Here is a 72,089-nt window from a genome sequence, read left to right as displayed (position 1 = left end):
ATACACACACACACACACACACCATCATCCTCATCATCATCATCATTTAACGTCCATCCTCCATGCTGGCATAGGTTTCATGGTTTGACAGGAGATGGCAAGCCAAAGGATTGTGCCAGCTCTCTTGTTTACTTGGCATGGTTTCTACAGCTGGATGCCCTTCCTGATGCCAACCACTTTACAAAGTGGACTGGATACTTTTTACATGGCATCAATAGCAGCAAAGTCTGCCCTAGCATGGTTTTACAATCCAGTGTGACTCAGTGATTGAGGTTCAGAAACCAGACATTGATGTAGTGGAAAAGGAAGAAGGAAGCCAAGATTATAAATATTGCCATATCTGGAGATGCATGAGTTGGTGCCAAAGAGCTGGAAAAGACTGAAAAGTGAAAGTTACTAAAAGATGAAATTGCACAAATATCAGCAATGAAAAGAGTAACTGTCATCCCAGTAATTGCAGGGGCACTGTTTGAGAAATTAGTTGGAGAAATTGGGATTGACATAAGGGTAGAACATGCTTGTAAAATTATATTGTTATATTGAGGACAGCAAGGATCTTGAGATTGGTATTTGTAGAAAGAGACCCTGTGAGACCTTTGACAACAGGTTGATGTCCACTCTTACAGAATTAACTGGAGCAAGTGAAATTGAGAGCTCCAAGGTGTGAAATGGAAATAATAATAAACCTGTTGCACCCTGTATATATTGCCCTGTCATCCACTTTCGAGAAGAGGGATTTAACCATTGAGAGTTAAGTATCTCAAACTAGAATGCAGTACAGTGGCAGTGCTAAGATAGAATAAGCCAACATCTCTGCTGATTGTTGTTATTGTTTAGCCCAAATTAGCTTTGAACAACAACTTAAGGCCGAAAACATTTAAACAGTGATCTTCTCATCTTTTTCCAGTATTCAGAGTCCCCAGGTCCCCATTATCCAAAATTTCCTTTACTATGTCTGGCATTTTCTATTGTCTTTCATTTGTATAATAAAACTCAACTCTGTCTCTGTGCGTGCGTGCATGCGTGCGTGCGTGCGTGCGTGCGTGCGTGTCTTTCTCTGCTTTAAAATGGAAGAAACAATATTTGAAAATTGTACTTAAGTCATACTAATTGATTGTGATGGTCAAACATAAACACAAGCCAAGCTGGATAAATAGATTATCTACAAAAAGCTCAATCTTTGTGAAATACATTGTAAAGTTATTGCTGTTTAAGAGGATGAGAGATAAATCTTCCCTGCAGTGAGCACTAGTTCTATTGCAGATTACTTTACAAAGTGAATTGTGTATCTGTTTTCCAATTAGATACACTAATGAAAATAGAATGGTTTCCTCGATTAAGAAAACTTTGTCTTGTTATATGAATTTATCTGCTGGAACTTAATCTCCTTAACTGTATGACTACTATAATCACATGAGTTTATTTCAAACAAATTTACATACATAAATTTTGTATCGTTTGCATACACTCATGCACATTAACACACAAAAACATGCATGAAAACCAAACTCTTATAATCAGATACAAAACCACACACAGTCAACCAAACCCGTGTGTGTGTGTGTTTTACAAATTATGATGACTTTTTATGCTGAAGCCAACCTCATGCATTGTCTGCCAGAAAATATGTATAAATTGCTCAGGTTTATTTAAGAATATGAAGATGCACAGGAAAAATCATCAGAATGATCCAGAGCAACCAAGAAGTCAGAAGAATTTGAAAGAATGTCAAACCTCCAACATGTTGCTAGCAGGATTCAAGAACCATTGTCATTCTCACATGTAATGCAGGGATATATTTTATTTATTCAGCCATGGCTATACTTGTCTAATGAATCAACAGCTGTTATATATGTACATATGCATGCCTTCTCCACACACTATTTCTGAGTGTGTTGTTGGGGTACAATCCTCAGGCACCACCTTCATAGGATCCTATCAGAAGCAACCATCATTACACATTTTCCAACTGGATTTACAAGCATGACCAACTGAAATGATGAATATTATCTGATACTCTTTTGCCAAATTGCTAAGTTACAGGGACATAAACACACCAACACAGGTTGTCAAGCAGTGTTGGGGGACAAGCACATTCACAAAGACACCCACACACATAGATACATACATACATATATATATATATATATATATACGATGGACTTCTTTCAGTTTCTGTCTACCAAATCCACTCACAAGGCTTTGGTCGACCCAAGGCTAGAGTAGAAGACACTTGCATAAGGTGCCACACAGTGGAACTGAACATGGAACCATTTAGTTGCAACCTAGTTTGTACTGCGCCCCCCCACCCACAGAAATACACACGCACACACACACACACACACACACGCACATACATGCGCGCACGCACACACACACACACACACACACATGTATAATTATGAATAAGGGCAAAAGAAAAAAATTTTCTATCCCAACATGCTAAAAAATAGACTTTAGATCATCTAATCATACACAATATTTTTCACTATAAAAACACAGCATGTTGAAACAAGGAAAGCAAGCAAACAGAAATTTTTTAAAATTCGTTATTCCAGGATTGGACCGATTTCTAGATTAATCCAAAAGGATCCTTCCTTCTTCAGTGAGAAACGCAGTGTTTCTTGCTGAAGAAGGAAGAATCCTTTTGGATTAATCCAGAAATCAGTTTGATTTGGGAATAATGAATTTTAAAATTTTCTGTCAGCTTGGTTTCCTCATTTCAGCACACTGTGTATTTATAGTGAAAAATATTGTATGTGGTTAGATGATCTAAAGTCTATTCTTCAGCATGTTGGCATAGAAATTTTTTTTCTTTTGCCCTTATTTATAATTGCTTATAATTTTCACCTTAAAAGGTATTTTAGTATGTTGGCCACTGATAAAAAAAATTTTTTAAAATTTTATCCTTATATTAGAAGTATATATATATATATGTGTGTGTGTGTATATATATATATATATATACAAACAATATATGAGTATATGCATATATATGTACATGTATGTACATACCTTCATCTACATGTACATATAGATACATAACTGGGTACATGACGTGGCAAAAGAACATGGACAAAATGATAAACAAGGTACAACAAACAAGCAAGCCACATAGAAACATCTCCTTCATCAGCTGCCACCATTAAAACACCGGCGTTTCGAAGAATTAAGGCAGTACGCATCATTGAAATGGTTCTTCCCACGAACACAAATTAAATTATTTTCGTGGAGGGTAGTGGCGGATGGAAAACGAGACAGGAAAACGAAACGGTGAATGAACAAACAAGCAAAAAGGCTGTACAGCCAGACGTGAAGTGTGTATGTATTGAACGCTGTGAAGCACGAACAGGAGGGGCAAAGAAGTACGTGCAAGCTTGGGGAGTCCAAGAACGAAAAGAAAAGAAATATATATATCATCATCATCATCATCATCATCGTTTAACGTCCGCTTTCCATGCTAGCATGGGTTGGACGATTTGACTGAGGACTGGTGAAACCGGATGGCAACACCAGGCTCCAGTCTGATATATATACACACACACACGCACACAAACACATGATAGGCTTCCTTCAGTTTCAGTGCACTCACAAGGCTTTGGTCGACCCAAGGATACAGCAGAAGACAATTGGCTAAGGTTGGTACTGAATCTGGAACCATGTGGTTGGGAAGCAAGTTTCTTATCACACAGCCATGCCTGTATATAGATATATAAAACTATATTTATAACTATAGATAACTATATCATTGTATTGAGCAGACTATTGATTATTGCTATACACCACTGATCACAACATGCCTTCTCACATTGTTATAGCTTTCAAATGATTCTAATCTGCTGGCTTGGTGAGCAGGCCAACATTCCTCCTGAACTAAGAGTTAAGAGTATTTAAATAAGTTTGCTTCCTACCCACATGGTTCAGTTACACTGCATGGCATCTTGGGTTAGTGTCTTCTGGGCTGACTAAAGACTTGTGAGTGGATGTGATAAACAGAAACTGAAAGAAACTTGGCATATCTCTCTCTTTCTTTCTTTCTCTCTCTCTCTCTCTCTCTTTCTCAATGTATGTGTGCGTGCATGTACGTGTGTGCATGTGTGTGTGTTTTTGTGTTTGCTTAATGACCCTTGTTGGATTGCTTACTTCCCTGTAACTTAATGGTTTGGGAAAAGAAACTGATTGAATAAGTACTAAGCTTAAAAAATAAGTACTGGGTCAATTTGTTTAACTAAACCCTCAAAGTGGTGCCCCAACATAGCTGGAGTCCAATGACTCAAACAAGTTAAAAAAAACAAGAAAGTATCTCTAAGATCATCAGACTGTGTTCTTCCTAAACCCATTAACATTTTAACTGGCCATATCTGGTCAAAATATTCTACCTGTTTCATGTTCAAACCAGCCAGATTTGGTCTCTCACATCGTCCCTACAATATCACTCTAAAACTGAACATTGCATCATTGAAATCTTGATGCTATGAGATAATGCATGATTAATTCAAAACAATGTGGATAAATAAGCTTTACATTTAACAGAGTAATCTGAATGCTAAAGGGTTAAAGTGCCAGAGTATAATTTGAGAAAGAATTATTTCTATCAGATTCAGCAATCTCATATAATTTCATGTCAGGTTAGCCATTGATAATACACTGGTATTATCATGGGTCAGAAATATTTGGTGTGACTGGTTGAGTTTGGGAAGGACCCTGCAGAATATCTGACAGTATAATCCAAGATATATAGAAAGATAGTATGGCTATGGCTGGAAAGCATTTGGTCATAGGTCTGCTCAATCAGGGTTGACATAAGTAATGCTACAGAGTAAAAATCAAGTTAGATTTAGTTTATGCTTAATGCTTCATTAATAAACTCATCTAGAAAAGCTTACATAAAATAGAAGTAATCACACTATGGTATTTTTTTCATCATATGTGAATATTAATATTGCAGACATAAAAGTGTGTTAGTAGATAAACTTGACAAACAGCTAACAAGAATTAAACAGGTCTATGCATGTATAGCATGTGTTTTCTCTTGACGGGTGTTCTCAGTACCAACTACTCAATCATGAATAGAGCTGGTAGTTTGCCAAGTAGAGATATGCCTACTTATAACAAATGAGAATACTAAAATCTCAAGAATATGTGTGTGTATATGTGTGATGCTTTGGATTGCAAGATACTCATTTATTGTTAGTAGGCATACGTGTGTGTGTATGATATTAAGTATTAAAAGCATCAAATATATATATATATATATATATATATATATATATATATATAGAGAGAGAGAGAGAGAGAGAGAGAGAGTGAGAGAGAGGGAGGGAGGGAGAGAAGTTTTCATACAAAGGGGATAAATAGATAACTATTCATAAGTATATATATTTTAATATTTTAGTCAACAGAAGTTTCACAGTACCAAAAGGACTGAAAGCTTTAGCCCTTGAGTCACTTTGTAACTCCTACTGATTAAAATAATAATAATCATTTCTACTAAAGGTACAAGGCCTGAAATTTTGGGAGAGGGTACTAGTTGATCATATTGACCCCAGTGTTTCACTGGTACTTAATTTATCAACCCCGAAAGGATGAAAGGCAAAGTCAACCTCGGCAGAATTTGAACTTACAAATGTAGCAATGGGTGAAATACTGCTAAGTATTTCATCCAGTGTGCAAATGATTCTGTCAGTGTACAAACGATATTGCCAGCTCGCCACCTTAATAATAATAATAATGATAAAAATAATGGTTTCAAATTTTGGCACAAGGCCAGTAAGTTCAGGGAAGGGGGAAAATCAATTACATTGACCCCAGTGCTTTACCGGTACTTATTTTATCAACCCCAAAAGAATGAAAAGTAAAGTCATCCTCAATAGAATTTGAGCTCAGTAAAGGCAGACAAAACACTGATCAGCATTTTGCTTAGTGTCCTAACAATTCTGCCAGTTCATTGCCTTAATAATAATCCTTTCTATCATAGACATAAGACCTGAAACTTTGGGGGTGGGGGCTAGTTGATTACAGTGATTCTAGTATTCACCTGGTACTTATTTCCTTGACACTGGAAGGATAAAAGATAAACCTGACATTGACAGAATTCGAACTCGGAACATAAAGACAGATGAAATGCCACTAACAATTCTACCAGCTTACTACCTTGATAATAGATGTTTCTAATATTGGTACAAGGCCAGCAATTTAGGGTGGAGAAAAGTCAATAACAAACACACACCCACCCCGTACCTGACTGGTGCTTTATTTTATTGATCCCAAAAGAATGAACAGCAAAGTTGACCTTGGCAGCATTTGAACTCAGAACATAAAGAACTGGAAGAAATGCCACTGAGCATTTTCTCCGACCCACTAATAATAATAATAATAATAATAATAATAATAATAATAATAATAATAATAATAATTCATATAAAGGACTGAAGTAACTCAGCAGAAATGTAATAGATAGATAGAAGAGTTCTTTACTTTTGTATACGATTGGCACAATTCATCACTAAGGTAAACATAGCTGACATAATCCATCACCAAGGCCAACTTAATGACAAAAAGCGCAACTCGAAAGTAACTTATTTATTTTCGCTTTGAACAATATATTTTGGCATCTGGTGTGCCTTCAACAGGTTCAAAATAAATGTCAGTCTAATTCATTTTTTAGTTCATATAAAGGACTGAAGTAACTCAGCAGAAATGTAATATATAGATAGAAGAGTTCTTTACTTTTGTATACAATTGTATATAATAATAATATCATAATAATATAATAATATAATATAATTATATAATAATATTGTATATAATAATAATAATAATAATAATAATAATAATAATAATAATAAACATGGAAGAAAAATAATGTAAATATAGACCTCGATAAAACAATGAACCCTAACAAACTAGCTAACATAAGAAGATATACTCTAAAAGCAAAAAAAATATCAGAAATAGGAATAGAGCAATTGAAAGAAAAAATACATCAGGAAAATCTAGATAGTAGTCACACAGCAATGCCAAATAATAATATAAACACTGAGATAGCAAAACACGAGGACAAACGTAACATGCCCGGCAAAAACGAAGTAAACAAAAAACAACAAACCCAGACCGTAGAGATGTATAATAGTGTACAAAAAGCACCAATCCAGAACACCACAGACAAACATATGAATGAAAAGGAAGGCAAAACAAATATAAAGCCTGGAAATAACGAAGGGAAACCTAATAATTACGATACTATGAAAATGAAAATAACCGAAGAACTGAAAACCACAGATCTTAGAATGGACCACAGATTATATCTCCCAAAAATCAAAATAGACAATAAAACAACATCAATAATAAATAGCATAAACCTGGCCGTCACGGAACTAACAACCACAGAAACAACAGGCAATATCACTGAGCTAAATGACATGATATATGCGGCAGCCACTGCAGCCACAAAAGAAGCAGGATACTCACTCAAACCCATCCGAACAGGAGTTCTACCACCCAAACAGACCTTGTGGATAAATAACATCCAGAACAAAATTAAAAAAAAGAGAAAAGATTTATCGATTCTCAACGAAATTAGTAAACAATCAACACTACTAAGTAACAAGAAGAAAACAAAAATACTGTACAAATACAGCATTACAGAAAAAGACTTACCTGAAGCAAAAGAAAAACTAAAGCAAGACATCCTTGCCAAAGCACAGAGGATCCGCCGGTATGAGAAACGCCAACGTTTCTTTGAACAAAACAAACAGTTCAAATCCAACCCCAAAAAACTCTACCAAGAACTGGGTAAAAATAAAATAGACATTACTTCAGCACCAACAGCAGAAGAACTAGAGAAATTCTGGAAACAAATATGGTCGGTGAAGCAACAACCCCAAAAAAGGACCATTAAAACAACGAACTTAGCACCTGAGCAACTCTGGGCCCCTATAACAACTGAAGAGGTCACCCAGACACTGCAAAGACTAAGCAACTGGAAAGCACCTGGACACGACAAGATCCCCAATTTCTGGTTAAAACACCTGCCAGCAATGCATAAAAAGCTGGCAGAAAACTTTAACAACATAATATCAGATCCAGAAACAATGCCTGAATGGCTCACAAAAGGGAAAACCATCTTAATCCCCAAATCCACGGAAACGGAGAAACCACAAAACTATAGACCTATAACCTGTCTCCCTACGATCTACAAAGCCTTTACTGCAATAATATCGCAGAGAGTGAGTAAACACCTGGAAAATAACAACCTGTTTCCAGAAGAGCAGAAGGGATGCTGCAAGGGCTCATACGGCTGTAAAGATCAATTATTGATCAATAAAGCCATAACTGAAGACAGCCGCAGAAAGAAGAAAGGCCTCAGTATGGCCTGGGTGGACTACCAAAAGGCTTTCGACAGTGTTCCCCACACGTGGATTCTGGAAACACTAGCCATAAACAAGGTGGCACCAATTATCATAAAATACATAGAGCACTCAATGAACAAATGGCAGACAGTGCTACAGCTCCAAACAAAAGAGGGACTTGTGAAAACGAAAGCCATCCCCATTAGAAGAGGAATATTCCAGGGAGACACGCTCTCTCCACTCCTGTTCTGCCTGGCACTCACACCTCTAACAGAATTGCTAAATAGAACTGGATGCGGTTACAAATGCTATGGAAAAACAGTCAGCCACCTTCTATATATGGATGACCTAAAATTATATGCAAAAAACGACAAAGAGCTAGAAACACTACTACAGACAGTACACGGCTTTACCAAGGAAATAGAAATGAAATTCGGATTAGAAAAATGTGCCAAAGCAACCCTGAAAAGAGGAAAATTAGTTAAAAGTAGCAATATAACACTAGATAAAGCCAATGAAATAAGAGAACTAGACGAAAGCCAACCATATAAGTATTTAGGAGTCAATGAACTAGATAGGATACAACATACACAAATGAAAGAAAAAATAAAGAAAGAGTACTATAGACGAGTTAGATCAATACTAAAAACAGAGCTCAATGCTAAAAACAAGATAATGGGTATCAACACTTTAGCTGTCCCAGTTATAAGCTACAGCTACAACATCCTTAACTGGACACTAAACGAACTATGTAAAATAGACAGGAAAACAAGAAAAATAATGACAGGATATAGGATGCACCACCCAAAATCTGACATAGAAAGGCTATATATACAACGCACAGAAGGTGGCAGGGGTCTTATACAGCTAGAAAACTATTATAAAATAACCACCATAGGACTGCAAAAATACCTACTCCAGAAGCAAGGGAAACTAATACAAATAGCCACAAAACACGAGCAAAACAAAAAACTGTTTTCAGTATTTAAGGAAGCTGACAAATACAAACAAGAAATCAATCTACCTAACAAATACGAAGAAGAAGAAGAAGAAACAACAAAAGCTATAAAACAAATGAAATCCAAACTAAAACTAGAACAGCAACGGACCATGATAAAACGATGGCAAGAAAAGCCCCTACATGGTAAATACTGGGCTAAACTAAATGCGAAAGAAATAGACAGAGAAAAATCCCAGCAATGGCTGAGAAGCTCAGGACTCAAAGCAGAGACTGAAGGATTTTTAATTGCTGCACAAGACCAAAGCCTCCCCACCAGAAATTACCAAAAACACATAATGAAAAGAAATATAACAAGTAACTGTAGAATATGTGGAGATCGACAAGAAACAATAAATCATATTATCTCTGGCTGCCCAGTCCTGGCTAAGAAGGAATATATTCACAGACACGACAGAGCGGGGACCTATATACACTGGAAGCTATGCCAACATTATGGAATAGCAACAGAAAAAAGATGGTATAAACACACGCCAGAAAAGGTCACAGAAAACGAGAAAGCAACCATACTCTGGGATATGCCAATACACACAGATAGAGAAATTAAGGCGAATAGACCAGATATAGTTGTCAAAGATCATGAAGGAAAAAAATGCCTTCTAATTGATGTTTCAATACCAGCAGATGACAACGTTTCTCTAAAAGAAATGGAAAAACTTTCAAAATACAAAGACCTGGAAATAGAGATAACTCGAATGTGGAATCTAAAAACAGAAACAATTCCTATCATAGTAGGTGCCTTAGGTATAATAAAAAAATATTCAGACAAATACATAACAAAAACACCAGGACTTACAAATATATATAACATACAGAAAATTGCACTACTGGGTACTGCACACATTCTACGCAAAACACTTTCAATACAGTAAACATAAGAGCACCACAGCAAACCACAGCACATACCCAAGGCGCACAGAGCTGCGCTCGGTAGTGAAGTGAAAGCACGTTATAAAAATAAAACTACTGAATAATAATAATAATAATAATAATAATAGTATATAACATATACAGAAAATTGCACCACTGGGCACTGCACACATCCTACGCAAAACACTTTCAATACAGTAACCATAAGAGCATCACAGCAAACCACAGCACATACCCAAGGCACACAGAGCTGCACTCGGTAGTGAAGTGAAAGCACGTTATAAAAATAAAACTACTGAACAATTATAATAATAACAACAACAATAATAACAATAATAATAATACTAATAATAATAAGCACAATGCATGATATTCATGAGGAGGGGTAAGTCAATTACATTGACTCCAGTGCTTGACTGGTACTTGTTTTATTGACCCAAAAAAGATGAAAGGTAGAATCAACCTCTGTGGAATATGAACTCAGAATGCATAAAAACTGGTGAATGCATTTTGTCTGGTGTGCTGACGATTCTTCCAGCTCACCACCTTAATAATAATAATGATGATGATGATAATAATAACAATAACAATAATAATAATAATAATAATAATAATAATAATAATAATAATAATAATAGTAATAATAATGATGATGATGATAATAATAATAATGATAATAACAATAATAATGATGATGATGATAATAATGATAATAATAATAATGTATTAAAAAATATAAACACTGCATATATAAATGCATGCACACACACACACAGTGTGTGTGTGTAAAGACAATAAATTTTTAAAAAGACAACACAAAAGATTTTGACAGAAAATGGTATTCATTTAATGATTTCAATGGAAAAAGAGCATGACTTCACATGTTAGACATTAGTTTTCATCAGAAGAAAAGAGAGGGAGAAGAAAAGAGAAATAGTCAAGGTATGTATAGTAAACAAAAATGGGAAAGGCACAGGAGGAAGGCTGAGGGTTAGAAACCAGGTGAAAATTCTATTCTATAGATAGGTTGAGCTTAATTTAAGAAGAGAGGAAGGTGTGGGTGAATAGTAACATGTATCATAGTATATCTGTATGTGTGTGGAAATACACAGACACACACACTACCAACATCATATATATATATATATATATATATATATATATATATATATAATTGAGAAAAAGGAGGCAGTCAGAATTTTGGATAATTCTTTATTAGCACTTTCGTTCATTTATTGAACTAGTCGAGACAAAATCAAAATGATAAAAACAGAACCTTTCCTTGTTCATTTATACGAATTGGATGTTTTTGCATTTACCTACAGACTCTGTAGCCCTGATGGGAAATGATTATTTACTCTTAACATATTGGGCTTCCAGACTACTTATCTAAGCTATGTTTTCTTTCCTTTTCCTTCTTCCTTTTGCTTATATTATATGGTTTTGTTCTTGACTCTGATGAGAATCCATTGCCATAATTCAAATGTCCTATGAAGATGAAGAATTTTATTTTCGCATTTATATATAGACTGTATTTTGGCAATCTGATCAGTAATGGCTTAAGATATGTTACGTCATCTATTTTGTTATGTCATGCTTTGTCTTAAAAAATAAGCTATAAATGTGGTCCAACTGATGTGATGGTTAATCTGTGGCTTTCTTCATATTCTAATTATTTGCATTGGTTCCTGATAAACTCTTGTTCATCCTGTTGTTATCTGTACTCTACGTGTATGGTGTGCCTGCACACCATTGCCCGGGGATAATACAGGTAACGGATACTGATAGTATATACGGATATTTTTATCACTTAGTCAGTTACTATAACCACTAACTCTGTTTACATACATACATATATATATATATATATATATCATCATCATCATCATCGTTTAACGTCCGCTTTCCATGCTAGCATGGGTTGGACGACTTGACTGAGGACTGGTGAAACCGGATGGCAACACCAGGCTCCAATCTAAATTTGGCAAAGTTTCTACAGCTGGATGCCCTTCCTAACGCCAACCACTAAGAGAGTGTAGTAGGTGCTTTTACGTGTCACCTGCACGAAGGCCAGTCAGGCGATACTGGCAACGGCCACGTTCGAAATGGTGTCTTTTATGTGCCATAGATAGATAGATAGATGGATATGTATGTATATATATATATGTTAGTAGTGGAGGAGGGTGTGCTGAAAATGTAGCTGCCAGAATAAGAATAGCCTGGGCAAAGTTCAGAGAGCTCTTACCTATGCTGATGACAAAGGGCCTCTTGCTCAGAGTAAAAGGCAGACTGTATGTGGCAAATGCTCAGGTGCTATAAACACTGAAAATGTGCAGAGAACAGCTTCTGTCACATTTCAGGGAGAAAAACTAGAAGTAGTTGATAGCTTCCGTTACCTAGGGGACCAAATCAGTAGCAGGGGTGGATACTCTGAAAGTGTAGCTGCCAGAATAATAATAGCCTGGGCAAAGTTCAGAGAGCTCCTACCTCTGCTGGTGTCAAAGGGACTCTCGCTCAGAGTAAAAGATAGACTGTATGACGTATGTGTACAAATAGCCATGCTACACGGCAGTGAAACATGGGCCATGACTGCTGAGGACATGCGTAAGTTTTCAAGGAATGAAGCCAGTATGCTCTGCTGGATGTGTAATGTCAAAGTGCACACACGACAGAGTGTAAGTACCCTGAGAGAAAAGTTGGATTTAAGAAACATCAGATGTGGTGTTCAAGAGAGACGACTGCACTGGTATGGTCATGTACTGCGAATGAATGAGGACAGCTGTGTGAAAAAGTGTCACACCCTAGCAGTTGAGGATGAGGTAGACATGGGAAGACCTGGGATGAGGTGGTGAAGCACGACCTTCAAGCAATGGGCCTTACCGTGGCAATGACTAGTGACCGAGACCTTTGGAGATATGCTGTGCTTGAGAAGACCCGACAAGCCAAGTAAGACCATAGCCCATGGCCTATGCCAGTGGGTGTAACCAGCCCACTTATGAGTACCCCTCATTCATTGGACAATAGACTTTGCTTGCAAAGACCTATCGAGGCAAGTGAAATCAAATCAAAATCGCTGACGTGGCCAATGACAGTACCACTTGATTGCCACTCATACCAGTAGAACGTTAAAAGCACGTCTGAGCATGGTCGTTGCCAGGGCCACGAATTGACTTCTGTGCTAGTGGCACATAAAAAGCACCATCCAAGCGTGATCATTGCCAGCATCACCTTACCAGCACATGTGCCAGTGGCATGTGAAAAACAACATTTGAGTGTGGTCATTGCCAATACCACCAGACTAGGTCCTGTGCAGGTAGCACATAAAAAACACCTTTTGAGTGTGGTTGTTGTCAGAACCGCCTGATTGGCCCTCATGCCAGTTGCACATAAAAGCACCCACTACATTCTTGGAGTGATTGGTGTTAGGATGGGCATTCAGCTGTAGAAACTTTACCAGATCAGATTGAGCCTGGTGCAGCCTTCTGGCTCACCAGTCCTCAGTCAAGCCGTCCAACCCATGCCAGCATGGAAAGCAGACATTAAATGATGATGATGACATACATTGTGTAAGTGCAATCGATAATGTTTTTATATATATGTCTTGATCTTTGATGCTGCTGCCCTGTACAACAACTGGGCTCTCGCTGCCAGTGGTTTCAAGGATAATATTAGTTACGTGCCAGACCCTAGCCCTGCCAAGAGAAAGTGCCACTGGAAAGTACTGTGGTTCACACTGCCATTCTCTTTAAACATTAAGACCAGAGTAGATAAGATCTTCCTTACTTTATTTGATAGACACTTTCGCCAAACCAATAGATTCAATAAAATATTTAATAGACATACCCTGAGATTATCCTTTAGTTGTGCACCTAGGGTAAAAAAGATTTTAGTAGGTAGACCCAGACCCAAGGATGCTCATGCAAGGGTAACATAACTTGTCCACTAAATGGCCACTGCAATATGGAAACAGTTGTTTACAAGGCAGAAGTAATAGCAACAGGACCCAATGCACAACCGAATGTGTGGAACTATGTGGGGGCAATGGAGGGCCCCTTCAGAATCTGCTTTAATAACAAGTTCTCATTCGACATCCCAGAGAGATGTAACACCACAACCCTAGCCAAGCATGTCTAGACTATGAAAGAAAGCACCACAGAGTACAGCATAAAGTGGAAGATCCTAGAAAGAGGCAAACCATACTTCAATAGCAGCAGGAAATGCAGATTATGCCTGGCTGAGAAGAGAGCGATTTTAAAAGGTACCCAATGCCCGGATGTTTACCTGAATAGCAGGAATGAGGTGTTTAATCCTTGCCCACATGAAAGGAAGTACATTCTATCATACCTGCATACCCCATCATGTCTACAGCCACAGGTCTCCTACCTCAGCCTTCTGCAAACGACCTTCCACCAATGACCTTGAGCCTGGCAAAAGGAGTTTGACCAAAGCACATGCCAAGGCACTCGTACACACATGCACACACCTCTATAAGGCGGATACCCCACAAAATAAACTGTCTCCCCACCAACACATACCCCTTCACACAAATTGTACCCCCACATATACGCAGATCTGACATGCATATACATTACATACCGCACACTAACATACCACCCCCACACCCCCAACTTTATCCTTTACAGACAGAAAACAGACCAATGAACACGGCTATATATACCTGCACCGCCAGAAAAAATTATACATATGACACCGCTACACATGCCACACACCCCATCCCCACAAGAACACCACATTAATAATACACACTTTCCCCACTTCAAGATATCTCCTGTTGGCTTCACAGCATACCCAACCAAGGGACATATCTCCTAAACTAATCCCCAGGCCCCTTTTTCGTTCCACCACCTTTTCCACAACAACTACTGACCAGTTATGCTAATCCACCTCCGACAATAGAGAGCAGTCACCATATTTCCTTCCATATTGGCTAACTCTGGTGAGTATAGAGTTATATAATCAGTTTGTTACCTAACACTCCATTGTATTCTTTATGTGAAACCGATTGGTAAGACCATACATTTCAGATTATATATATATATATATATATATTTATATTTATATATATATATATATATGTATATATATATATATATATATATATATATATATATATATATATATATATATATATATATATATATAGGGGAGTGTGCAAAAGTAGGTATACAGTAGGAATCACATCAATGTTATAATACCTAATTCATTAAAATTATTACCACATAAATTAGTTAGCCTCATTTTTGATATTTTCAGTGTCATTAATCATAATAATACATTTATCATATAACTATAATGATACTTTTATTGTAACTTTCAATTTTTTTTTATAAAAGTAAATGAGTATTCTACATGTTTTTCATAACTGTATACCTACTTTTGCACCACCCAGTATGTGTGTGTGTATATATATATATATATATAAATTCAAATTACAATAAACGTAAACAAACAAACGAAGTTTGCTTTTAGAAGCGTTGAGATGTCTTAGAAAGTTAAAGAAGCGATTTTAAATTCTCTAACGCAGGATAATGCTAATAATATAGCCTGAACAGGATAAACTACCCCTATTTTGCAGAAAAAAGTGTGGGCGGCCAGCCAATGACATCAAAATGAGTTTTTATGATAGGATGAAAAGAACTCACTACCCAAGCCCTAACCAAATTACATCAAGATTTTTCTTTTGTTCTTTTCTTACGCCATTCAGTTATACTTATTTTGCCCTTTATTTTCTATCTTTTTCTACTTCTTCATCCTCTTCTGCATATGTTTAGAGCATGCTCAAAGAACAGTGTGTCTTTACATTGTTTTCAGTGATCTCATTATAACAGTTGTATAGCTATTTTGTTACAATTTCTTTATACACCATCAGTTCTGTTACAATAGAATGTCACATGTATATGTATAATTGGAAAAGTGCAGAAGTTCATCATATACATGACACAGAACTTTGTTTTGCAGCCACATGGTTTTGGATTTAATCCTCTGATGTAACACCTTGGGCAGATGTTTTCTACAGTAGCATTAATGTCGACTGATAACTTACGAAATTTAGAAATTGAGTGTGTGTGTGTGTGTGTTATTACATTGATATCACCCGAGCAGTGGTAACATTATTTATGTCCTTCATAAACAAAAAGACCACCAACTTAGCAGTTCAACATGCCAAGATGTTATGACAAGAGTTATTGTCAGGGTGAGCATCTGGTCATTTAATACCTCAAGAAATCTTGTGCAATCCATATAAGTATGGAAAAAGCTTATGTAAAAACCATGATGGTGGAAAATAACACTGATAACAGGATTCTGTACCGTTTCTTTTTACCAGTTTTCACACACCAAGCATTGAATAAGTCTATGATAGAAAATTCATGTCCAAGGCAGTGGACAATGAACCCCAAATCATCTAAAGCAAACTTCTTAACTACATAATCGGGCCTGTGACCAGTTTTGTGGGTCTTTTATCTTTTACTTGCTTCAGTTATTGGACTGCGACCATGCTCGGATAAGTGTTTAATCAAACAAAATGACCCCACTGTTTATTTTTTTGAAGTCAAGTACCTATTCTGTCAATCTCTTGTTAGAACTGCTAAGTTATAGGGCATAAACCAACCAACATCAAGTGGCAGTAGGGGTTAACACAAACACACATAGTTACATACATAACATATGTATACAACAGGTTTCTTTCAGTTTCTCACAAGGCTTTGGTTGGCCTGGGGCTATAATAGAAGACACTTGTCTACAGTACCATCTTACTCAGGGATTGAATCCAGGACCATGTGGTTAGGTAATAAGCTTCTTGTCACACAGCCATGCCTGCACTTAAAAGGAGTGGATTTGGGAAGATGTCGGAGGGGGAGGTGTTGGATAGGAGCTAACAGAAGGCTTGATAATGGTCTGTTGGAGGGGTAGGATGGAAGAATGGTAAGTGAGGGGAAGAGGGAAGTGGGTAAGGGTGGGGTGGGTTTAAGGGAGAGAGAGCAGAGGAACAGTCAGTGGATCGTGCATGGGCAAGGGCAGTTTGGATAATGGTGAGGGTATATCCATGTAGAATGAAGTGAATTGAGACTGAGACTGAAAGTGAGTTGAGACTGGGTTTCAAAGTCATGGTCGGCACTGCAGAGCTGGTGTAGATAGAGAAAGAGGGTGCAGATGTGGATATGGTGGGAGGAGGAAAGGTTGAGATAGGAGTCTGTGTGTTTGTAGTTGATGGAGGTGGTAAGAGCAGAGTGGTGGATGCTAACAGAAATGTCAAGAAATTCAATGGAGGAGTTGGAGACAGTGCAGGAGAATTCAAAGGTAGGATGAAAGGACTGGACGAAGGAAAGAAAGGAGTCAAGATGTTCATGGGAGAGTGAGGTTGTATCGATATAATGACCATATAGCTCAGGAGTAGGACATTGAACTGTGAGAATATTTGGGTCTCAACATAGCCATCAATGAATAGGTTTGCATAGTTGGAACCCATTCTCATTCCCATGGCCATTCCTGAGATCTGATGGTAAAAATCTCCTGCAAACAAAAAGCAGTTGAGGAAGAGGATGTGCTCAACCATGTATGTATGTATTGAAATAAAAATTTAAAAACAAAATGAAATTAGCAAAAGTAGTTCAGGAGTACCAAACTTATTTCTTTGCACATATATTATGCTGCTAAAATGTAAATAAAGTACTACTATAGTTCAACGCTATTTACCTTGTTCTTGTTTCAGTCACTGAGCTACAGCCATGCCAAACTGCTAAGTTATAGGACACAAACTAATCAACACCTGATGCCAAGCTGTGGTGGGGTATATACACACAACATATGGCAGCCTTCTTTCAGTTTCCATCCAAATTCACTCAGAAGGCTTTTGTGGGCCTGGGACTACTATTGAAGACACTTGCCCAAAATACCATACTGAAGGACTGAACCTAGAACCATGTGATTGGGAAGCATACTTCTTACTACACAGCCACACCAAGATATTTCAGCTGAGGTTTAATGTTACAGGGGCTATTTAGTGGTTATTCTATGTTCAAGTTCTGTCTCATTACTGATAGCCAAGATTAATTCCCTGACTTAAGGAGTGCCTAGGGCTGGATTTATGTGTGGGTCAATATGGGCATTGTCCCAGGAGCCCCTTTAACTCAGAGAAGCTTGGAGTTAAAAATTATAAAAAATACATTTACAGAAATCAAATAACTTGTATTTTTTTAACTTGTTTAAATTGTTTTTAATCCAATAGAGTTCTTTTAAAATTATTGAGCACTCTTTTGATTTATTGGGCCATTTTAAATTTAAAAAGCCATGAAATTTATGGAGACACTTTGAATCTATCAGGACCCTGTTGCAAGTGGATTTTTGTTGACTGGTCTGAGATGACGACTGGTTGAGTTGAATGAAAATATGTCTCTTGGGCTGCACGTTAAAGTAACTGACAACACATAGAGTTTAACTGTCTTAACTGTTTGACAGTGGTAAGCATGGAGACACAATGCGCAGCTGTCTCAACATTCTACCTGGTAAGAGGTGAGACATGTGAATGAGATGGGCTGATCTCAATGCTCTGCAAAGAGTGTTGACACCAGAAGCAACATTTTGTTGGATACAAGCAGAAGATTGAATCATGCAATGGTTTCATGCTGATTGGTTGCTTAATAGACTGAGCATGTGAAACAGTCTTGATATTTGACCAGTTACTTAGCATTTCAATTTCAAATCACCACTACAACCCTTTTCAGTTTTGCAGCCCCTAGATTTAATAGAGCCCCTCTTTATTATCTTATGTTTTGAATTAGCAAACTTGTCAGGGCCTCCAAAACCTATTGGTCCAGGGGTCCCATTAAATCCAACTTCTACTGATGTGGACATATAGGTCTATAACCAGTAGAGATAAGCCAGTTGCAGTATGCTGAAGTGTTCTCATTAAATATGCTAATGCTAACCTAACTATTATTTTTAATGCACATAGTGTCCCCAAGTAATTAAACTCAGTGATTTTTTTTTTAAATATCTCACTCTTTCTTAATCCATTCATCCATCCATACATACATACATGATTGTCCCATCTTTACTGATGATTGTGCTTCCTTGTTGTCAATAGCATTTCTGACTTCCTGTCCATGACCTCTCAGGTGACTGTCCTGTTACAGAATTTTCAAACACTGCAAATATCTTAAGAGCTATGAGTAGGGATTGGATGGGTAAAATTGGTAAGTAGAGCAAAATTAGTAATTTCTGATTTTTCATTTTCTCCCTCCCTGTTTGAAATCATTACATTGCATGTATTGCATCATCATTTTGTACTGTTGCATCATCTTTAGGAATAAAAATTGGTCAGCATAGCTGTTGTTGTTGGAAATTGAAAGAGTTTGAAACAGGTGACAAGTACTTTTTTTCAAGAAATTTTTCCTCAATTTTGACTGGATTGCAATTGAGGTTGTTAATAAAATATCTGGATAATTTTTGGTGTTCAACAATCAAAATTCTTTTCTCTGTTGGATTGCAAGTCAATTTTTTCCCCACACTAATGTTTAATTTGATAATTTTCAATTTTCCAAAAATTATGTCTAAAATACATCCAAATGAATAATGACTAATTTTCAATAATTTCTTCTCTTTAACTGCATGGTATGGGAAGAGCCACTTCAGCAGATCATGAAGTTATAGAGAAAATCTTATGTTGAGTCTTTAGATTTAGTCGAGTTTTGTTAATTTCATATCATGTGTCATTTTTCCACAACCCTCTTTCATTTGTCCTACATATTTTAAACTTTTGTCGCATCTCTATCTTTCTGGTGCCTAAAGATGTATATTGATGTGTATGAGTTTTTTGTTCAAATGTAATGGGGAATTGAAGAGGCAAATTTATCTTACCTTGTCTTAGTCATTTTGCTCTTGCTAAATTTGTCTCAAAGAGAAAGGAGATAATTTTCTGAAATAGTGTTCTGTATATGTTATAGTGTTTTTAATACTTTTAGAGAAGGTTGTTTACTTAGCTAATATAGTAAGGTAGTGAACATTCGTAAAAAGTATACCTTTTCTCAAAGTCAAAAATGCAGTAAATATTCCTCATTGTGCCCCTCCCCACCGCCAATATAATATTTGTAGTTTAGGTCATAAAAATGGAATATTATTTCGTTTATATAATAACATTTTATTTAGTTGAAGAAATTTGATGAGAGTATAAGTTGCTGTGACAGAAACCTGACTTCATTTTATATATTTATTTATTTCTAACGTAAAAATAGTTTATAACTGCCCGAAACATTTACTAAATTTACCGTCTTTTGTTAACGTTTCGTTCTTAGTATTTGTCGATACAGAGCATCACTAATTTCCTAGGCTTCAACTATTTTAATTATTTATATATTTTACCTGGCACTGAAGTTATGCTTTACAATAGTGGTTTAACAACAGTTTGGTGCCCATAACTTCGTTTCCTCTAATATCGTCAAAAAAGTATATCTTTTAAATTTAAATCTTTCGGAAACACATTTTTTAAGATGTAAATTATTATTATGCTGATAAACTTAGGAAAAAATGAACAGAAAGGTGAATTTTGTGTAGTTTTTCACTTTCACCCTGAACTTTGTTACCACTATTTTCCGTTAACTCTCTCATTACATCATAAATTTCTTTTTCCAGATTTCTGTTGGATCATCAACATTAAGTAAACTATACATTCAGCGTTATCAACGAAACTGTAATCTGTATCTTCGAAAACATATCCCTGTAAAATTGAATTTTAAAATATCGGTGGGGCGGAGGAGCAACAAATTGTAGTTATGCCGGCGATCCCTCGCAGAGAGAACCAGTACAAGGATAAATGAATATTCTTATAATGATTTAAAATATCGTGTGTATGTGAGTAGGCTTCAATATCAAAGATATTCAATGTTCTCTTACACCAAACAGACATAAAAGAAACACAAACAGACGTTTGTAGAACACTCACCCGCAAATAAATAATTATAACACTCTCTCTAAATAAAAAAAAGACAGACACACACGCAAATGGGTTTTGCAAAGTACTGAATGAGAGAATGAAAGTAAAGCAAGGAATATTCCAGCAGTGTTTTAGGTACTTAAGAATCAGACAACCATTTTAATAACCATCCGAATGTTTACTTTAGAAATTAAAAACATTGGTTTTTGTTTTTGACAGTATTACCGGAAACGGAAGTGACTTCTATGCCATACCTTCGTTAACGAAGGTGAAATATTAAATCCAAACATTTTGATCACCTATTTTGGTAGGTATTTAAATATATTCTTGTGAAAAAAGTTTCTCCCTAGAATACATTTAATATAAATGGATTAGAAAAGAAATCAAGGCTTAATCAAAATCAAATGTTTTCATATACAAATAGATTTTGTTCTTTAGCATTTCTTCACTAAAGTGTTTTGTTTTGTTTTCGTTATGACAGCACATCTTAAGTTTTAGTTATAAACATTTTTTAAAGCACAAGAGCAAGGAGATAGTTTATACATTCGGGAAATTGAAAAATGTGTTTCCATTATACAAAATAGCTATCCTTAAAAGAGATATCTAAAATATTATTACTGTTTTAAATTTCTGATATACAACAAAATCTATATTTAAAGTTTAAACCAAAATCTAAGGTTGTGTTTCTCAAAGATTTTAACTTCGTGTCACACTAAGATCAAATAAATACAATTACTGATGCCCTTCGCATGAACAGCTAATAAAAATGTTTTAAGGTTCCAATTCAGTGAAAAAATAAAATTAAAAAATGTTGCTTCCTTTATCCTTTTAACCATACTTTATAACAGAATTATAACGTTTTTCCAGATGCTGAAGTTTAACAAAAAAAAAATGTGAAGTAAAAAAGAACCCTAAATTATAGTTTCCGAAACCTGCTGCATTGAAGTCCCTTAACGACTGCAAATATTGTTCTCGATAAATCGTTGACTAATTCCCCCGTCTTCCCGAAATTTGCTTTGTTTCCCAAACCAAGCTATTTTGAAAGCCAAGCCGTGCTATTTTTATTAATCCTAAACACAAAACACCGTATTCTTTCAAAAAGTAGAACTGTATAGGCAATTGAATAATTCTTTAAAATTGTTTGTGGAAGTTGATTATCACAACACAGACGCTGTTGTTTCCCTTTAGTGCGAAAGTGTCAAACGAGATAAAGATTAACAGTTTGCTAGTTCCCTGTCCCCTTAGCATTTCCAAAATTCACTTCCATATCAGTGAAAACTGTGAAACTCTGTGCAAGGATCTGTTATTGTAATAAACTTTATAACTGTTTTATCTAAAACTTTTACTAAGGGAGGTTATGAATATTGTAACTGCCGGGGGTTTTCCCTTGCTCTATTAATACCTTTGACTAAAAAAATAAAGATAGGCTCAATTTTGAGTTATCTTAACATTTATTCTGCTTCTGAGGACAGTCTACTGGCAGACAACTTTCTCGTTTATTGTTCAAAGCAAAACGGAACTCCAGACGGTCCTCCAAAAAATTCAAGCTGGCTCTTCCTCTTTTGAATTTTTAGCCAACTTATTTGTCAAGGCTTTCGATGATGCTATCAACTCTGGGGCATTTTAGCTATTTATCCTTTTCCTATTTTCAGGTTCTACAAGACAAATTCAATAATACGTTATCTATGACAAACATAATTCAAATCCAAATTTTCAATGAATAACCTTCAACAATTCAACTACTACCGCTCCTGCAGCCATGCCTTCTGATATCAAGGACATAAGTATCAAATTAACCATCACTGGTAGACTACAGGAATTTGGTATGAAAGTTCCAGTACTGTTTTTTTTCTTTTCTGTCCCGCAGACAGGCACTCTTTGGAATAACTTTCAGCTTCTCCAGTCTTCCCTTGCCTAATACTGAATTAATTTCTGTCATGCAGATTTCATCAGTCAGTGTCAAGAAAGTTTGTGATACAATTCTTTCATTTGTAGATAGTTCTTGATCCTGTGCTAACAGTTTGCACCTCCAGTATATCAAAGCCTATTTTTCAGTATGGAGTAAAATGACAACCAATTTCATTTGTCACTACATTTATTAATACCATCTTTAAAGGCATTCTCCCAGATCTCAACAAATTCATTTTCGCCCAACCTTAACCAAAACTAACAAGGATATCTTTTCTACTCTAGGCACAAGGCCCAAAATTTTGGGGGAGTGTGTGTGGGGGGGGGCAGTCGATTTGATTGACCCAAGTACACAACTTGTACTTAATTTATTGACCCTGAAAGGATAAAAGGCAAAGTTGACCTCGGCAGAATTTGAACTCAGAACATAAAGACAGGTGAAATACTGCTAAGTATTTCGCCTGGCGTGCTAACGTTTCTGCCAGCTCGCCACCTTCCAACAAGGATATCTTCCAATTTACTATTGGAAACATTTACTGTCATTTAGCCACTCCTAATTTTTGCTTTCCACATAATCAGGAATTGGTGCTCCATTATGTTGTGAGGCTACCATCCATACAACATACAAATTAATTCACCAGAATTTGTTACCAAAAGTAATTATGAAGTGAGATGCAGAAAAGTGCTTTTAGCTCTGTCAGGCATAGTGCTATAATGAGACATGCTACCAGTAGGCATTTATCACTGTACCAGCTTGTTTGGGAATCAGTCTTGTCAGTTTGAGTTTTATTATACTGACCTTAAAATTTAACCCCAATGTAAGGTAAAAAAATATTAAACTTTACCTTCTTTGCATGATGTACATTGTATGCTCCAGCCATCATACTGACTGGCTGACTGTCTGTTACAATTTGATTTTTTTGTTACACTATTGTTTTTCATCCTCTTCAATGCTGATTTGTCTGATCTATCCTGAAGACATGCCCACTCATCTGTAAGATATAGAGGTCTGGTATTCTGTTGTCACTTGACCTCTCCTGCTTTGTGTCTTTTCTCCATGCTTGTGGTACTCTGGCTAACTGCTTCTTGTCTTCTATAATAGTTGTATCATTGTTTCAAAATATTGAGAATCTTGCAATTCTATATTTAAGAGATGTGGAATTATCAACATTATTTAAAATTGACAGATATTTGTCCTCATCTTGTTTGTTGTTAACACGTTTTGGCTGATATACCCTCTAGCCTTCATCAGGTGTCTTGAGGAAAAATTTCCCCAAGACACCTGATGAAGGCTGGAAGGTATATCAGCCGAAACATTGTGTTAACAACAAACAAGATGAGGACAAATATCCGTCAGTTGTAAATAATGTAAATAATTGAGAATCTTATCAGAGTGAGCTTAGTATGAATATTGAATGAAAAACAATAGAAAAAGGAAATTCTGGGAAATTATTATTTAATTTCTTAAAATTATAGAAGATAGAAAACACATCGATATCTTTGCTTGCTTATGTTTTATTGCTCTTACTGATGTGTCATGGTCAAATCACTCCAATGTTGTTATTAATCACGTTACTCCTACAAAGTTGTCCAGTTTAAGATATGCATCTAGATTGGTTTTCAAAAATGCCACTACTTTGGCAATCATGCTATGAAAAGGATTCAAATCTTAAACTATATAGAATGGTTGTGTCTGTTGTCATTCATCCCTAGATCAAATCTGATTAAAAGACTTGTGATTAAAGATATTTCACTGGTGATCACCCTATATTTTTGGAGTACATCTAAGTCTGTATTATCTATTATATCTTTTCTTTGTTTAAGATGGTAGAGTATGATTTATTTCCTGTAGCTTGAGTGGCCACATAGAGGCACCTTTGATGGTCTGTATGTTTGTATATGTTGTGTATGTTGTATATGTTTGTATATGTATCATTACTAAATTCAAAATAAACATGTAGCTTGAGCTAGCAAGAAATTTGGAAAACTTGTGCTCAGAATGTAAACCTTTTGACCTTCAGCCACCAACCAGTCCCATATTTTATTATTAGACATCCTACTAGTCTTCTACAAGTCTTATATCATTACCTGATTCTTCTCCTATTGAACCTTAAATTGACATACGGCAACTATATCCATGCATAGTTGTTCCAGTTAGATTTTATCCTTAAAAAAAATAACTTGCTGAAGAAAAACATTTCATCATTTTGTTTTTTTTTTCCTCCTAGAAAATGTTGTTCATATGATCAGACTCAACAGATCATGTGATTAAATCAGCATGAATATCAAGTGACCTTAATATCTGATTCCACAATCATTGATAAGATGGTTTGGGTTGCCCCCCAAAATGGCACTTAATCAAGCATCTTGTGCAATTATACCAAATGCAACTTTTACCTCATTTTAATTGCCAACATTAAATGTTATCAACTCTAAGTATTTTACAAGCTATTCAGATATATTATTTGAGCAACTAGCTTTCTATAAATTTAGTTGTCAATCTTCATAGATCACCCTAGTTTTTATTCCATCAATTATATTTGCCTTTACATAATATCTTTATAACTGTACAAAATTTGATATAATGACAATTATTATTATTTTTGGCTTTTTTGTTGCTATTGTGTTTTTGACCTGATGCATCAAAACTGTTGGCTATATTTCTTAATTAACAGTTTTATTCTTTCAGTATGGATATAGCCACAAATAAACTCTTCAACATTATTTTCATGTCTGTTTTTGTCAAATCATTACATCATTTAACTATCAAATTCTTCTTTCTTTCATTCAAGCCAGCAAATATTTCCTGTTGTTTTTTATGATTTATAACTTTTACAATTGAGAATTTTGTATATTATTTATTTATTTTTGTCATCATAGAATTTCTAATTTATATAAGTATTAATGGTAATAAAACTAAAAAGTCTACATACCATCATCAACATTGTTTTAACATCCACTTTTCCATGCTTGCATGGGTCAGACGGAATTTTGTTAAGGCAAATTTTCTATGGTTGTATGCTCTCCCTGTCGCCATCTGGCAGTTGTTTCCAAGTAAGGTAATATTTCCCTGTGATATGACACGTTTTCATGAAAGATTGGAAATGAAGGAGTGCTTGCATGATGGAGACATTCGTTTACAATTATCACGCCATGTCAAGACAAGGAGAGTGTAACACACACTACCTGTATATATACAGGATATCTGTGTGTGTATATATATATATATATATATATATATATATATATATATATATATACATATATACATATATATTTATGAATATAATATGGTCTGCTGGATGTGTACTGTATGTGTACACATGCTACAGAGTGTTAGTGTATTGAGATAGAAGTTAAGCATAAGAGGAATTAGATGCAGTGTACAAGAGAGAAGACTATGCTGGTTTGGTCATGTGATGCAGATGGATGCTGACAGCTCTATAAAGAAGTGCCATTCACTCAAAGTGGATGTAACTTGTGGAACAAGGAGACCCAGGATGACATAGGATGAAGTACTGAAGGATGACCTCAAAATACAAAACCTTTCAGATAAGATAACAAAGGATCAAATTACCTAGTACCTTGCTGTCATCAAAAAGACCCATCATCCACAGCAGAAATGTGAAGGCTGCATCCCTGATGAAGAGGATTGGCCTGCAAGAGTCTTGTGCTGGTGCCTTGTAAAAAGCACTTGTGCTGCTGCCATGTAGAAGCACCCATGCCAATGGCACATTAAAGCATGCAGCACACACTGTAAAGTGGTTGGCATTTGGAAGGGCATCCAGCCATAGAAACCAAGCCAAATCAGAGTGGAACTTTGTGCAGCTTACCAGCTCTGGTCAAACCGTCCATACCATGCCAGCATAGGAAATGGATGTTAAAGGATGATGAGGATGACGATATGTGGCCATCTCCTGTCAAATTGTCTGTCCCATGCTAGCATGGAGAACAAATATTAAATGATGATGTTTTAGTATGATTTTACCTACTCAGTGATAGATGGCATCAAAATTATTCAAAGCTTGACAGGAACTTCTGTTCTTATAGAGAAAATTGCAAACAGGGCATTTGCTAATGTGTGTAGAGGCTTACTAAGCTGGAATTAATTCAGAATAATCAAATGAAGCTGTCAAGATCAAAATAAGTGGTACATTTTTAACACATTCCTGTACACTAGAATGTGAATGAGATTCACTGCAACATTTTGTGTCAGAGAACCGAATTTCTCTTTATACTGTCTGTGTAAAAACAGATGAAGCTCCAAACAACTTCAGCAGAGTATCAGACATGTTGTTTCAGCATGATTCACCTGACACTCTACAAGCATAGAAGTGCTTTCAGGCAGGACTATCTGAGGTGCATGCAGAACAACAAAGCTGTTCTGCAGATAAAATCAAAATCATCTTTGTCCTCATTGTGACTTCAAAGCAAAATTCATCCCAGAACTCAAATTGTATTCATGCATCGTTGCAAATAAAAGCTTTGCAGTTTCTTTTATTTTTAAACCTTCTTTTTTTAATCTTTTCCTTCAAACACACATACATCAAAATTGACATGAGTGATTATATCATCATCATCATCATCATTTATTATTATTATTATTAAAGTGGCAAGCGGGCAGGATCATTAGCACACCAGGTGAAATGCTTAGCGGTATTTCGTCTGCCGCTATGTTCTGAGTTCAAATTCCACTGAGCTCGACTTTGACTTTCATCCTTTCAGGGTCGATAACTTAAGTACCAGTTGGACACTGGGGTTGATGTAATCGATTGCCCTTGTGGCAAAATTTGAAACCATTATTATTATTATTGTTCAGTAGTTTTAGTTTTATAACGTGCTTTTACTTCACTACCAAGCGCAGCTCTGTGCGCCTTGGATATGTGCTGTGGTTTGCTGTGATGCTCTTATGGTTACAGTATTGAAAGTGTTTTGCGTAGGATGTGTGCAGTGCCCAGTAGTGCAATTTTCTGTATGTTATATATATTTGTAAGTCCTGGTGTTTTTGTTATGTATTTGTCTGAATATTTTTTTATTATACCTAAGGCACCTACTATGATAGGAATTGTTTCTGTTTTTAGATTCCACATTCGAGTTACCTCTATTTCCAGGTCTTTGTATTTTGAAAGTTTTTCCATTTCTTTTAGAGAAACGTTGTCATCTGCTGGTATTGATACATCAATTAGAAAGCATTTTTTTTCTTCATGATCTTTGACAACTATATCTGGTCTATTTGCCTTAATTTCTCTATCTGTGTGTATTGGCATATCCCAGAGTATGGTTGCTTTCTCGTTTTCTGTGACCTTTTCTGGCGTGTGTTTTTATTATTATTATTATTATTATTATTATTATTATTATTATTATTATTTTAAAAGGTTTATTATAACTCCTCACAAAGATAAATAGACAATAGAAGAGTGTGATGCAATTACAATAGATATTTTATTGGTTTGAACAATATTGACAGAATGACATCATCAGTCTTCAATTTTCAAGTTTACAACTGGCAAAAAGAAAAAAAGGAAGAATATTTAATCAGTTTTGTGTAAATATGATGAAATTCCCCTGTCATTTTGTTCATCCCTTCAGGGTATGATGTTAATAACTCACAAACATATTTCTCCTCCTTCCTGAAGAGTTTTACAGTCTGTATTAGGGAATCTCTCTTTTTCATTCTTACTAAAAAGCTTCAGATCATCCATGTAGAGCAAATGGTTAATTTTTCCCTTACTATTTCTAAACTGACACCCTGCATTTACCTTCCTTAATACTAAACTGAGGTGGATCAAACATAAGGCAAATTTTAAAGGGTACAAGTCCCCCAGGAAAATTTCTCTTTTGATATTAACTTTCCCGAAGAGTGTGTCACCTGAGTATAGATCTAATTTCCATTTCTTCATGCTGCAGCTAATTTATTCTCTTATGTTGTCTGCTATACTGAATATACTTAAACATTCACTTATCCATGCTATTGTTAGATTTTTCTTTTTACTTCATTTACAACTGCTTTGTCTATATATAATAGATCTTGCGTTCCTCTAGCCTCCTGCAACCTTTCTGTTCTTCTGGTAGTAAATTCTGCTTGTCAAGGTGCTTGTAAATGCTTTCTGAAAGCATTCCTATTAACAGCTTCCACACTAATGGTAAGCAAGTGATTGGTCTCTAGTTGCTGGCTGTATTACCCTTGCTCTTATCCTCCCTCTAGTCATCCAATTTAGTATTATTCCTCCATTAAGGCAATCCTGAAGTTGTTCCCTCAGTCCCCCCATGTAAACTACTGAATTCCTTTAGCCAGTACCCTTGAACTAAATCTGGTCCTAGGCCCTTCCGATTCGACATTTTTCCTAACACTTTACTCATTAATGCATTAGTTAATCTTAGATCTGGTTGCTTCTCACTCACTACTTCTTTCCTCACTTTCTCTAACCATACTGCATCTACATTATGATTGGCTGGTTTATCCCAAATATTACTCCAGAACTTTCTAGCTTCCTCTGTATTAGGTTTCTCATTTTCAGTACTTCGTTTTCCACTATTTATTTGGTCATAAAATCTCCTCTAGTCTGTCTCAAATAATCTATTCTGTTAATACTGATCTATTCTTTTGTGATATCTGGGAGCTTGCTTGCTACTGCTATGTTACACTGTTTCAACTCTTCTATTATTGTCCCAAATCCTTTCTCTTTCACTAAGTATCTTTCCTTGAGGCAAGATTTGCATCTTGTGGCTCCTAACTTGTTTGTTTTCCAGGCTTCTATTCTACTCAAATCTTGTCTTAAAGGCTTCATTTTATTTTCTTGTCTTCTTTTCCACATTTGCTCTTTTTTAATCTTTCCCTGTAAGATATCTGATTTTCTGGTAATTACTCCCCCTCTTGCATAGATCAGTAAATTAGTGTCACCTATATTTTTAGTATCTGTCCTACTGATAACAGAATCTACTTTCCTAGTCATTTCTTGTAGCTTCCTTCTGTTGATACCTTTTAATGCTGGCAATCTTTTTCTTACCTCTTTACTCATTACTTCCTCCAACTCATCTAAAATCTTCTGACCTTCCTTACTTAAATCACTTAAATCATTGATACTAGTTGGCACTTCGTTATTGGTAGCACTATTATTATTTTTTCTTTTAAGTTCTTCTTTAAGTTCTTCTTTAAGTTCTTGTGTTGTTGTTTGTCTTTCCCACTGCCTAGTCTTTCTTTTCCAGTTCTCTTGTGATCTCTTCTACCTCCAATTCTGTCATCCACTTTCTTCTCCTAATAGCATTAGCTTGATCAACTAATCTCTGCTCTGTCACTTTAAACATTCCCTACTCTACCCAAAGTGTTAACATCCATTTTCTATAGCCCCTTCTTCTAGGTTCACTTTCTAAGTAGCACTGTATCACTATCCTGTTTTCTTCACTGGTCCACTTCCTCCTCCTTACTCTATTATTTGCTGATGCTGTATTAGGATGACAGCTGTGGTCAGTCTGTATCTTTACTGATCCACTGCCAAGTGAGAGGCCTTCCCTTAAAGCTTCATTTTCGCTGTTACAACCAGAGTTCTTCGGAAACTCTTGTCTGTCATAAACTGAGGTAAGGTAATGTTCCTCACCATCGTCATCACCATCGTCATCACCACTATGATTTTTCAATATCTGATAGTTTCAAGCAAGTTTCTATTGCATCATTTGTTGCACCTCCGTGCTGGCTGGGTGGTGTGTGCTGCATTTTGGGGATATTATATTGTATTAGTATGTTTTGTTTGAGTCTTCTGTTGTATTAGTTTTTTATATTGTGTTGTTTATGTTGCACTGATTGTGTTCTTCTGTTGGGTATCAACCTTCTATGGCACATGTTGTGCGTTTTGTTCATTTTATTTGGTATTTACAGTATGAGTTTATTTCTGTATGTTTTTGAAGGGGTGTTGCATAGTAGTATGTGTGTGTGTAACTCGAAAATCAACTATTTTATAGTATTTATGATTATCTGTCTGCCGTTCTTTTGCTTGGTTTTATTATTATTATTATTATTATTATTATTATTATTATTTGTTTAGGTTATTCAAAGGAATGTAGTTTTATACTTGGATATTCAGCCATGGAGGATACATATGCTTCAGAAATTGAAAGAAAAGAGCTTCTACAAAAAAAGCACTATTTCTTTCTTAATGAATTACAACAAATGGCTAGAGAGTTACCAAGGTAAGAATCAGTTAAATTCCAAATAAACTTAGGCAGTTTGGTAAAGAATTTATGGCTTGTTTTGGATAATAATTTAAACAAAAAAGATAGTGCAAAAATTAGCTTTGGAAATCATTTTTGTTTTTTATTCTTAAGCATAATAGATACCCTCACATATGCTGTATTTTCTGTTTCCTCTCTGTGAAAAATCTCAGAAAAGAGGGTGATGGTGATTGGGGAACAGTTATTTAGGGTAGTGAATTAGATAATTTTTATCTTGTTTCAGTCATTGAACTGCAGCCATGCTGGAGTACTGCTGTGAAGGGTTTTAGTTGAATGAATCAACCCCAGTACTGGTTTTTAAAATCTGGTACTTATTCTATTGGTCTGATCTGCTGAACCATCAAGTTACAGGGACGTAAACAAACCAACGTTGGTTGTCAAGCAGTGGTAGGGGAAAAATACAAGGACACACTCACACACACACAACATGCTTCTTTCAGTTTCCAGCTACCAAATCCACTCACAAGGCTTTGGCTGGCTCAGGGCTATAGTAGAAAACTCTTGCCCAAAGTGCCATGCAGTGGGATTGAACCTGAGACCATATGGCCCAGAAGCAGACTTCTTATCACACAGCCACACTTGAAATCTAATCTCACCCAGATGAGATATTTTTTTTAATTGATGAATTAAAGAAAAAATAATCCAATGAATTACATATCTTCTTTTTCAAAAGAAAAACTTGGGTTTGTTGTGTCTGTAGAGGGTCATTAGGCCAATATTAATAACACATGCACTGGTTCACTTCCACTCCTTTATTATAAATAAATTGGTTAAATATCTATCTAACTAATCAATTGTTTGTTTAACTTGTTGGTTTAACTTCAATCATTTGTTTTCTTTTTTATTCATCAAAGTTCTTTCGTTGCAATTTGTTTCAACACGACAAATTCCCATAAAGAATCTTGCAAACCAAATACAAAAATTTGTATTTGTGTTTCATTAAAATACTTGTAAAGAACAAAGAGAATAGAGCTTGATAAATGTCTTTGAATAAATTTGTTTGTATTTTGAGGCTTTAAAAATAATCATTTTCAGTCTAAAGTGAAATTGTGAATTTTAATAGCTTTATCCAAATTGATTTTTAATCTGAATTTCAGTCTCTTCCCAAATTAATTTTCCAAAGGATTCACTGATATTTTCATCATCTTTATGCATCATCTATTAATTGTTAAGCATTTTCAGTGTGTATTAAACATTTTATGGAGAAAGCAGTTATAGTTTATGTTCTTTAATTCTTTTTGTTTTGGTTTCACTCTTTAGACAACAGCCATGCATCACTGCCATAAATTGGATTACATGCCCACCACCACCCGCCTAGTACTTTGTCTATCTCTTATTTTATCAACCCTTGGCAAATTATGCACTTTTGAAAGCATTAAAGCCAAGTCGCTGGTATGAGAATAACACACACACACACACACACACACACACACACACACACATACACACACACACACACACACACACACACACACTTTTCTGAGGCTTTGAAAAGTGTCATGGGTGCTGCCCTTCTACATTTGACTAAGAATATAAAATAAAAACCAAATGCTCTGCACCCTCCTCCACCACTATAATATATATATTTATCTCCCCTCTCTCCACCTGAGGCAACCATGTTTCCCCTCTAATACAAGATTCCTTTTTTTCTATTCCTCAATACTACTCTCCTCCTCAGATGCGGGACCTCTTATCTTGTGACTTCACTGCTGCTAATGCCATATAAAAAGCACCCAGTACACTCTGTAAAGTGGTAGTTGGCATGAGGAAGGGCATCCAGTTATAGGAACCATGCCAAAGCAGGCAGTGGGGACTGATGCAGTCTTCTGACTTGCCAGTTCCTGTAGAACCATCCATGTCAACATGAAAAATGGATGTTAAATGATGACAATAGTGAGGACAATGACAACGATAATTAATATATATATATATATATATATATATATATATATATATATATATATATATATATATATATATATATATAATATATATATATATATATATATATATATATATATATAGAGAGAGAGAGAGAGAGAGAGAGAGAGAGGTATGTTGATGCAAACATGAAAAATAGAACTCAAATATATGAGTATATGTATATTTTTTATTAATATTTAGCAGGAGTAATAGAGTGACTCAAGGTCTGAAAGTACCAATGCATGAATCTCTCAGACCTTGAGTCATTCGGTTACTTCTGCTAAATATTAATTAAAATATATATATATTACAGCTGTATCAGTGCCAAACAGTTTACACATAAGCAAATTTTAGGTTGGTTAATGTCACCAACATATTTTAACTAACCCAAATTGTGTGTATCATCATCATCATCATCATTTAACGTCCACTTTCCATGCTAGCATGGGTTGGATGATTTGACTGGGGTCTGACGAACCAGATGGCTACACCAGACTCCAATCTGATCTGGCAGAGTTTCTACAGCTGGATGCCCTTCCTAATGCCAACCACTCCGAGAGTGTAGTGGGTGCTTTTTACGTGCCACCGGCACATGGGCCAGTTCGGCAGTACTGGCAACGGCCACGCTCAAATGGTGTTTTTTATGTGCCACCTGCACAGGAGTCAGTCCAATGTTTTGTTCACATGCCACCAGCACAAGTGCCAGTAAGGTGAAGCTGGAAATGATCGCACTCAAAATGGTGCTTTTTATGTGCCACCAGCATGGAAGCAAGACTGCTGCTCTGGCAGTGATCCCGCTCGGATGGTGCTGTTAGCGCTCAACTGGCATGGGTACCAGTCATCAAATTTGGTTCAGTTTCGATTCGCTAAAAAATAAAAATAAAAAAAGGATCGAGATGGTTATGGCTAAAATACCTTTGATCAAAACTCTTATTGAACTGACCTAACTCGAAGCTAAAAACACAATTTATAGTCAACAGCACAGAACATATGTAACACTGACCACTTGTTTATGGTATATAGAAAAAAAAACAATATATATATATTGTTTCAATCATTGAACTGTAACCCTGCTGGAGCAGTGCATGGAAGAGTTTAGTTGATCAAATTGACTCCAATAATTATTTTAAATTTGGTACTTATTCTATTGGTTTCTTTTTGTCAAACCATTAACTTATGGGGAGCGTACACAAAGCAACACTAGTTGTCAAACAAACAAGACAGCCTATCATATTCATTCACAAAGCATTATTGGTCAGCAATAGTTGAAGATCTCTTTCACTCATAATGGTTTGATTGACCCAAGGCTATGGCAGGAGACATTTCCCCCCCCCCCCCCTCCATGCTACCATGGTAGAATCAAACCCAGAATCATCTGATTTCTAAAAGTACTTAACTACGTTCTCACACTTGGGGCCCAAGAACATTTTTTTTTGTTTTTTGTGTTTTTAGAGGTGGTGATAGAGATAGAAATAGGTAGAATAAAATGTGTAAAGAAAATAAATAAGTAGGTTAGTTGAAAGGATAACAGGACAGTTAAAATGTAATGGTTGTTGACCCTGAATGATTTAGACAAAAATAACTTCAGCAGCACTTAACTGACAGGCTTGGTTGGGTAATATGAAACCAATTATTTAATCCTAAACATTTCCTGGGTACAAACTTAATGAAGTAGATTTGTTTTTTATACATTTGTGCATTATTTATCGTTCTTTTTTTGTGTCATTTAGTTGATACTACTGTTACATTTGTATAGGAGGTGTTTATTTTGATATATATTAGCAACAGACCCAGTATTAACACTGAGAGGTAATATTTATCCCAACTTTTAGGTTGTGAGCTGGCAGAATCATTAGCCAGCCCGACAAAATGCTAAGTGGCATTTTGTCTGTCTTTACATTCTGAGTTCAAATTCTGCTGAGGACGACTTTGCCTTTCATTATTTCTGAACTTAGAGTCCTTGTGCCAAAATTTTCAACCAAAATGTATCTCCATTTAAATGTGGATGTTCTGTTAGAACAAACTATACTGCAGTAGATACCTTGAGAGAAACTCTCACATTGGCTTTTAGTGCTAAATGCTTTCTTGTGTTTTTTTTTATAGGTTTTATTTGTTCCATGTCTCTGTAAACTACTTTGGTGATTTATTTGAAATTGATTACAGTTTATTCCATTATATTTCATATTTGTTACTGTTCTAACTATTCTAAAATGTGGAGATGGTCATGACTGGAATGTTTTCATCGTAGCTCTACGGATCAGCAATTTCTGGGGTTTTTTAATGGCCCACTTTTAATTTTTTTTTATATTTACTTTTGCTTTACATATATATTATTGGGTTGGCAAGAAAGTAATTTCCTTTTTCACAAATAGATATAGTTACGATGTTTTTGAATGACTTTTGTCAATGTTATGATTTTTTCCTTTTGACATTTGATAGCCATTGTTTTTAGCTTACCTTAGAAGCAAATTGCATGCAATTTTGTTTACAGCTGTTACTTCAGTTTCAATTTTAACATGGAGTGCAAAAACGAACATTTTCCCCGTATTTTACTTTTTTATTTCTATAAAGACAAAAAAGCTGCTGAGGCCACAAATAAATACGTGAAGTTTACTGTGTTTTACTGCTTAACAGAATGCATATGTCAGAAATGGTTTTAAAAATTCCGTTCTGGAGATTTTTCACTCAAAGACAACCAATGTTCTGGTCGACCTACTGAAGTTGATGATGACCAAATAAAAGCGATAGTTAAATCTGATTGTCATGTGACAGTGTGAGAGATTGCAGAGAGGTTAAATGTATCATGCACAACAATTGAAAATCATTTAAAATGATATTTGGGTTCCACATAAATTGAAAGAGATTCACTTAACAATATTTGCGATATGCATCTCAAATGCAATGAAATTGACCTTTTTATGAAACGAATCATCACTGGTGATGGAAAATGGAATGTTCACAGTAACATCAATCGAAAACGATCATGTTCCAAGAGTAATGAACCATCACAAACCACACCTAAAGCTGAATTACTTAAAAAAAAGGTGATGCTGTCAATTTGGTGGAATTACAAAGGTGTTGTATATTTTGAGCTGCTTCCAAGCAACCAAATGATCAATTCAGATCTTTACTGTCAGCAACTAATTAAACTGGAGGAAGCAATTAAAGAAAAATGGCCAGAATTGGCAAATCATAAAGGAATTGTGTTTTACCATAACAACACTAGATCACACATGTCTTTGCTAACTTGTGAAAAATTATTGGAGGCTTTGTTGGGAAGTGATGTCATGTCCACCCTATAGTCCTTACCCTGCACCATCAGATTACCATTTACTTTGAAGTTTGCAAAATTCTTTGAATGGTAAAACTCTCAATAATGATGATTACTTGAAATTGCACATGCTTCAGTTTTTGGCTGATAAGGACCAGAAGTTCTATGAGCGTGGAATCATGAAGTTGCCAGAAAGATGGCAAAAGGTCATTGAACAAAATGGAAAATATATATAATTGATTTAAGTTCATTCTTTGTATGAAAAAAAAGTGATTTTTATTTCACACTAAAAAATTTAAGTTACTTTCTTGCCAGCTCAGTATATCTTAATCCTTTAGCATTCATATTAGTCAGTCAAGTGTAACACTTATTTTTTAATATTGTTTTGAATTAATCATACATTATCTCATAGCTTTGAGATTTCAATGATATTAATGTGTATTTTTAGAATGACATTGTTGGGTAGGTGTGAGAGGCCATATCTGGCCTTTATGAAGATAAGACAGAGAGAATATTTAGGCCAGATATGGCTGGTTTAAATGCTAAAAGGTTAAATATAAAAACATTCCCTCTTATCACCACCCCTCATTTCCCTCACTGGCAATACTTATGTAAAAAAAAACAATGTGTGGTGCAAGAGACTATCTAAAAGCTATCAGATACTCAATGACCCACATCTACAGTAAATTTGAAAGATATTTAGGAAATGTCTGAGGCTGGCTGAGAACATCTCAGTGAGCATCTTGTAGGTCACATGCCACTTTTTGCCAATCTTTGGCCTACTCCATTTGTGCTGCCCAAATCTAAAGAACACTATAATTAAGTTAGCATTGGCTTGACATATTTAATGTAGAGAGCTTAAAAAAAAGAGAAGCAAACTGAGATTGAGAGGGGAAAATAAAACAATGTTTGTCAATGTTTGATATTATTTTTAATGCCAGCCTGCCATAAAAGTGACATCTCAAGACATGTTTTAGTCTTATTCTGATTTCATCAATGAAGAATAGACTTCACTATACTTGGAAGAATTACTTAGTAAATTACAAGATTACAACTGATTTGTGTAGAAGAATAGAATAGTGTAGAGAATAAATCATTCTGAGATTCAATTTTGCATAAAAACAATTTTTTAGTGTTAATATATTTAATGCAAGGAGCATTAAAAAGCTAATTAAAAATAAATTTGATATTTGAGAGAAAAAATAATTAATATTGTGTATTAAGAGCAGGGACAATTGTGGATGAGTTTTAGTCTTATTCTGACCTCATCATGGTAGCATACTTGTGAATGTATCTTTATCTTTTATTTGTTCCAAAAATTTGGACAGCAGCCATGCTGGGGCACCACCTTGATGGGTTTAGTCAAACAATTTGACCCCAGTATTTATTTTTTTAAAGCTTTGTACTTATTCTCTCAATATCTTGTCAAACTGTTAAGTTATGGGGATGTAAACAAACCAACACCTTTGTCAGACAGTGATGGGGAACAGACATAAGAACACACAATATAAATATGTATATACAACAGGCTTCTTACAGTTTCCATCTGCCACATCCATTCACAAGGCTTTGGTTGACCCAGGGCTAATAGTTGAAAACATTTGCTCAAGGTGTCTTACAGTAGGAAGAGTTTCTACTTGATTGAACTAGACACTGGAATACTGGCTTATGAGTTGTAGTTTCAACTGTCTCTGATTCAGAATAGGAGAGTTAATTATGCATTGCCTCAGTGAATAAATGATAGAGTTTTCTCATCAAGATATTTGCAATAGACTAGTAACCTATCCTGGAGAAGATTATCTTTCAGCCATTTAAAAGTATGAAAAACTGCAGTTGACTGTTCCTCTGGTTTATGCTTTTTCTAAAATGTTCACTACTCATGGAATTTCATTGTTGTCCATATTTTATCTTCTACATTGAATCTGTAATAACTAAAATCAAACAACTGCACTAACCTCTTCACAAACTAACAAATGAATAAAAAGTGAACATTTATTTTCCTTGTCACTATCTTCAACCTTTTAGCATTTCAATTAACCATATCCAGCCCAAATATTCTACCTGCTATGTGTTAAAACCAGCCACATCTGAACACTCACATTATCCTGCAATATCCTTCTAAAAATAAACAGTCACATCATCCAAATCTCAAACTTATGAAATAATGCTTGATTAAATTACAACAACGTGAATAAATAAACATTACATTTGACAGTGTGAAGGTGTGTGGCTTAGTGGTTAGGGGATTCGACTCATGATCGCAAAGTTGTGAGTTTCAATTCCCAGCGATGCATTGTGTCCTTGAGCAAGACACTTTATTTCATGCTGCTCTAGTCCATTCAGCTGGCATAAATGAGTAGTTCTTGTATGTCAAAGAGCCAGCTTTGTTACACTCAGTGTCACGCTGAATCTCCTTGAGAACTACATTAAGGGTACATGTGCCTGTAGAGTACTCAGCCACATACATGCACGTTAATTTCATGAGTAGGCTGTTCCGTTGATCAGATCAACCAGAACTGTCGTCGTCGTAACCAACGGAGTGCCAGAATAATCTGAATGCCAAAGGGTTAATAACTCTTGTTTCTCTTTTCATTTTCACCACTGTGACTTCTAAATTCTTCTTGTTTCCTTTCCAACTGTATTATCACTTTGTGAAGTTTTTTGACTTCATCTTGAATTTTGTACACAGTACACTCTACTTATTCATGCTACTCCCTCAATCCACACTCTGCTTCTTGTTTTTAGATTTGATTTTTCATATTTTTTATAAATAACTTTTGCTTTCATTTATCTTTTGATGGCAATTTTTTATTTTCCCTAATTCCTTTTTTTACTCTCAGGCTGTCTGGTAGTGATTTTGTCAGTTTTAGTTCTTGTCTGTCATTCTGTATAAGTTGTTAGTTCTTTTACTACTGTATAATAATTGTTCATGTAACCCTATGTCAATTTGACTCAAAGTGAGAACTGAACCAACTATGATTGTAATTTATTTTATGTCATGTAACTTATTGGTTATAGATTTGCCAGTATGTTTATTACAAAAACGTTTTAAGGAAATGAAAAGTATATATATGAATAAATTGTTTAATCTTATTGCATTCTCCTTTGCCCTTTGCAGCAAATACCAACAGCGAGTACCATATGATTTGCTGTCTGGCCTTGCTCATGCTTTGTTAGATGGTACGGTCTTTGAAATTGTCCAGGGCTTGTCTGAAGTACAGCATTTGGAAGAGAAGAGTTTATTTAATCAGCGAGTGAAACAGACAAATGATCATAAAGGTACTGTAGCTAATTGTTTTCGTTTTGCTTTCTTCTGTGTACCCTTCCACTGTGATCTGGTTCTGTGATAGCAGATCTTTTCAGCTTAGGATATTGAAATTTAATTTCTTTAATAATCCTGTTATTGGAGTTTCATATGTACACATATATTTCAGTTTTATGTAAATACTTGGTAGATTTTTTTCCAAAGTCGTCTAAAAACCCAAAACTTGTCACAGCTGACTATCACTGATCTGGTGTTATCCTTTTCATTTGAAAGTTGTTGGAACAATGTACCAGATTGTAAAAAATAAGGAGTTTCCACATATGTTGTTCTTTTGCTTTTTTTTTTTTTTTTGCTCCTCTAGAAACATGCTCGCCTACGTCAAGGGAAAATTCAATCTGATTCATGAAACCTGTTTTCATCCCTCTCTGAAAAATATTGAACTGTTATAAGTCCTTGTTATGCCACAACAATATTCCAGATATTCTGCATTCAGTAAGACACAAGCAGAGAAACTAAGCATGTTATTTCTTGCCTATACAATCAGCTGCAGTGTCATGAGCTTGTATCTGTATCCATATCAAGACATTTAATCTTTTATGACTAAGTCCTCATAACTCTAAATTATGTACTGCAAAGTGGCATAATTCACTGTTGTAATTAGTAACATTTTTATAACCATGATTAATTGGCTTGCAATTTTAAATTCATTTCCCTCTGTGATGAAGTTCTGTTCAGCATTATTTACCCTTTATCTGCTGAGTTTTAGTAGAGCTAAAAGTAGAGGATCCTTGTGGTTCAAAAAAATTATTTTAGGGTGAAAAGTCAGATTGAAGTTGAAGTTTATTATTTCTCTAATGTAGATTCTCTGTCTCTGTTCAGCTGTTAATTACAATAATGACCAAGGGAAATTAGCAAGGATGACATTTCCATGGAAAATAATTAGTCACAATTATAACAAGCAAAGGAACTTCAATTAATCATGACTGTAAGAAGCAGGGGCAACAACTTCGTATATCAATTCATCAAATGGGTTGACTGAATGAAAATGTCAGTTAACTGGAAATAGTTGTGTAGTGAGGTAAAAAAAAAATGTAAATCTGATCATTTCCATATATTTTGATGGCTTTGAACATAGTTTGATCTTATTAGACCTCCTCAATGAGGCATAGTCTTTACTGTGACCGGCTGATCTGTAAAATAAATTACAATATCTATACACAGTAATGCAAAATCATAGCTTAATGACAGAGAAACTAACAAGGGATGTAGGTAGATTTTAGATATATTGATTAAGTCTTTTTCTCAATCTTTTTACTTTAAAGTTAAAAATTGGAAGAAGAAAAAAAAAACAATATTTTTGCCAAATAACCACACGCACTATATACTTGTTCTTCACTTCAGGTTTATTATTACCTCTGCCTTAACAAAGGCAGAGGTATTGTTTTTAGTTGTGCTTGTTTGTTTGTCCATGGACAAGATATCTCAAGAACCGCTGGATGGATTCGGATGAAACTTTCAGGGATGTTTGGCCTCGTGACTGGCACGAACTGATTAGATTTTGGGATCAATCTGATACTGGACAAGGATTCTGGATTATTTGTTATATTTACTTTACTAATACATGATTACAATCTTACTTTCAAGTTTTTTTCAATTATCTCCCTTTAGGCTGTAACTATTTTTGAATGGTGAATTTGATAACTTTGGCTTGTATTAGATAAGGATAAACTATTTATTACTGTTAATAAATTTTCTACAGCCACCTTCACATGCCATGACTACCATTGGGATCGATCAGGTACCGAACAAGGATTCTGGATTATTTTTCTGTTTTTTTTTTACTTCATTTTTGAGAGCAGTCGGGTTCATTTTTAGTATTCTCGTTTGTGAGAGTAAAGTTTATTTCAGATATTCTCATTTTAAAAATCATCTCTGGCTAATCATTGAGAGGATGTTGGTGTTGCCTTGGTGGAGGTTTGCGCTCTCTGAGTGCTCTTGTTATTCTTATTTTAGTGTCCTTTGTCTGAAATCTTTTGTCACACATCCTGTGATTTCTTCAGCAACTCCCCAAATATAACAATATCTGTTTCAATATATATCTTCACATCAGGAATCTTGCAAAACAAATACATATACATAATTGCTTATTTATTTTTCATTAATTGTACATTTGTATAACAGTATTGTGAATATCACGTTTTTCTATAAGCTTAAAATTTAGTATAGCTTTTCTAATATCTTAGATTCTATTTTTAAAATCTTCAGAGCCCTTGGATACCTCTTGTGATGCACTAGTGCACACCATTTGAAAGCCACTGGTTGACTGAAATTTTCTTTTTCACTGTATTGTGTTACTACTTTATTAAATACTAATTGACCCGGCAAGCCAAGTGAGATCGTTGCCAGTGCCCCTGGACTGGCTCTTGTGCGGGTGGCACATAAGATGCACGATTTTGAGCGTGGCCGTTGCCAGTACCACCTGACTGGCCTTCATAGGATTTTCGAGCGAGATCGTTGCCAGTGCCCCTGAACTGGCTCTTGTGCGGGTGGCACATAAAAGACACCATTTTGAGCGTGGCCGTTGCCAGTACCGCCTGACTGGTCTTCGTGCGGGTGACACGTAAAAGCACCCACTACACTCTCTGAGTGGTTGGCGTTAGGAAGGGCATCCAGCTGTAGAAACTCTGCCAATTAGATTGGAGCCTGGTGTTGCCATCCGGCTTCACCAGTCCTCAGTCAAATCGTCCAACCCATGCTAGCATGGAAAGCGGACGTTAAACGATGATGATGATGTGCCATGAATATCATTTATATGAAGCAAGAAGTCCTGTTGTTGTCTCTGCCCACAATACTTTACTTGAGTTTTGATATACCCCAGTTAGTTGGTGACCCCTTGACCCTGTATAAATTTCTATTGCATCGAACAATTTGTACTTATTCACACATATACACAGATGATGTGATGGAAAAGCTGCAGTAGACAAACAGTGGGATAAAATGTCAAAGTAAGACTGATAGGATTTGAACTTGGTCATTAATCAACAAAATTAATTGTAGTTCAACATTTGTGCCATCTTTGCAGAGCTGGTAATAATGCCACAATGAATTGTATCAACATAATAGTAATAATAATCATTTCAAATTTTTGCACAAGGCCAGTAAGTTTAGAGGATTTGTTGCTTGATTATATATTTTATGATTTCAGTTTGCATATTTTCCAATAACTATGAATTAAAGTTAAAGAAAGTTTTCTTATACAGGGTGCGGTGAATAAATTGTCGTCTAAATTATTCAAAAATGAAAATAATACTGACATCTCATTTTAAGAGATATATTCACCAAATTACATAAAAATATCTTGAAATACTAAAGAGTAAATTCATTCAATAAAATTACTACTGGCTTCAACCATGGATTCCAGACAACTTCAGAATTTCCTGCAACTCTTCTGGACGGCCTCCTTGTTTAAGTTGGTGAATGCTGCCATAATCCTTGCCTTCAGTTCATCTTTGGTGTTATAAGGAGTTTTGTTGGTCTCTCGCTCAACTGCACCCCACACATAATAATCAAGGAGTTGCAGTCTGAAGAGTTAGGTGGCCAGGTGTTAGGGGTGGTGTGGTTGTAGACATTATCTGACAGCCATGTGTGGCATGGTGCAGAGTCCTGTTACCAGATATAGGGCCTTCCAGCAGCCACCCTCTTGACCCAGGGCAGCACTACCTCCTCCAGGCATTCTATGTTGAGTCTGAGGCTGTGTGGGGAGATGAATGGACACATAGTGTCACTATCACTAGTGATCACTCCAAACACCATGATGTTGACTGGATGTTTGATTTTTATCACTCTTGGTACATGCTTTGGGGACACTGCAAGCCAATGATTGTTCTGTGTGTTCATCATCTGATCCTGGCAGACATTTTTCTCGTCTGAGGAAAACCAAAGCATGTTTGGTTGGAGGAGATGCTTGAATTTGTTCAAAAAGCTTCATAGTGTGGTCTTATTGAATATATTGGTATAAAACCAACATTTAAACTAAGCAAGCAAGACAAAAACTACTGTTGAAAAGCATTTGGTTTGCATTGTAACATTTATAACAACTTTTGATTTTGACATTCGTGTTTGGGCCTTTTGACAATCTCTAGAGTGAGATATAGCTTATCTTGGACGCTGGCCATCTAGATGTTATTCATAATGTTCAGACAACTAATTACCTGCTTTTGAGCTAATCTAATCAAGTCTGTTTGATTTAGTAAACGACTGGAGCAGTACATACATGCCAAATATGCATTTACATTTTATCTTGCATCCTGTAGGAAGCTTTTTCTTTTTGTGAACCTTATGAAGGAAATGACAGAGGACTGAAATATGTGATGCATTGCTGTACTTGAGAAGACCTGCCCATCACAACAGAATTGAGATCCTAAAACTAAGGTGCCACATAAAAACCATTGGTGTTCATGCTGGTGCCACGTAAAAAGTACTGGTGATAGTACCTGTAGAGTGTGTTGGTGTTTGGAAGGGCATCCAGCCATAGAAGCCAAGAAAAAACATTATAGAACCTGGTGTGGACCCTGGTCTTGCCAGTTCCTGTCAGCCATCCAACCCATGCCAGCATGGAAAACAGACAGATGTTGTTGATGATGATAATGATTGTATGACAAGTGTTCATTTACCAGCATTCTATAGTGAAACACCTTATCAAGAGAATTGACTGAAGAAAATTATTTTGAATTTAGTTACTGTTTTCTGAAGTGATGGACAAAGTGGAGAGAAAAGCAGAATTATCACCAGTGCCAGCATGGAAAACGGTGACTAAAGATAAATATTTGTTTTTCTTTCTTAATCTTAAATTAAAATTTCTGTTTATGGTATTACATTTTATTGTTTGTGGTATTTAATTTACTGAAAAATCTCTGCTTTTGTTTACATTTCCTTAGCCCAGAAGCATGAAATGACAAAAAAACATAAGGAGTTGCTTCAAGCCTGTGAAAACAAACCTCACAATTTACCTCTGGTGCAAGCTCAAGTGGATCGTGAACGAGAGGTAAATCAGTTACTTCCCTCTCTATTATTGATTAGCTATTATATATAATCATTTCATTTTCTCAATGTCACTGGTTGCACTTTATATTATAAACCAGAAAAGAAATTACAAGATATCTGGTGCCACTTTAGTATGCAGTCTGCCTGGCCATTTACATTTTATCATGCAATCTAACCCTAACCTTAATCATAAGCTAGATAAGGTCATTTCACAGTGTAGACTAAAGTAGCATGAAACATCTATGCTTTTATGTGTTTCTATTACGCATGTCTGAGAGAGTGGTGTGTTGACAGAACCTTTAGAATATCAGACAAATTACTTCACTGTATTTAGTTCAAGCTCTTTTATGTTCTGAATTCAGATATATATATATATATGTATATATGGGAGAATATACAAAAAATAACAACAGACGAGGACAGGTGGTGTAAATAACAAAAGTATATATTAGTATGACGCTCGGGAATACGGAAAGTCTTTGACGTTTCGAGCTACGCTCTTCAACAGAAAGAATACGGAGACAAGGAGAAAAAACACGGAGAAAAAACATCGTCGTTTAATGTTTGCCTTCCATACTAACATGGGTGGGATGATTTCACAAGAGCCAGCCAGGCAGAAGCCTGCACCAGACTTTTGTGACTGTTTTGGCAGGATTTTTACAGCTGGATACCTTTCCTAACACCTGCCACTCAGCAGTGAGGACTTTGTGCTTTTTTGAAAATTTGCACTTAATTTTAAAATTTCTAAATCTGTGACAGCAACTGAAAAGATCTCTATCTATCTCTTTCTTTTTTTTTTTTCACTTTTCTCATGGTAAACTTTCCCCATCTCTATGCATTTTTAACACACTCTCTCCTACTCTTTATAAAACTATATCTCTCACATTGAGTGTGTGTGTTTGTCAATGTGTGTGTGTTTGTCAGCGTGTGTGTATTTGTCAGCGTGTGTGTATGCCTGTCTGCAAAGAATTTCATTAGAGTGATAGAGTGTTTTAAAAAAAGGTATGTAAATGATAATTTATTTTAATAGTATTCTTTTCTGTTATTAAATGTTTTTTTTCTTACATACACGCTTGATGTTGGATGAAAGGATTAAAAAATTAAATTGCAATGGACCACTGCATCATCATTCCAAAAAATGTGTTTATGGGGAGAAAAATATTGAAAAACATTATCAGAGTGACAAAGAAATGAGTAATGTAGCAGGTGGTCATGGGATGTGCTAGAAACAACAGCTAAATCTCTCTTGAATTACACAACTTTTCGTATGAAAATTATTTCGAAATTATAAACACAAATTGCAAATTCGGACTGTCTGTATTTTAAAAATATGATTTCAAAATAAATTTGGAAAAAAAGCCAAAATTTTAGGATTTATGGAGGGGTGGGATTAATGAAAATATTAAAAAGGCTTGTTATTGCTTTTAAATTACGTTTCATTTTCTGTTTGAAAATGAAGGAAGTGGGGACTGTGATGTTGATTTCAATTTCCAAGAATTTTTCTTTTTTTAAACTTTCAAGTTTTCTCCCATTGTTTTTAAGTGCATATCTATCTATGTAAATATCTGTAGCTCTACACACACACACACATATATATATGTGTATATATATAAACACACACACACACACACACGTATGTATATATGCATTTATGTGTGTGTGCCATTAAAAAATAGCAGGAGTGGCTGTGTGGTAAGTAGCTTACTTACCAACCACATGGTTCTGGGTTCATTCCCATTGCGTGGCACCTTGGGCAAGTGTCTTTTACTATAGCCTCGGGCCGACCAAAGCCCTGTCAGTGGATTTGGTAGACGGAAACTGAAAGAAGTTCGTCGTATATATGTGTGTATATATATATATATATATGTGTGTGTGTGTGTGTGTATATATGTATGTATGCATATATGTTTGTGTGTCTGTGTCCCCCCAACATCACTTGATAACCGATGGTGGTGTGTTTAGGTCCCCGTAAATTAACGGTTCGGCAAAAGAGACCGATAGAATAAGTACTAGGCATCCAAAGAATAAGTCCTGGAGTCAATTCACTGCAACAATTTCTTTTCGTCAACAATTTCTTTTCTATTTAACATTATCCCAAAACAAATCAAAGAAGAAAAAGATCCCATCATCTTCAAGAGATACCAGATAAACCACCTATACCTGAGTACATCGCAGTCAACAACTCCCTACTCCAATAGGCCATGATACCACAAAACTTTACTTAAAAATGACTTAATAGATTGTATCAGGTGGTGCTATTAAGTTAGACTTGGCCTGAGCCAACCTTTAGCTGAAATATGTCTAAGTTATGTAAGTTGTACACACACACACACACGCACGCGCGCGTACGTGGTGGGCTGCTTTCAGTTTCCATCTACCAAATCCATTTACAAGGTTAGATGTCTTGAATGTCTTGTTTACAATTTAATTCTCAATTTATACTGGAAGTTGATGCCAATCCATTCAATTATATTGTAGTAATACAACGAATTATATTACAGTTCCTAACAAATCAAATTTTTTGAATATATTTTGTAGTGTTGATTTGATACGACTAATGGGTCACCCGTTAAACTGCGTTAAAACGGTTTCATTGCAGTGTAGCCTAAACATAATTGTGTAACACCATCTGCATGATAAATAGTTGACAAGTGAATGTCAGGACCAACCTGTTGGCAGGTGTGAAAAAAAAAAACGGAAAAGTTTAAAAAATCATTTGATGACAAATATATTTGATTTTTTTTCTCTCGAAACGATGGGAGATAACTCTGGTCTAACGGTATCTTGCTGCGGTAGAAGTAAATGAATCTGTAAACGTGCAGAAATATCTATTTGCTGGCATAGAAAATTGAATTGTCTCCCGTTACACCATTTAGTATTGCCATATCGAAAAGACTCGACAAATTGTAACTGAAGACAGCAAGAATGCCTATGCATGGAGTCTCAACATACTAAAAATAGAAACTAGGTTCCTTCAAAACTAATATTTCAACCAAAGAGAAACACAGTGAACAGTGTAATTCTAAATATACGATACAAGAAGAGGCTAAATTGTTTTTGATCATAGGTCACTCAATCCGGTTAAACAACCAATTGTAGCACTTCACTAATTACACCATAGGCAACACGTGCAGGGACGAGAATATAACTGGTACCAACACCACTCCCAGCGATGCCAACACTAACAGCAGCAGCGACAACACCACTGGCATCATCAGTGGTAATGGTAGCTGCAACAGCACCAACAACAGCAGTATGCGCAACGACAGTAGCAACAGGCGCGGTGGCAACGGTAGCAGCAGGCACGATTTCCAATCATCTATCCTCCTTCAGAGCCTCAGAAAGGAGATATGTGACATCGCTGGCCGGCTATATCTGGTAATTACGAAACGAAGAGATTCCATACTCGATTGCATGAAAAATACTCGAGAACGCTTGAGGATCCTTAAAGACTCGCTTGTGCCAGGGGGAATCCTGAATGGAGATTTTCGGATCATGCTTGCATTTTAAAATATTCCTGCTGGCCTTTTGGAATCCACATGGCGGCACCACAGCCAAAAACCAATAGCCAAGGCTGAAGGGAGACAATCATTTACTTTCGTGGTGCTTTGGTGATCTCAAGATGGCAGCACGGCCAAAGATCGATGGACAGTGGCGAAGGGAGATAATCACCTAGGATTTTGCCCTTAAAAACGAGTCTTTTTCCCCTCCGTATTTTAAAGAAGTCTCAGGCCAATAGTGTTTGGGTTCTGAAGATACACCATAAGGCTAAATCCTTTATGAGCGAGAGACCCAGGATAACCCCATAAACCGGCCTACCCCACTATAATATTAACTGCTCTACATCTTAGAGTGTGCTTCTACGGATTTATGTATTTTTACAAATGATCCTATAATATATACATATTACTTGTGTTTAAAACTAAAGTATAATTTTCTTACCTAATCATAAGGCCCCAATTTTATAGATTAGTGAAAAATTAAGACAGCTTGATGTATATACCTTTGTAAGAAGCATCATTGATATAAGAGATGTAAATATAACTTGTGACTCTGTAATGAAGAATTTACATTTACATAGTTCTGTGTTCAATGTCACTGCACAACTCCTATCAAATGTTTTCCACCATGCCCTTAAGTTAATCCAAATCCTCTGAGTGGAACTGAGTACACAAAAATTGCAGTGAATCCTATACCTGATCTAAAACTAATTCATTTTGCAATACCAACACCTGGGCTTTTGTTATTGTTGTTGTTTAGTTTTAGGTCAGCCTTGATTAAGGAAACATGATCAAAGGCATTCCAACCATGGCTAGTCATCATATTTTTATATCAGGGACTTCATTGAACTTCTTTTTATAAATTATGGGATATGATTATTAGGGAGGTTTGGTTGTTATCTTTAGCAGCTCATCTGGTCCTTGATTGTTTTTAGCAGAAACCACATTATTCAAACATTCAGACTTTGTCCACTTTCTGAAATAATATAATATGCTATTTCCTACTGCCGCAGTTCTTCCTCCTGTGTTGGAGGTCATGCAGAAACGTTTTTTTATTAATTATGTGTCTCCTTTCAGATTATGAATAAAAGAATTGAAGAAGAGTCCAAGAAAAAAGATATAAAGACAATTATGGAACTAGATCAGAAAGTAATGGACCAGCAAGTTACTCTGGAGAAAGCTGGTGTTCCAGGCTTCTATGTAACCAACAATCCTGCCGAAATTCGCCTACAAATCTACCTCTTAGAATTTATTGTGCGACTTCGAAACACTGAGTTACCAACATGAATAAGAAGAAATAATTATTCAGTAGAAAGAATCGTCTAATCTCAAACTTATTTTGCCAAACTTTGCAACTGGAAAAATGTATTCTCATCATTTCATGGTTTCCTACAGAGGCTTATTTAAAAAACACTTTCAAAACTGGATGCTGTAACTACTTCCACATGTTTACTATTTGATATTCTTCTTTAACTTCAAATAGTAGCTCAAAACAATGTTTGGTTAGACTTATCATAGGAAAATTCTTGTTCACTAAAATTTTTTTTTATTTTCAAATTTCATCATGTCATTAAAACACATCAAAAACACATTTTCATTTGTATTTTTTTGAAAATCACATGGCACTTGTCTAACTTCTAGAGTAGAGTAACTTCCCTTACTTTTTCTAGATTTTATGTACATTCTTTATTGAGTTAAATGTCTTCCATCCTGCTCTTATTTTCGTTGAGATTTCAGCATCGGTATCTTGACGTATATTTACTGTGTACTCTACGTGTGATTTTGAACATCTGGTGGGCAATATGTAGTATCAAGATGTCTTATGTGTACAATTTGTGTGTCACATACTGGATTTGAATATGATAGCAGGACCTGGGATGTGAAGGAGACTTTTCTTTTCCTTTTCACTTTCTCCATCCTTCTTATTCTTGCTACAATAATTTCCCAGAATGGCATCCAGGGTGTTGATGTGTGGTCTAATGGGAGCAGAGAAACAGACGAATTCAAGTTTCTTCCACTCTATCTGGGCCATGGTTCTAGTGAAACCATTACGCTTTAGGGGATTGTATAAGTATGTATCAGGTCATCCTATAAATTCTGTCCAAATTTTGAATAAAGAAAACAAGTAATCAAATGTTATATTTAATTGAAATTTAATCATAAATGTACTTTCTCTGATTATCTATGACTTCCTTCCATCTATTTACAAGCTTTTTAATCCCATCAATGTAAAACTCTTTTGGTTTCAAAGCGAAGAACTCTGAAATGTCAGTTTTGACCTCCTCCTGGCTTGCAAAAGTTATGTCCCCCAAATGATTCCGTAAACTATAAAACAAATGGTAGTCTGAAGGAGCAAGGTCAAGAGAATAAGGTGGATGAGGAATTTTTTCCCAACCGAGCTCTTCGATCTTCTGTGATGTGATCTTTGCAGTTTGGAGTCATGCATTGTCCTGTTGAAACATCACTCCTTTTCGATTCACTAAAGTGGGTCTTTTTTTTTCAAAGCTTGGTTCAAATGCTCTAATTGTTGACAGTAGACTTCAGCATTGATTGTTGCATTAGGTGGTAACAATTCAAAATGAATTACTCCTTTGCAATCTGACCAGATAGAGAGAAGAACCTTTTTCCCATGAAGTTCCCTTCTCGGTTGTGGTTGAGTTTTTTTCCTTCTTCCATGCCATTGTTTACGACATTTAACATTTCAATAAAAGATCCATTTTTCGTCACCAGTCACAAGTTTATCCAAAAAGGGTGAAATGAGTTCGCCAGAATGGAAAGAAGAGCAGATGTCAACTCGGGATTTGCAGTTGCTTTTAGACAATTCATGAGGCACCCATTTTCCAAGTTTAGGAACCTTTTCAAGTTGTTGAAGATGATGATGAACATTTGTATGGTTTGAACTTAGCTTTATTGCCAATTCTTCAACTGATAATGCAGGATTTTCTTCAAGTAATGCCTCAAGGAGCTTATCATTAAACTCAACTGGATATCCTCTTCGATCTTCATCTTCAAGGCTGAAATCTCCACTTCTGAATTTTGCAAACCATCTGCAAGTTCTTTCATTCAAGCATTCTTTCCCATTAACTGAGTGTATGTTTTGAGTTGCTTTGGCTGCAGAGTTTCCTTTTTTGTACTCTTAAAGCATAAAAGGGGGTTAATATGATTTTGTCCAGAAAACACGTTTTCAAAATTTTAATTAAAAAATACCAGAAAACCTGACATGCTAGAAACAACAGGTAAAGGACAGGATTTCTGGGAAAACTTCCTTTTAAGTTATATCAAAGATCAGATTTTTAAATATGCTCATCAGAAACATGAATTACAAAATAGAAAAAGATCATTTCAATTGAATTTGAGCTGAAATTTTGTGCATGCTCACAGCAAGAAATAGCGTAATTCATACAGAAGTTTTACCTAGAGTGTGCCAGAGGAAGTTATTTTATGGCATTCTTTCGTTTGAAGCAGCAAAGTTGTCAACTTGATCATATGGTCAATCATATGAGTGTTAGTAATTGCTGTAAAATTTTTTTTTTTTTTCTTTATGCTTTGAAGAGAGCAGAAATTGAAAGAGAGAAGAAAGTGGAAAGGCAAAATTTGCTTTGAAGTGAGAGCAGAAAGTGAAAGAGTGGAGAAAGTGAGAAATGGACATATGATTGAGTGAAGGTGTGTATTGCCATGTATGTATTTTTTTTTGTATATATGTGTAAGTGGCACTCACTCACTCTCTCTCTCTCTCTCACATACATATTTCATATACACGTACATAAATACATATGCATACATCTCTTTTGTATGTATGTGTACATGTAGAAGAGAGAGTGAGTGACTGCATTTCCTCATATAGAGAAATGGATGTCTTTTAATGAAATTTTTTTGGTTGTGGTTTATTTTAATACAATATTTATGTGTACATTTTCATAAATGTTTGTCTGAGTAGAATTCTAGGCATGTGTGAAACATTTGAAGTAAATCGAAATATTGCCTGAAAATGACCTCAAAATTGTGCGACCCAACCTCGTTTCCCAGATTATTTTAGTAGTAATAGAATTGTTGTGCCAAAAACATAGTTTATTTGGTAGCCTTCATATATACAGATAAATAGCTTTCTTTATTATAGTACAAATGTGACTAATTCAGAGAAACATTACTTTCATTATTCACACATCGTCACTCTCATAATGTAACACTTTTTAATTTTGGTTCAAATTGAAAGTGTGAAACTATTTTCACTTTCTAATGAAACTTCGTCATTTTAGAGCAATGTCTTTCAAATAACTATAGCTGGTTGTTGAAATAACAGAAAGCATGTAAATGAAAATAAAGTTTATTTGGCAGCCAAAAGATTACTGAATCTTTTGGTATCCCATAGGTCAAAATCGGCAACAAAGTTTTCAAATGCATAAGGAACATACATGCACACACACACACACATACAAACTCTCTTTTGTATATATATAGATATAAATGTGTGACTTGTTTTGTTTATGCTTTCCCCTCCGGTTTTTTGTTCTATGTGTGCCATAAATATCGCCATCCATTTAGAGAAAAATTTGTAGTTTAGAATCAGTAGTATTTTGACTGCTATTTCTAAATTTTCAGTATGTTGGAGAAGCAACTCAATGCTAATCCCTGTATATTTATGATGATAAATGGTTTTACCGATAAAGGTTTTTTCATACTGAACTAGTTGGCAAAATTGTTAATTATTAATTCTATTATTAATTGACGATTCCCTGCCCTTATTCTTGTATATTTTATACACATATATATGTATATGTGTGTATATATTATCATCATCATTAGTTTGTGTCTGCCCTCCAAGCTGGCTTGGGTTAGATGATTTGACTGGAACTGGTAAGCTGGAGAGCTGCACCAGGCTCCAGTCTGATTTGGTATGGTTTCTACGGCTGGATGACCTTCCTAACACCAACTGCTCGAAGAGTGTAGTGGGTGTCTTTTACATGTGTGTGTATATATATATATATATATAAGTGAAATCATAGTTGTGGTCATTGTCAGTGTCACGTAACTGGCACCCATGCCAATGGCATGTAAAAATCACTTTTTGAGCTTTGGGTCTTACAGAGGCAATGCGTCCAATACCAGTGTCACATAATTAGCATCCATCCTGGTGGCACATATAAAGCACTTTTCAAGTGCTGGACCTCACAGAAGCAATGACAGATTACCAAGACCTTTGGCAATATGCTGTGCTTGAGAAGAAGATCCATCAAGCCAAGTGAAATCATTGTCATGGCAGACACTAGTATGTAAAAGCAACCATTACACTCTTGGAGTGGTTGGTGTTAGGAAGGGCATCCAGCTGCAGAAACCATGCCAAATCAGACTGGAATCTGGTGCAGCCCCTCAGCTTACCAGTCAACACATGCCAGCATGGACAACAGACATTAAATGATGATGAAGATGATGTGTATATATGTGTGTGTGTGTTTGGTTAGAGCATCAGGCTCACAATCATGAGATAATGAGTTTGATTCCTGGACTGGGCTGTGTATTGTGTTCTTGAGCAAGACATTATTTCACGTTACTCCAGTTCACTCAGCTGCAGAAATGAGTTGCAACATCACTGGTAACAAGCTGTACCAGCCTTTGCTTTTCCCTTGAACAACATCAGTGGCTTGGAGTGGGGAAGCTGGTCTTCCATAAACAACCTTGCCCTGACTTAGACCTCGAAGGGTAACTTTCTAGGCAATCACATGGTCATTCATGACTGAAGGGGGTCTTATATAATATATATATATATATATATATATATATGTGTGTGTGTATATATATATGAGCACAGGCATGGTTGGATGGTAAGAAAATTGCCTCCCAGCTACATGGTTTTGGGTTCAGTCCCACTGCGTAGCATTTTGGGCGAGTGTTTTCTACTATAGCTTCAGGCTAGCCAAAGCTTTGTGAGTGGATTTGGTAGACGGAAACTGAAAGAAGCCTGTTGCATATATATATATATATATATATATATATATACATATATATATATATATATCTACATAAATATGTTTAAGTGTTTGTGTCTGTCTTTGTCCTCCCCACCATTGCTTCACAACCAATGTTGGTGTGTTTATGTCCCGTAACTTAGCGGTTTTGCAAAAAAAGACCGATAGAATAAGTACTAGGCTTACAAAAAGTGAGTCCTGAGATCAATTTCTTCAGCTAAAAACCTTTTTAAGGCAAGCTGAAGTAAAATGACTGAAACAAGTAAAAATATATGTATGTATACATACATATATATATATATATATGTGTGTGTGTGTGTGTTCATGTATTTGTTTTGCAAGATTCTTGATGTGAAATTGTGTGTTGAAACAGTTATTGTTTTATTTGAGAGTGGTTCTATTTTGCCAATTAAACACATGCCCTATATATTTGCTCTTTATTTCAGTTTTGTTGTTATTTTAATTTCTTTGTCTAGAGTCACTGAAGAGGTCACAGTATGTGACAAAAGAGCTTTGACAAAGAAACTAAAGTAATGATAACAAGAGCTCTCAGAGAGTGCAAACCTCCACCAAGGCAACACCAACATCCTCTCAAGGATTAGCCAGAGATGATTTTTTAAAATGAGAATATCTGAAATATACTGGACTGTTCTCACAACAGGTTAACTAGCAAGTTAGTTTTTGTTTGTGGCAGATGTTCAGGTGCAATAAAGACTGTAAACAAACAGGAAACAACTTCTATCTCATTCCAGGGTGAAAAACTAGAGGTAGTCGATAGCTTCCGCTATCTGGGCGACCAAGTTAGTAGTGGGGGTGGGTGCGCTGAAAGTGTAGCTGCTAGAATAAGAATAGCCTGGGCAAAGTTTAGAGAGCTCTTACCCCTGCTGGCGACAAAGGGACTCTCACTCAGAGTAAAAGGCAGACTGTATGACACATGCGTACGAACAACCATGCTACATGGCAGTGAAATATGGGCTGTAACTGCTGAGGACATACGTAAGCTCGCAAGGAATGAAGCCAGTATGCTCCGTTGGATGTGTAATGTCAATGTGAATACCCGTCAGAGTGTAAGTATCTTGAGAGAAAAGCTGAACATTAGAAGCATCAGTTGTGGCGTGCAAGAGAGACGATTGTGCTGGTATGGACATGTGGTGAGAATGGATGAGAATTGCTGCGTGAAAAAGTGCCACACCCTAACAGTTGAGGGAACCCGTGGAAGAGGTAGGCCCAGGAAGACCTGGGCTGAGGTGGTGAGGCAAGACCTTCGTACATTGGGCCTCACCGAGGCGATGACTACTGACCGAGACCTTTGGAAATGTGCTGTGCGTGAGAAGACCCAGCAAGCCAAGTAAGATCGTTGCCAGTGCCCCTGGACTGGTTCTTGTGCGGGTGGCACATGAGATGCACCATTTTGAGCGTGGCCGTTGTCAGTACCGCCTGACTGGCTCCCGTAGGATTTTCGAGCGAGATCGTTGCCAGTGCCCCTGGACTGGCTTGTGCGGGTAGCACATAAAAGACACCATTTCGAGCGTGGCCGTTTTCGTGCGGGTGACACGTAAAAGCACCCACTACAATCTCTGAGTGGTTGGCGTTAGGAAGGGCATCCAGCTGTAGAAACTCTGCCAAATCAGACTGGAGCCTGGTGTTGCCATCCGGTTTCACCAGTCCTCAGTCAAATCGTCCAACCCATGCTAGCATGGAAAGCGGACGTTAAACGATGATGATGATGATGATGATGATGATGAACCTGACCACTCTCAAACAGAACAATAATCCAAATATATATATATATATTGAGTGAGAGATGAAAGGAAAGGAAATGAAATACTCATACAGTGAAGAAGTAGTGAGAGTAATAGCCATGACTGAGAGGGAGTGAGAGAAAGTAATGACAATGAGAAAGATGAAATGAAGTGGCAAAGAGAGCATCGTATGAATGAGAAAAGGAGTGATAGATGGATAACAAAGGAAGGAGCAAAGAAGCCAATAAACGGCATTTGAAGTGTTAGTATAAGAGAGGTATGTTTGTATGCGTGTGCATGTGTGTGTGTGTACAAGAGAACTATGTGAAACTTTACATATACATGTGAAGTAAAAAAAAATTGGAAAAATAATCCAGAATTCTTGTCTGGTACCGGATTGATCCCAAGATCTAATGAGACCATGCCAGTCACAAGGCCAAACATCTCTGAAAGTTTCATCCAAATTCATCCAGCGGTTCTTGAGACATCTTGTCCACAGACAAACAAACAGACACGACTGAAAACAATACCTCTGCCTTCGCAAAGCAGAAGTAATAAAGCTGAGGTGAAGGCCAAACATATTGTGTGTATATATATATGCATGTGTGTTTTTATTGTGTATATATGTATATATATATATACACATGTGTATGTATGGAGGTTGCTCTGAGGGTGTAGCTTCTAGAATAAGAACAGGTTGGGTGAAGTTCAGAGAGCTGCTACCTTTGTAGGTAACAAAGGGCCTTGCTCTAAGAGTGAATGATTGTATGATGCCTGTGTGTGAACAGCCATGCTGCATAGCAGTGAAACATAGGCTGTGACTGCAGAGGACATGTGAAGGCTTGCTGAAATGAAGCTAGTATGATCTGTTGGATGTACAAGGTCAGTGTGCATATATGACTATGAGATTGCACCAAGGAAGTCCAAGCAAGGTTGTTTTATGGGAGACCAGCAGTTGCCCATGCATACCAGCCTCCCCTTTCCATGCCACTAATGTTAACCAAGAGAAAAGCAAAGGCCAATACAACTTGGTACCAGTGACATCGCAACTCATTTCTTCAGATGAGTAAACTGGAGCAACATGAAATAAAATGTCTTGCTCAAGAACACAGCATGTAGCCCAGTCTGGGAATTGAACTGGCTACCTCATGATTGTGAACTCGATGTTGTAACCACTGAGTCATGTGCCTTCTCGTTCCAAAATTATACAGATGAAAATAAACAATGAAACTTTATATGACATGCTATTAATGACATTACTGGATTAACTTTAAGGCAGTGAACTGGCAGAGTCACTAGCATGCTGGGTGAAATGCTTAATGACATTTCATCCATCTTTATACTCTGAGTTCAAATTCCACCAAGGTTGACTTTACTTTTCAGCCTTTTGGGATCAATAAAATAAGTGCCAGTTGAGCACTGGGGTCAATGTAATCAACTTACCCATCCTCAAAATTGCTGGCCTTGTGCCACATTTTGAAATCAATATTGGATTACCTCTTGACTCAAAGGGTTTTTTTTTTCAAACATAAAGGAAAATAAGCAAACAATAGAGTTTATTTCCTTCTTCATTGAGACTAGGAGTTGGGACATCAATTGTTTAACTCAAAGTAGACTGACCAGCCCTGTAATCAAAAGCATTTCAGCCATAATAATCATCTGAACAAGAAATTATATAGCGAGAAAAAAAAACAAAAGAAAAGCTCCTGAAGTCATGAGAAAGATTAAGTTGCTCACTAGAAAGATGATGTATAACAGAAAATTCCATACTGACAGAAAGTTAATCAGCATCCTAGAAGTAATGACTTTAAAAAAAAAAAGAAAGAACATATTGGATAAAGCACTGTAGAATAAATCATATCTGAAGAGATGTCATGGTTAGAATACTTTTGAACTTAGATTTCCTATACCAGTAGTAATCTGGGGCTAAACAACAATTGATATAAAGTACAGCTCCATAATTGTCAAGCTTTCTCACTACAGTTTCTCTCTGTACATGCAATACACATTTACTACTCTTGTTCTCTTTGTCAGTATTGAAACAAAACACAAATATGGAACTTTTTTTTTTAATCAATTGCAAACTTCTGGTAAATCTTGCAACTTTTCTAAAGAAGTAAAAATCATGTCTGGCTCTTGTTTTCAGTCTTCTGTGAAAAACATGTCTTGGCATGGTAAAATATTACCTTGTTTGGAAACAGGTTAGTCTTCAATCTAGAAAATTTGCCTCAACAAATTCCATTTGACCCATGCAAGCATGGAAAATTGGACATTATATGATGAGGAATACATTTGAGTTGATTCTTCTTTACTTTCTATTGGCTCACAGAAGAATTTAACTTTTAGCCTTCAGATTCCTTTGTCAAATGCATTGCTTATTTATTCACATTCTTTTGAATTAATCACACATTATTTTGTAGTTTCAAGATTTCACTGATGTCTTATCTTTTACTTGTTTCAGTCGTTTGACTGTGACCATGCTGGGGCACTGCCTCGAAGGGTTATTTAATCAAACAAATTGACTTCAGTACTCATCTTTTTTTTAAGCCCATTACTTATTCTATTGGTCTTTTTTGCTGCATTGCTAAATTACTGGGACATAAACACACCAACACCAGTTGTCAAGCAATGGTAGGGGACAAATAGATGCAAACACACACACACATATGATGGGCTTCTTTCAGTTTTCACCTATCAAATTCATTCACAATGCTATGGTCAGCCTGAGACTATAGTATAAGACACTTGCCCAGGGTGCCATGCAGTGAGTGTGAACCTGGAACCTTGTGGCTAGACAGCAAGCTTCTTACCACATAACCATACCTGTGCCTGCAGTGTGTTTGTATATCTTTAGAATGACATTGTAGGTTAGGCGTGAGAAGTTGGGTCTGGTCAGTTTTAACATAAAACAAGTAGAATATATGGCTGGATTAAATGCTAAAGAATTATACTTATTACTGCAAGTTAGTGAAACCTTCATCAATTATACAATGTTCTCACTGCTTATCTTTGTGATATGCACCTATCCCGACGTACCGTAACATTCTGAGTCATCGCTAACATAAATGTTTACACATTGGTCACTGGACAGTGTTAACAATAAGAAAAATGCTATTGACCTTTAGGCTGGTAGTCTGACAACCTACTAACTTGTCAATCTGTCTCTTCTTTCACATGATGAAGTTACAGGTAGGGATAGTAAACAAAAGTCTCTGTGAAAAAGGACATTTACATCAAACTAATTAATTTCTGATGTAAATGAACTTGTCTAAACATAGAAAAAGCTGGAAAGAGAAAAATGATGATGTAAATAGAAGTTATTAAAATGTTATTTTTAATCAATTCTCTTCGTAATAAAGAATGATTAAATAATCTTTTAATGTTTCAACACAAGGAAATAAATAAAGATATTGCAGATATTAACTAATTCATAAAATAACTAATTTCAAAGTGATAATTATCAGGGATGATAAATGTTTGCTAAAAGACACCAGTATCTCATGAGGCTACATATGAGATACATTCCAGAAGTTTTAAAACTTTTTTAGGAGAGGCAGTCATAACTGTCCTAGATGATTGTCTATCATCTAATAAGCTGACCAGTCAACTCTTTCATTCCAGATTGAAGGAAATGGCTGCCACAGTACTTTGAACACTCCCTGTTAAACACTGCTTGTAACTGCTGACTAGTTTTTAGAATGCAGTTTGAACATGAAGACAATTTGAAGGCTTACTGTGCAGTAAAATTTTGTGTTAAACTGGGAAAAAATGCTACAGAATCTTGTGAAATGCTCCAGAATCTTGTGAAATGCTCCAGACTGCTTATGGATTAACTTGTATGAGTCAAGCATCTGTTTTTCACTGGCACAAGAAGTTCAAAGATGGTAGAGAGGAGATGAGAGATGATGAGAGGGGAGTCATCGTCATCACCATCATCGTTTAACGTCCGCTTTCCATGCTAGCATGGGTTGGACGATTTGCACCAGGCTCCAATCTGATCTGGCAGAGTTTCTACAGCTGGATGCCCTTCCTAATGCCAACCACTCTGAGAGTTTAGTGGGTGCTTTTACGTGCCACCGGCACGAGGGCCAGTCACACGGTACTGGCAACGGCCATGTTCAAAATGGTGTTTTTTACATGCCACCTGCACAGGAGCCAGTCCAGTAGCACTGGCAATGACCTCACTCAAATGATTTTCTAACGTGCCACTGGCACAAGTGCCAGTAAGGCAACGCTGGTAACGATCACGCTCAAATGGTGCTAAATACAGGCCACTATCACAGAAGCCAGACAGCTCCACTGGCACAGGTATGACAATGTGGCAAGAATGATCCATTGAGAGTTCTGTCAAAATCATGGCCTAGAAAGATTAAAGGCATGATATGACCAAATCCCTGAGGGAGTTATTGAGAATTAAGATTGCAAAATCCTGTGGGATGCAATGATCCTGTGTGACCATCAGACTAGTCGTCAGAAGCCTGACATTGTTGTGATGAATAAAAAAGAAACAACTTGCATGGTAAGCGACATAGCATGTCCAAGTGACAACAGGATCAAAGAGAAAGAAGAAAACTGAACAACTATGACAATCTGAAGTGGGAAATAGGCAGGTTATTGGTAATGAAGAAAGTGGACATGATACCACTAGTAATTGGTGGGCTTGGAAGTATCACCACTCAGCTACCAGCATGGCTCTAAAAGATTGGTACAAATGTAAAGATAAAACACCTACAAAAATCATCATCGCTTGGAATTGCAAGAGTTCTCTGCAGGGTTCTTGAAGCATGATCAGTAAACAAGTGTCACCTCAGTCTGCTGACTGTGGGCTGCTGATACTTTCTGTCATACCTAGCAAAACAAGCTGAGAGCTTTTATGAAATAATAACAATAATAATAATAACAATAATAATAATCTTTTCTACTATAAGCACAAGGTCTGAAATTTATGGCGAGGGGGATAGTCAATTAAATCAACTCAACCCTAAAAGGATGAAAGGCAAAGTCAACTTTGGCGGAATTTGAACTCAGAATGTAGCAGCAGAAGAAATACTGCTAAGCATTTCACCTGGCATGCTAATGATTCTGCCAGCTCGCTGCCTTTATTATTATTATAATAATAATAATAATAATAATAATAATAATAATAATAATCTTACATATAATAAAATGGAATGTGTCCTGTTGGTCACACTAGAGGAAAAGAAAAGTAAGACAACAAATGGAGTGGAAGTGGGTGACAGTCAAACACAGTGAAAGGCAGGTGAACAGCATTCAAAGGTTTTGCTTTGAAGATGCTGATATTTTAATAAATATAAAACTGCAAATTTTTATTGTAAATTGCATTTACTTCATCAGTTTCATGTACATACTCACTCACACACACACACGCACACATGCACACTCGGACACACACACACAAACACAAACATATATATGATATTAAATATTAAACACTTTTGTTTCCAAAATATCATTCACATAACATATATATAAATATTAACAATAAGATATATATATATATATATATATATATATATATATATGTAGATGATGATGATGATATATATAAAATGAGTGCATATATACACACACACATATATATATATAACTAGCAGCTAAACCTGGTTTCACCCGGTTTGTTTGGATGATGTGGCTGTGATCGTTTTCAGTTAGGCATAATCTATAACAGCGTTTCTCAACCTTATCATTTCGGGTCCCCTGTTTCGATTGGAGCCTCCAGTTGTATCAAAATTTCACCCCCCACCCCTGTCAGAAAATGGCTTCAGGAGTTGTGAAGAAAGAATTTGTACGTAGTTTGTTTCTGAGAGCTATTCTATTGGACACCTATCTAATCATTAAAACATTTATTTAATTATGAACATAGAAAGAAATTATACATTAATCCCAATTTTTGTAAGCAGTTGTATCTGTAACAATTTTATTTGCAGAGAGCAGAAATTGAAAGATATATGAAATGGACGTGCGTGTGTGTGTGAGTGTGTGTGTGTGTGTGTGTGTGTGTGTGTGTGAGTGTGTGTGTGTGTGTGTGTGTGTGTGTGTGTGCGTGTCTATGTGAGAGAGAAAGAGGGTGAAAAAGAGAGATAGAGTGAGTGAGTGAAGTTGTGTGTCATTGACTTACGTTGGCTGGCACGGTAAGTACAAAGCTTTTAAGGCGGCAGATGACTGGGGTGATTTGGAAGATGTGAAGAAATGCCATCTTTTCAGTGGAGCGCTTCTTTGTAAGTAACGTTTCTCGTTTTCCCTTCTGAAGCACAAATGTATAGACTTTGTGGCCTGCCAACACGGGAGCATCTAATGTAAAGTTGACTGTGGGAGAACACTTGTGCTGTGAGATTGAAACCAACCATTTGCAAAGATTGACCCTGTGCCTTATAATTCTGTGTATTATGTAGTTTGAATGAGAAACTGTAAGGTGTGTGAGCAACTGGTTGTGTTAATGGCAGAAGAAAGCGGAATTGCATTAGAGAAAGCTTTAATCGATAGAATAAGTCATTCATATCCGAAAACGGGGAATTTTGGCAAAACAAAAATTTGAAATAAAGAAATTTGGGAGGAAATGGGATGGGGGGAAGGGCGGAAGTCTTTCCAAAGTATCTTCACAGGAAACAGCTTCAGGAGTTATGAAGAAAGAATATGTAGGTAGTCTGTTTCTGAGAACTATTCTATTGGACCTTTGTCTTTTATGGTACACATTCATACATAGAAAATGTGAGGTCATGGTAGAAAATTTTTACAGTAGTTGATTTATGGATAAGATTATGTTAAATGTTTGAAATGCAAATCTGTGAATGAAAAATAAGTTCAGACCTCTACATGGTAGGTAAACCTGGTAGAAAGAGCAGCCAAATCTCCCTCAAAACACCCTACTGTATTAATGTGACAATTCTGCGTATTATATAGTTTAAATGAGAAACTGTGAGCAACTGGTTGTGTTAATGGCAGAAGAAAGGGGAATGTTTTAATCAATGTTATTGGTAAGTATGGGGGCAAGGAAAAAATAGAAGAGGCATTAAGAAGTTGATGTTAAGAATTGCTTTAACAGAAAATGAAGCTGTAAGAATTAACATTAACGGGGAAATTGTATGTAAGAATTAATAGCAGACGTATCCAATTTAAGAAAAGTGATGATAAAAGCTAAGTGAAGAAGTATGGAATAAGTAATTGTTATACGCTTATAGAAAAACAATTTATATAATAGAATAGATACATACCTGTTGAAGACGAAAATGTATGTGAGAGCTATTGTATTGGACGTGTGTATAGAGAAAGTGAAAGACATATGAAATGGATGTGTGTGTGTGTGTTTTTTGCAGCTAATTTGGTGGGAGTTTTGCAGTCAGCAGGAGGTGGTTTGTGTTTTATCTCTCAATCATGGCTGGATAAGTGAAAATATTTTTTTAATATGTGTTTTGGGGAAAGGGGCTCTTTTGAAGTGGGTGTCAAATGAAAAGATACAGGGACAGTTTTATGACTGAACTTCTTTTGAAGTTGGCGTGAGACGGAAGAATTGATGTGTGTGCGTATGTGTGTGTGTGTGTGTGTGTGTGTGTGTATGTTTGATGGGGTGTGCGAGACAGAGAGAGTAATGTTGATGGTATGTGTGTATATGAGAGAAAGAGAAAGAAAGAGAAAGAAAGAGAGAGAGAGAGAGAGAGAGAGAGAGAGAGAGACAGAGAGAGAGATAACTGAAATTGTTCATTCAGTTTTTGTAGTAAGTGAATGTGTGAGTGATTGACAGAGAAAAACCAAGAGAGAGTGGTTATGTATGTATGTATGAATGGCTTCAGTGACACACACTCACATACACGCATGCAGGTTTTTTTAATCGATTTTCTCAGCAACTATTGGGGCTAGGAAAAAATACAAAGTACATTCCAAACTATGCACCCGTCTCCACATGTGTGCCATTTTTCATGCGAATCTATCCAGCCGTTTGACCGTGAACCTCGAGACAAGAAATAATGCATGTTCAATTTATATTATAGATAGATTAAATAGAGAAACATAATTGACAATCTAACAATTTATTACATTATAATATAATATATAATGTAACAAATTGTTAGATTGTCAATTGTATATCTCTATTAAATCTGTTACTTGTAATTTGTATTTATACCCCTACTTCTATGGTATTCAACTGCCATACCAGTGAATTAGATGTTTTACACCCCTTTGAAGGAATCGTTTTTACCTTCCTTTGTTTCATATATATATAATCAATTTGAGGATGTTAGGTCCTCATTAGGGATTAAATAATCCAAAAATTTCACTGGTTAATCACCATTATATGAGGATTATATATAGGTATTATTATAGTAATGCATATTGTTAATAATGAAAGAAAGAAAATAGAGAATAATGGATGTATAAATAATTTATTTGTATGATATAATGAGGTTGAAATTTTTTTGTAAAACAATACAAATAAAGTAGTTGTATGCTGTCAACTTAATGTGACAGTCCCCTGAAGGGAATAATACTACTGTTGGTTAATAATACTACTGTTGTCTCCCCCTTGTAAACATAAGGACACAGGAAATGTGTCAAGGCCGACAGGAAGCGGTGCAGCTTCCTAGGTCTAACCAACAGTAGTATTATTCCCTTCAGGGGACTGTCACATTAAGTTTACAGCATACAACTACTTCATCGTATCACTACTGCATAAATCTCTCTGAGAGATTTAGAAATGTATTATTTCTAAATACAAATAAATTATGAATTATAAAGCTCTAAAAGAAATGGAAGATGCCAAAAACCTATATATAGGTTTCAATTCATGCCCCTAGGTGATTCATAATTCTAAACATTTGGGTAGGGTCATATGCTTAGAATTGGTCATCATTTTCAACTATATGGGGGAGAATCTCATCAGGGCTTTATGAACTTATGCAATAAAGGTTAACATTTTTCTTGAAAGGATGCAGATGAGTAATTTGTCCACATCCTTTCAAGAAATACGCATCCTTTCAAGAAATTGTGTAGACTCTTAATGTATGAGGTGAGTAGAAGTGAATGGGTGCAGAAGAATTAAGAGTGTGGGTGGCTGGAGGTTGTAGGGAGAGTGAGAGATGAGGAATGGATGAGGCAGGGAATATAATGAAGTGTTAAGTGAATGATATGTGGTGTGTGGGGAGAGGGTTTAGGAAAAGTAGCTGACAACTGCAGAGTTTGGGAAAGGGTGTAGGGTGGATGTAGTGAATGATGTGTAAAGAAGAGTAACCAGAGATGCATGGGAGTGAAAAGCAGCAGAATAGTAATGATGATACAGTAGACAGAAGGATGAGAGAAGGAAAAAGATGACATGTGGTTGGGTAGATTGCAAGAATGTGCGAAAAGAGGCAAGTATAGTGTGTGGGGAGATTGAGAGATGTATGATGTGAGAAAAAGTAAAATGATTTCGTACTGTTAGAGGAAGGGAGGGAGGGCAATGGATAATGTGGGTGGAGAGAACTGTATCAAGGACAAGCAATAGATATCAAGTGAAATGGTTCAGGGTAGTGAGAAAAATTAGTGATATCAAGGAAAAACTGTAGTTAGAGAGATGAAAGGTGAAGGTGGTGTTCTGAGAAAATTTGGGCAAAGGACCTAGTTGTGCAAAAAAAACACACATGCACGCTCGCGCACACACACACACACACACACACACACACACATGCACGCATGCACACACACACCACTTTCAGAACTTAGTTTTACTGAGTCAGGTGGGTTTTCTTGAGATCTGCTTATCCCCAATCTCCTTGCTCCCTTCTCATCAAAGTTCTGAAATCAGGTTTCACCACTTTGTCCCATGTCTTCCTGCACTTCCCTCTTCTGAAAGCTCCATCAACATTAAATGATTAGCAATTCTTTATATGGCTATCCTCATCCGCATGCATCACATACCAGCAGTCTTCTTTCTTGCACACAACATCTGATTCCTCTTTTTCTCTCAGCACATTTGTACTATGTAATGTATGCACACTTACATTGCACATGCAACAGAATATGCTTGCTTCATTTCTTCCCAATTTTCTCAAGACCTCTGCATTTACGGCTCATGTCTTAACACAATTCAGCATTGCAGTTCTAACACGAGTGTCATAAAGTCTGCTGAACCTATGTTGCCAGCACTGGTGGGAGGCTCCCTAAGCTTTTTTCAGCATGTTCTTACTCTGATTACAATACTCTTAGAATAACCACCTCCCCTGCTAATTATATCTCCTAGGTAACAAAACCTATTGACTAACGAGCCATCCATGCATTTAAGAGAGAGTATTTCTGATGGGCTTATAGTATGTACTGCTCCAGTGCATCTTTCATATGAGTGTATATGAAGCTTACTTTTTCTATTAGCCTGTCTGTGATTCCTCTGCACTGTCTGTGTGTTCATAGCTTACAGTGGGTACAGTGTATGGAGTTCATATCTGCACCTTTCTTGCATACTGAGCAAGGCCATTTCTCTGAAGACACAAGAATCTTGTCTTTTTTACTTATTAAAACGTTAGTCTTTGCTAAGTTATCTTGAGGCCTCTCAATTTTAGGTTTAGCTTCCAAGCCAGAAATTTCCTCTGTAATTCTCTAAGAAAACTAGATCAGTATTTAGGAATTCCCATGGGCATCCAGTCTTAATCTCTGTGCTGTTCTGTATTTTTATGACAAGTAAGAGATAGAGGAGTGAACTTTGATGGACTCCTGCCTTCATACTAAGTTCATCACTTCAATTATTGATTCCCATTTTACTTACTGCAACTTTGTATATAGCTTGTACTGCCTTTACAAGCCATTCAGCTACACCTAGTTTCCTCAGTGACCATGAAATTACTGAATGTGGTACCTGGTCAACCACTTCCTCCAAATCAATGAAAGCCAGGAAGTGTGGTTTATTCTTAGCCATGTTTTTCTGCAGCAGTTGCCTCACTAAAAATACTATTATTTTGTACCTCTTTGGGGCATGAAGCTAAACTGCATCTCATCTAGATCCAGTCTGTTGTGAACTAATTGTGATCCTCATGATTTGATCCAGTACTTTGATTCCTCTATAGCTGTTTCTCTCTAAGGCATCTCCTTTGCCTTTGCAGATGTCTGTGATAACATTGCAATACCAGTCATTCGGCATGATACTTTCCAGCATAACTTGGTTAACTATCCAAGTTATGGTCACATATTATACCTTATTAGATATTTTAAGCATCTCTGCAACTATCCACAGCTTTATCTTCATGTCCCTGACTGTTTTATCTACCTAGCTACTGTCAACTTGAATTGTTGGTCCCTCTGTAGGTTCAGAATAAAGTAGCTCCTTTTATTCCATGAATTCTCCATGTCCAGCAACCTCTCATAATAGCATCTCCATGTCACTTCCATATCAATGGTGAGTATGCCTTCATTTAAAATACATTTCTCACTATGATGTCTCAGTTCTCTTTCAGTTCCTTTTTGCTTCACTCTTAGCTTAAATATTTCTGTCACCTAGCAGCTCTTCTAGCCATTCGATAATGCTTCACACTCCCACCTCCCTTGTTTCTTAGCCTTTACTATCTATCCTATTATCATGTCATTTCCCTACCATGTTACTTTCAGTTTGTCCAGGACTTTGCCTCAGCTGCATGTCTGATCCACTGGACTAAGCAGGTTATTTCATAGAAATTCCCAGTTGTCATCTATACTAAAGGTATCGAGATTTTTCCCCCAACAGTCACATGTGTCAATTAGAATTTTTCTAAATTTATTCCCAGCAACAAGATCTTTTAGTTTCCATATCCTCTTTCTCTATTTTGTCTTCTGTTTCTGCCTAGTTTTGATTCTGATGTCACTAACCATTAATCTATGTTGTGTAGTACATTCTTCACCAGCAAAGACTTTGGTATTTACAATAACACTTTTGTCTCATTTTTTGGTGAGAATGTAATCTATCTGACTTGTGTGTTTGCCAGATTAGTAGGTGACTAAGTTGTTGGCTGGTTTCTTAAAGCATGTGTTGCAAATTGTTAGATCAGTTGCATTACAGAACTTCAGAAGCCTTACACTCTTGTCATTTCTTGAACCATATCCATTACTTTCATACATGTCATAGAAGCCATCATTACATGGACTAACATGTCCATTGAAGTCATCAGCCTCAAGAATGGTCTAATTAGCTAAATGACTATCTAAAGATAGTCTACCGATGTTTCCAGCAGTTCAGCAAGCATCCCTGGAAATTAAAGAAAATTACAGAACATCTTGGTTGCAGTTGCCAAGGAAAATAAAAAAGAGAATAAAGAAAATAAAAAAGGCACATTTAATTAATTAGTTTATGCTAGAAATCTATTTCCAATGATACACATATACACTTATTTATCTACTGGCAGCTGAAGCTATCCACTGCTACTACACTGAGTTTTGTGTTTAGCAATCTACTATATAACAGACAATGATTTAACAGTATAATGGCACCATTTGACATAGTCTTTTAGTTTATTTTTTGGTTCATTTTCTGGTTGTAGTAGGTCTCATTAACTTATGATGTTCTTTAGTCTAATGGGAATAATGACACTCTGCTACCAACTTGTTCTTTGCCTAAGGTGTTAGCTAGTTTGTCACGTGAACAAATTAACTGATATGAATTAGGAATTTGTTTTCATGTCTACATTTGGACATCACCTCTTTTCGTTACCCAAAATGTTCAGCAAGTATTGACTAGAGCCGATAATACATGGGTGAATAATCTTTATTGTACTCTAACATACGAGAGGTGTTCATTAAAAATTTTCCCCTGACCCACTTCCAGTTATTGCAGGAAATGGAACTTGTACAGGTATAATTATACATGTTTCTACATGCCACATTGTAAATTGCAGCTTTCTACTAGCATTCATTTGTCTTTTATGGCTGCTGAAGTGGATTAAGGTGTTATGACGGAGGCAACTGAATGCAGATCAGTGATCAGGTTCTTATACTTGAAAAATTGTACACCAAAAGAGACTTTCAATGAGATGAAAGAAGTTTATGGTGACAATGCATCATAATATGATGTAATCAAGAACTAGCATCACCAGTTCAAATGTGGTTGGATATCAGTAGAAACTGCTCCTATTCCTAGACAACCACATACTGCCATTGATAACAACACCATTCATAAAGTGGAAGCTGCCATTTTGGAGGATCGCAGTATAACTATCCAGAAATTAGCCCAAGAAGTGAAGATAAGTGTAGGGTCCATGGAAAAAATCATTCACAACCATTTGCCCATGCAGAAGTTGTCTGCATGATAGATTCCCTGGATACTCACACCTTTTTCAGAAGCAAGAACGAGTCAATTGCAGCCAGGCTCTTTTGGCAATATGTCAAGAAAAGGAGGAGGACTTTTTCGGCAGACTTATCACACAGTATGAAACATGGGTTCATCACTATGATCCTGAGACTAAAATCCAGCTGAAGCAATGAAAGCATGATAACTCACCACCTCCAAAGAAGGCTAGTGTCCAACCCTCAGCAGGCAAGGTGATACTTACAGTCTTTTGGGACCAGCGTGGAGTAGTGATGATGGATTTTCTGGCAAAGAGTACCACAGTTATTATGCTTCTCTACTGCAGAAATTGTGGGATGCTATCAAAGCAGAGAGATGTGGCATGCTAACCAAAGGAGTCCACCTCCTCCAAGACAACACCCCAGTTCACAAGGTACATGATCAAATGAAAACACACTCCTGCGGTTATGAAATCCAATCCTCATTCTCCTTACTCACCTGACCTTGCAGCATCTGACTTCCACCTCTTTCCAACCACAAAGTTTTTTTAATGGGGAAGCACTTTTCGTATGATGATGAACTTATTTCCACGGTAGTCTTGGCTCCAGATGCAATCAACTGTCTTCGACAGGTGAGGTCTTCACAGCTGCATAAAGCAATGACAGAAGTGTCACTATTGGTGGTGGCTACATAGAGAAGGACTAATATTTATGTTTTGTTTATCCCAGTCCTTAGGAAGCGGGTCAGAGGAAATCTTTAATGAACACCCCTTGTATAAATGGATCAAGTAATGAAAGTAGAGATTGAGACAAAAAACATTCCAGCTGGATTTGTTTCAAGAAGCCATTAATATTCTTGCTCCAACTATATCTATTATTCTATGTCTGCATATTTATTGTCTTTTTCCCCAAGCAATTGTTTGCACAGGTAGATGCCATTTTCTATCTTTAAACAATAAACTGTAGAGTACAGTAACTTTTTATTTTTTATTAATTCTTGTTTACAAATAATTTTGCGTTAGACATGTTATGTCTTGCAAATAACATGTCTAACTCTACTAAGACTCAAATTAATAACCCTGTAGTCAAGAGACCATTACTTTAACCTCACACCCATAGCTGTTCATTAGCCATTGTGCTTCATCATCATCATCATCATCATCATCATCGTTTAACGTCCGCTTTCCTTGCTAGCATGGGTTGGACAATTTGACTAAGGACTAGTGAAACCAGATGGCTACACCAGGCTCCAGTCTGATTTGGCAGAGTTTCTACAGCTGGATGCCCTTCCTAACGCCAACCACTCTGAGAGTGTAGTGGATGCTTTTACATGCCACCGGCATGAAGGCCAGTCAGGCAGTACTGACAACGGCCACGCTCAAAATGTTGTATTTTATGTGCCTCTCGCACAAGAGCCAGTCCAGAGGCACTGGCAACGATCTTGCTCAAAAGTCCTTACACATGCCACGGGCACAAGTGCCAGAAAAGCAACGCTGAGCACAGATGCCATCAGGCTCAAATAGTCAAGAGATTTCTTTGATTAAAGGTTAAGTTGCAGCTAGAGTTTCTGTGTGTGTGTGTGTGTGTGTGTGTGTGTGTGTGCGAGTATGGACGCGCGCATTAGCATATAGACTAGTAGTAAGCTGTTAGAAAGTGAAATATAAAATAAAGATCCACTTCTTAACTGTTGCTCATAGTTGCTAGCCTGTAGTGTTATACTGTTTTTTGTTCTCTTTCAACTAATTTCAACTTGTTTACTTTTTCAAACATAAGGAAAAACCAACCAAAACAATATAACATAATCAACAATTATAGGCACGGGCATGGCTGAGTGGTAAGAAGTTTGCTTCCCAACCACATGGTTCCAGGTTCAATCCCACTGCGTGGTACCTTGGGCAAGTGTCTGCTACAATAGCTTTGGGCCAACAAAAGCCTTGTGAGTGGATTTAGTAGATGGAAACTGAAAGAAGCCTGTAATATATATATATATATATATATATATATATATATATATATATATATAATATAATATAGGATAAATTCTTTATAAGAATTTATCAAGTAGTCAGCGTGAAAAAACCTCATAATGAAAAAATAATGAAAAAATTCATCATTTCTTCATAAATATAAATAATTATATGTAAAGGGCATTAACTGTGTGGTAATGCCTCACACTTCGAGGGACTAAATAAGTCAAAAACTACCAAAAAATAAGCAAGATATTTACTGAAAGCGAGGGAATGCAGCTTTCAAAATTTATCTCTTAAAAACATTTAACTCAACGGTAGACCACTGGTTTCTCAATCAAATACAGAAAAAACTGTGAAGTAACCTGTATTCTTTTGTTCATCAGTACACGTATGGTCAAGATACATAAAAATAAACAAGAATCAACCTACCATGATGTAGCCATCACAGCACGATGACTTTTGTCCATAATTATATATCCATGAAAGAGATTAGAATTTATCCGGTTGCATCTCAGTAACATGTGCTTATACAGAATAATATTCAGCACTGAATATATTCTAATTATTTATAATATAATATAGGATAAATTCTTTATAAGAATTTATCAAGTAGTCAGCGTGAAAAAACCTCATAATGAAAAAATAATGAAAAAATTCATCATTTCTTCATAAATATAAATAATTATATATAAAGGGCATTAACTGTGTAGTAATGCCTCACGCTTCGAGGGACTAAATAAGTAAAAAACTATTGCTTATTTTTTGGTAGTTTTTGACTTATTTAGTCCCTCGGTGTTTGTGTGTCTATGTTTGTCTCACCACCATCACTTGACAACTGACATTGGTGTGTTTATG

At 36.1% G+C, this 72,089-nt stretch overlaps 1 protein-coding gene across 5 annotated transcripts; it reads left to right on the top strand.

The window, feature by feature from the left end:
* Window positions 1–19,374: 19,374 nt before the first annotated feature.
* LOC106872292 (protein DGCR6) lies at window positions 19,375–49,915 on the top strand. Of its 5 annotated transcripts, XM_014919229.3 has the most exons (7): window positions 19,386–19,454; window positions 21,410–21,497; window positions 22,843–23,013; window positions 31,138–31,282; window positions 39,637–39,797; window positions 44,721–44,827; window positions 49,404–49,915. In XM_014919229.3, exons 3-7 carry the CDS (start codon window positions 22,950–22,952, stop codon window positions 49,611–49,613), a joined length of 687 nt encoding a protein of 228 aa, XP_014774715.2. In that variant the 5' UTR covers window positions 19,386–19,454; window positions 21,410–21,497; window positions 22,843–22,949; the 3' UTR covers window positions 49,614–49,915. The 5 variants fall into 5 exon arrangements, with proteins under 5 accessions (XP_052824979.1, XP_014774716.1, XP_014774715.2 ...); XM_052969019.2 differs by lacking the exon at window positions 22,843–23,013 and having other exon boundaries at window positions 19,375–19,454; XM_089355503.1 differs by lacking the exon at window positions 19,386–19,454 and having other exon boundaries at window positions 21,392–21,497.
* Window positions 49,916–72,089: the final 22,174 nt, after the last annotated feature.

Source organism: Octopus bimaculoides, chromosome 1, assembly GCF_046866305.1.
Source record: "Octopus bimaculoides isolate indiv1 chromosome 1, ASM4686630v1, whole genome shotgun sequence".
Lineage (NCBI taxonomy): Eukaryota > Metazoa > Mollusca > Cephalopoda > Octopoda > Octopodidae > Octopus > Octopus bimaculoides.
This window is presented reverse-complemented; position numbering and strand designations above follow the sequence as displayed.

Coding starts and splice junctions, on each gene's coding strand:
- LOC106872292 (XM_014919229.3), top strand. CDS start 22,950: ATGCCTTCTGATATCAAGGACATAAGTATCAAATTAACCATCACTGGT. Junction 31,283..39,636: donor ATGGCTAGAGAGTTACCAAG/GTAAGAATCAGT, acceptor TGCCCTTTGCAG/CAAATACCAACAGCGAGTAC. Junction 44,828..49,403: donor AAGTGGATCGTGAACGAGAG/GTAAATCAGTTA, acceptor GTCTCCTTTCAG/ATTATGAATAAAAGAATTGA.